General features: G+C 46.2%; 1 protein-coding gene across 12 annotated transcripts; it reads right to left on the bottom strand.

Moving 5' to 3' along the window:
• Positions 1-21,752: 21,752 nt before the first annotated feature.
• LOC129338430 (galactoside alpha-(1,2)-fucosyltransferase 2-like) lies at positions 21,753-46,394 on the bottom strand. 12 transcript variants are annotated; one of them, XM_054992657.1, is made up of 5 exons: positions 46,298-46,387; positions 46,052-46,132; positions 30,159-30,241; positions 27,950-28,063; positions 21,753-27,856 (listed from the first exon to the last, which is right to left on the bottom strand). In XM_054992657.1, the coding sequence occupies exon 5, from the start codon at positions 27,623-27,625 to the stop codon at positions 26,558-26,560; it is 1,068 nt and encodes a 355-aa protein (XP_054848632.1). In that variant the 5' UTR covers positions 27,626-27,856; positions 27,950-28,063; positions 30,159-30,241; positions 46,052-46,132; positions 46,298-46,387; the 3' UTR covers positions 21,753-26,557. The 12 variants fall into 12 exon arrangements, with proteins under 12 accessions (XP_054848632.1, XP_054848634.1, XP_054848631.1 ...); XM_054992659.1 differs by lacking the exon at positions 46,052-46,132 and having other exon boundaries at positions 46,298-46,394; XM_054992656.1 differs by lacking the exon at positions 46,298-46,387 and having other exon boundaries at positions 30,159-30,244; positions 46,052-46,290.
• Between the last annotated feature and the right edge of the window lie 22,097 nt (positions 46,395-68,491).

Here is a 68,491-nt window from a genome sequence, read left to right as displayed (position 1 = left end):
GGAAGCATGCATCACTCAGGATAAATTGAAGTGGTATGGGGCCAGAACCAATGGGAAAAAAACAAGTAGAATATCCTTTTAATGTTTCCTATAAGGTCCAGGTCCAGGACATGCTTATGGAAATGCAGCACATAACCCAGACCAGAGCAAGACTAGAGAGAAAAGATATACAAATATGGGATTCCCCACCCCAAGGTTGTTAATCTGAGAAAAGGTTAGTTGGGATCCTCACCAAATAATGTTAAGTGCACAGGATCACTGCGCTCTGAAGAGTTAGGAAACCCTGATAGAGGTCTGTAGCTGCAGTGGTAAATTGCTTTATTGAAACTGTACATGGCGTTGCTGACATTGCTGATGGTAAAGTTTGCCATGTCCCCATCTGGCTCCTTCCATTGTGGTGCTTTCCATTCATATTCAAAATGAAAGTAGAACCTCTTTCGGGGGCCCTTGGCCCAGCAGTGAATGGTGATGTTGCTCCCTGAATGTACATACGTGCTGCTAGGACTCAGAGAAATATGTGGCCTGGGTAGACGAGGATCTGTAAACAAAAAGATGGCAACGTATTGCTTAAGCCAGATGTAATGAGTTCCACCCACACCTCATAGATAAGTGAATAAGGGCTGATAAGTTCTTGGAAGAAAGAAACAAATACTGACATTTTGATATTCATGCTGTATCACATTGCGTTCATCTGTCCCCTCTACCTACTCACTCTAAGGATTCTTCTCTTATCTGAAAACCAAGCGTGGCCCTCATGATCACGCTAGTCACAAAATGGGTTCAGCCCTGGCTATAAGATAAGGTTTGGCCGGTTTGCTGGAAAATGTAGAGTTTTTTTTTTTAAATGAGGGATTTAAAAAAAAAAATCTCTAAAAGGGTAACAGCAATGTTTACACATGCAGACACTGCAAAAACTAAGAGTTCAGTCCTCGTACTGGGTTGTTGTAGCAACCCAAAATACCATACAAAATCATGGTGGTGATGGTCACCACAAGCAGGCACGAGTGGGATACGGGATCAAGCTCCAGTTGTCTCCTGCCCACCTGCGCTTCCACCAACTCTTTGCTGTGCCGACAGGAATGGAGATGTAAGCAAGCAGGCCAGAACAGGGAACATTTTACAACCTATTACTGGCCACGTTGCGTCTCTGACAGCCATGCAGGCAAATTTTTAAGGGCTTGCCTTTTTAAAAAAAAATCAGTTTCATTGTAACTGCAAAGATCAAAACATTATGTTTCAGGATCCTAAAAAAAACCTCTTAAGAGAAGGTTTAAGATTAGAACAAATGTGCTTATATTTCAATAACTTTGAGAGGTGTAAGGCTCACATTTCCTTTTCCATACCAGATATGAAGTACTGATGTTATGCATTTAATCGTTTAGTGTGTTTGCTCAAACACCCACTAGTTCAAACCCTTGCAATAGACTGTTCTGCTGCCCACCAGGGGTTTGACCCTGTTCGTTGGAACAGTCCTCATGTGCTGTACCAGGAAGTACCAGGTACATCAGATGTACATGATCACCGAGAAGGAATCCTACTCTTTCTCCTTCACCACAGATCTGCAATCGCTGCACAGGCTAACAGTAGGTGGATTGATCAATCACTGCTCTTGCATGTCTGTGAGTGTCACAGGACACACACACTTTGCCATTCAACTGCTGACCACTTCCCCAGAGGGGTTGATTCAAATGTCTGTGCTTATGCAGAGGTGGCTTGCAAGGCAGAATGGCCTGGAGTTGAAACACCAGCTTTGCTCCACAGCTACACAGCAGGTGCCCAAGGTCATCACGTGCCCCGGACTGCATGATGACATCATCACGTGATGATGTCATCACGCAGTGCCGCCAGCGGGTGGCTGGGGTGGCATGAGGAGGCTGCCCGCCCGCCGCCCCGGCCGCCTGTCATCCCTGGCCCGTGGCTACTGCGCTCGCCTGGGGCTGTGCAGCTGCGCCGGTGGCGGTGTGGGACGCGCACCTCTGCCCCCAGCACCCCCTCTGGCCCCACGTCCGCCACCTCACCGCCTCAACGGTGGCACCGGCCCTGGTTAGATATGCTTCATTTCCTTCTGTGCTGCCCTTGGGACTGTTTTTGCACCTGCATATTAGGTGAATTGAGTCCTTTTTATCACTGAGGAAGAAGGTGTGTGTTCCTCAGGATCAAACTCAACATTAAAGTGATCTGTTTTGCAAGAACAGATCACTTACATTTTGCCTTCTCTTCGTATCTGTGCAGTAATGTGACCGATGTTGGACACATTACCAGTTTTTTGTGCCTGCACAATTGATGGCATGCATAATGATTTCAAGAACAGTTCAAAGGATTGATCCCCTAGACTATGCTTTCATAGGCAGAGACACCAAAGTAGTAAGTCTCAACTCAGAATTTCAAACATCAGTTCCCTTTTTTTTTTTAGCAAGTTGCCTTTTAATTTGGAGGTGGCTGCTTTACTAAATGCAGTGGTCATGGGGGTGGCATCAGCTGCGCGAAATCATCATCTAAAGTTGCATATGTAGTCATTAGACGTGTTCAAGATGTTTGGATTCAAACAGCCTGTCAAACTTCAGATTGTGTGATTGCTGCTAAGAAGCAAGTTGTGACCCAAACTGGTGGCTAGTAGAGCATCTCTGGTTACATAGAAAAATTCTTAGCACAGAGTCCTCATTGGAAGAGTGCTGGACTGGAAATAAATTCTCTTTCCATTTGCAGAGACCACTAAGTGGTAATGTGAGAATTCACTGGAGCCGAATGTTTAAAATGGGAGAGGGGGCAGGGATGAGAGGTTATGTTGATTAATGAAGCAGTCACCAGACAAGGTGAACGGAACAGGTGAAACAACACAGAGGAGGCAGCAGATTGAGCATAGCTAGAAGGTATACGGACCGTGAGATTCCAAGACAAGGACTCATTTCTGAGTGAAACAAGTGATTAGCAGGAAGGATAAGAGACCATGGAGAAATTGTTCCTCCTGATCCCTGCAGATGCCTCCCTGTTGTTCCATTGCCTATTGCCTCCCTTCTTCTCTTCTGGGCTGGCCAATTCATTAGGTGCACCTAGGCAATCGCCTAGGGCACAAGAGGTAGAGGGGCACCCAAAGCTGTCCTGTCACCACTCTGATCGCCTGCCCATGGCCTAAATGGCACCCCAAATCCTTGGACTGGCCCTGCTTGTCCTTGCCTTCTCTGGTGCTGCTCCCCCCACCCAGAACTGTCAATTTTATTTATTGGGCATTGAACTCATATTTGGCACAATTAGGGCTAAACTAGACCCTTTCTCTTTTTTTTTTAGCGTTGGGTCCAAATTCCCCAGACCCAACTTGGGTTCTCTGCAGAGATACAGAAGCTATGGGTAAGGGCTATTAAAAAATAAAGCAGAGCCCATTTGAGCGAAGGACATCACCATGGTGAGAGGTGTCAGGTTCTATGTTTTATGTATCTTCAAACCAAAGAGACTCCATTTTAATCTTGTCAGTATTTTAAGTGCTTCTGTTGCAGGTGGCAAGCAGTTCGCTGGAACATCACAGAGAGAAGAAGAATGTTATGTCTACAACTTTTCCAGCCTTGGGAAGCTTTCACTTTCTCACCCTCGGGCTGTTTGTTTTGAGAACTATGGGGGAGGATGGGGCCTACAGGGGATTGCTATTCTGTACCTTTGCTTTTGCCTGTCATTCATAACAATACTTCTGTATCAGCCAAGATCCTTGTATATTGGATTGTGGACTATAATGGTTGTTTATATTCAGTAAATCTTTTGAAATCGATGGACTCATGTCTCATTGCAAGAGGTAGTCTGGATTGCAACTTTTAGCAAACCACAGTCTGACAAGAGAAAGGGCACCTGCCTCCCTTCCCCCAGCCATCTTCCATCCTGAAGCAGTACTGAGATGAGGTGATTTTCTGATTTTGCTGTTCCACGTGCACAGAATACTCCATGTGGAGCAGCTCACTGTTTCAGTGCAGAAATGGTTAGGGGGAGGCAGGAGCCCTTCCTTCTCCCCCTCCCCACCCCCACGGGGGTGTTCTGAGCCTGAACATGCTCTGCTTTATTTTTAATAACCTTTCCCTAAAGCTACTGTGTGGCTACAGGGAACCTAAATTAGGTCAGGGAAATCATTTCCAAAGTTTCCATGTTTCATGTTTATTCAGCGGACCAAAAAAAAAAACACCTCTTCTGAAATATAAAGTAGAAATTCGATCAGGGCCTCTTACCTATTATTAGCAGTTCCATAGATTCAGTGTGTTCAGACCAAGATGGTGTCTTTGGATTATAATAGTAACAGCTGTACATCCCTCCATTCTCTAGGCTGACGTTAGTGATCTCAAAATCATGCCTCATGCAATCTGGGGCAGAACTAGGCCTATTCGGGGTAGTGTCTACTATTTGGCCATCTTTCTCCAGATACACATTGACATCCTTTTCAAAATAAAAACTGCAACAGCTGATTTTGACTGTTTCTCCAAGAAAGACTCCCCAGTTAGGTTTCATGTAGACATAAGGAGACTCAACAAGAGTCAGACTAGATTCACAAAAGAAAAAAATGGGTTAGCAAAGATATTGCAGGAGATGCATCATTTTCAGGGCTATTTTTCAGCCCAAGAGGACTATTTGATATGCAAATGTAAGCAAAAAAGAAAAGATTATACCAATATGGAAGTTTGAAGAATCACATTCTCTATATTTAATTTTTTAAAAGATTATATTCTATTTCAGTTATTTAATGATTTCATACACTTCTCCCATGTTTCCTAGGCAATCTGTCTGACAATAACAACAATGATAATGATTAGGGTTGCCAACTATAGGTGTGCCTAATTGGGGGGAGCCAAACTACACACAGAAATTGCTGGTTCGGCTTGTTAAAGCGACTTCCAGAATGTTGGAACAAATTTTGGAAATGGGGCTGTACAGAGACAGACCCTTCCCAGATCTTGGGCAGGTGTTATAGCTGTGAACTATAATCCTGTTCCTGGCACTGAAGGGGAGACTCTTTTCTTCCTCCTTCCTTGGCCCTCTATACGTCCCAGATCTATTGAGTCTACATAGGGGGTTATGCTGGTTTTCCCCACTTTAGTCCTAGGACTGTAAGTGCTTCACAAAACACAGAGGATTTTCTGGCTGACCCTCACTGGTCAAAAGCCAGGCTCTGACTCTCTCTCACTCTCTTCCACTCCCAACTGACAGCTTCCCCAACATTCCAGCCCCAACTGCCATTCCAGGCCAGCCACAAGGGGGGAGGAAACCTGTCAATCATAACCCTCTGACTAGGAATCTCAGCGTGTAAAGCTGAGTTTATCACAACACCCTCCCGCTGAAAAGTTTGTGTGTGTGCATGAGTGCATTTTTTTCTTCAGCAGTTCCTGGGCAATGGCATTGGCATTGAGTGGCTCATAGGGAGCATATTGCAAAAGGTTTGCTTTGTGCCGGGGAGGGGAGCAGCAGACGGCATGGTGCTGCCGGCACCAGCATTGCCATTGCAATCCCTTTCTGTGTGTTTTTGTGCAGAATGCAAGGAAATGCTGGCAACAGCCATGTGGGCGTGCACATGTGGGTTTGAGGAGGAAGAGGTCTCCTTCAGCCTCCAAGCCTTCGGCTGCCACAAAGGCTTATATGAAATATGCAGATTAGGGTGAAATCTGGAAAGAAAAAGCAATTATTAAAGGAGCGCCTCACTGAGAAGGTTCCAGACATATAAAGCTGGTTCATGCCCATTCAGTGGCCTTCAGCTGCTGCTGTCCTTTGCTTAGGTGCCAGTGCCTCTACTGTGACTAAAGAAATCCTCCAAAGAGGTACAGGGAAATGGAGCATAACATCAGGACTCCAAGGTGATAATTTACTGGCTTTGTCACTAAGGATTTTAAAAAAATGTTGCTGTGCAGTTCCCATTGGCAATGGAGAGCTCTCCTGCTTGTGCATCAAGCTGGTGCTGTTTGCCAGTAAGTTTCCCACCGTTATGTACACTTGCCAACACTTGACTTCTTCGGGGTCCATTGTTGTGTGAGTTTTCATGAGCTTGAGGAGAAACTCATTGGATCAACGGGTTTTTGGACAATACAGTTTTTGGTTAAGCACAAATAGAACATGAATAGAGCCTCGTTTCCCCACCCCCCACCCCTGAAAAGAACAGTGCATGTGTGTGCAGGTGCCCAACACTCGCTTTGACACACGCCTTCCCACACGTTCCTCAGGGTCTGCACAGAACCCCATTGTTGCATGCTCTCAAACTTGGTGGGTCAATGGTTTAGAGGAAGGACTACATCCCATATAATTTTCCATACAGAGCTTCGTTTTCCTACCACTAACCTTTGAAAAGAAAAGCAAGCTTTTGCATGTGTGCAGCCAATGTGAGTTCAGGGGGCCAAAACTCATGAAAACAGAAAAAAAATGGATTCGATCCCAGCCGGCATTGCCCCAGCTGGAGCAAACAATAATGGAATACAATTATTCTGGAAGCCCTTGAAACCAAAACTGAAATAGAAATTTTTTTTTGCCAACTCCAGATTGGGAAATTCCTAGAAATGTACGGGTGGAGCCTTTAAAGGGCAGGGTTTGAGAAGGGGAGAGACCTCAGCAGGGAATAATGCCATACAACCCAGCGTCCAAAGCAGCTGTTTTCTGCAGAGGAGCCAATTTCTGTCTTCTGGAGATCAGTTGTAATTCAAGGAGAATTCCAGACCCCACCTGGAGGTTGACAACCCTATGTTGTTAGTAGTCAGACCTTTCTCCCATGCTGAAAAGGGGACGTTTGTGGATATGAAATATCATAAACCCCTTCCTCATATGCCTTAAACTCATGGCACTGCCTAGCAAGGCAGAATAGTTCCTGGCCCGGCTGGAGCTGGAAAATTACCAAGAGTGTGTGAGTCATAGGGGAATGACCAGCCCATGCCCCCACACCCTGGAGAGTGACACATACTTAGAACAAAGAGGTTTTCCAAGAACTCCTGGCTAATCTTAGCAACACCCTTCCTCCTTTCCTCGAACCTCCTTTCCTCATCAGAGCTATTCAGCGAGTCTGATGGCTCTCCCTGTCTCTAAGACAAAAATGTCACTTTTGCCTGTGGACACGTTTTACCCTATAATTAGACTCCTCAAACCATGTGCTGGGTGTGTATTCTGGACCTTCCACGCATCCTCTGATTACATATGAGCCCTCTCTGTCCCATCTGTGAAGCACTGGTCATTTCACTGCCACTTCCACAGACTCCCCTGCTCCCACCCTCTGCACGCCACCACAGCTTGCATGGCTGGCAAGGGGAAAAGGCTGGGGAACGCACCACCTGGGGTGTGCTCACTCCGGCAGGGTGATTTTGTCCCTAAACGGGCCCGATTTGGCCTGCTGCAGAGCACGGGAGTGCTGCCAGAAGGGCCCTAGAGAGCTCTTGCACTTCACAGCGGACCAGTTTAGGCCCCAAACAGGCCCAATTCACCCCCAAATGGGTTGAAGTCAGCAAGCTGTGGCGCACAAGAATGCTCCCAGTGACAGCATGATGTGTCATCACGCAGCCCATCAACAAAGATGAGTGCTGGGTCTCCCGCCTCTGACCCAGAAGGTGAGGGGACCCTGCACCCTAGTTAGAAGAGTCCTGGGAAGAAGAACAGCCTACAACCAGGCATTTCCACTTCTTACTAGCAAGCACAAAAGGCCTTGTTAAAGCCTCATCCCTTGGAACTCAGTTATTCACACTCGGGTTGCCAGGGCACCTGACCCTCCCGGCAGGAGGAGGAGGGACCCAGTAGACACCGTGTTGAAGATCTTCACATGGGGCCAATTCTTTAAGAATTGGCCTGTTTGGGGCCCGAATTGGCTCCAAGTGAAGCACAGGAGCATTCTCACAACCAGTGCGATGTCACTCCTGGAAGTGATATCGTTGTGCTCCTCTGAGATCGTGCCTGCTGTGGGCTTGCCCATAGGGATCCTGGGTCGCCCAGTGGGGGCGAGGAATCCCCCACTCCCACTCCATCCCCCACCACCACTCACCTGGCTGACGGGGGAGGGGGTCAGGCAGGGGAACAGGCTTCCCAGGCTGTCTCTCAGGGTGGCGTGACAATGTCACTCTCTGGAATGATGCCATCATGCCTCCCCAAGAGCACTCCTCCACTTCACAGTAATCAATTTGGGCCCCACATGGGCCAAATTGGGTCCGCTTGTAGCCTAAATCAGCCTGATATGAAGCACATGCGAGCAAAGCATGCAAACAAAAATAGGATGAGTGCCAGCTTCCCCCCTCCCACCAGGAGGGTAAGGGGACCTGGCAAGTGGGAACTTGCCCAGGAGGTATTTTGCCTCCTGGGCCCCTTCCCCGTGCCTTTCCCTCCTGCTGGCCAGTTGAGTGGAGGAGGCGGAGTCTGGGAGCAGGGGTCCAGAGTACTGGCAGCTCTACAGGTCCCCCTGGCAATTAGTAGGAGGGGAAGAGATGGTGGGAACTTTCTGTGAGATGCACAATGATGTCTTATCCATCACGATCCAGAAGCAGCAGCATTACATCAGGGATAATTCTTTAGCACTTGGTACCAAAGTGTTTTTAGCCAAAAATGCCATGTTTTGGCCAAGTGCTAAAGAATCCGCCCAGGTGTAATGCTGTTGCTTCCAGGAAAGGACGTCATCACTTGGGGTCGAAAGTTGTCTCCCCCACCACCACCACTGGGCAGCCTGCTTTCGCCTGCCAGTCATCTGAGGATTGATGGGCAGAAGCCTTAATTGTCAGGAGACATCTTGCTAAGCCTACTTCCCAGCCCTTCTCAGTCGAAGCTTCCCTGTTTATTTACCTCATTTAAGTTCTTATTGCTAATAACTATGTACAACTAGTTGTAACTCACCAGAGTTGATTATAAAAGTGTCAGCCTGAAGTGCCTTCACAGTTGCTTTGCAGTTTATCACCAGAGGCACGCTACAATCTGGACTGATATTATGCAACCTCCACATGGGGCCTGGGGACCTCCAGGAGTTAAAATTGATCTCCAGAATGCAGAGATCAGTTCCCCTGGAGAAAATGGCAGCTTTGGAGGGTGGATTCTATCGTACTATACCCTGCTGAGGTCCCTCCCTTCCCCAAACCCTCCTTTCCCCAGGTTTCAACTCCAAATCACCAGGAATTTCCCATCTTGAAGTTGGCAAACCAGCTTAGGTCTAATTTCTCAGTTATTAGTGATGGTGGTAATCCTATTTCTGTACAACTTCCGATGGAACAGGGGGAGAGAATCACATGTGTGGATGCTCTAAAAAAATCCCTGCACATAAAAAAAATGGTATCAGGAATCTTTTCATCTTATCTTTCTCTGTGGCAAGCTAATTTTCTTGTGCAGGGAATATTTCCCCCCAGAGAAACATTTGATCATACAGTCTCCTGTCCTGACTTGGATCTTGCAATGAAGAAGCGGAAACATACGCAGATTTAGCACAGTTCCACTTGTGCGGTATCTTGTACAACACCTAGCACTTTCCTCTCTATATATTATAGTGCCCAGGAATTGGTTGCACTAGATCATGTGTAAGTGGAAAGACAAGTGAATTTTTCCACTGGATCCAACTCACAGTTCTCAGATGTTAGTGTGAACTGTTCCCTAGTCACTAGTCTACAGCAACTCTATAAGCCATGTACACAGTCAGATCATCTTAACTTCAATAGTTACTAGTGTATGGATCTGACCTTTTCTTTTCTTTTTAAAAGATGTTGTTGGTACTCGTGTCCAAATCCTGGTCAGTCTGTTGAATACAGAAATTACCCATGCCGTGGCCATGATTGCTTCTGTGCTCTCCTCATGTGGACTTTGGTTCATTCAATGTTTATGAGAAAGCTTCAAGTGCTAAAGGACGGGGCAGATCGTTGAAGCATAAACGGAGAAAAATTTGAAACAAAAATGGTTGTGAACGAATGCCTTAGTTCACCTACTCTGTGGTGGTGATGGCAGCGGCAAACAACTCCCTTCTCTGCCATGGCTCCTGTTGGGCACTTTCTGGTGGAGTTTTTCTGGATTATGAGGTGGCTTTTACCTCAGGGCCCTAGGGATGTGGACTTGGAAGATACAGACATTTGCTATGACTCGTTTGTGAATAAAATTACTCCCATCTATCACGACTTGGGTGCCATAGTAAATTCAGTTCAGTCTCAGGATAGATCACTGTCAGTGGTGAGGACTGATGAAGTGAACAAGCTACTTAGATGTGTCTGGCCCGCCAAGTCTTCACCATTGCGCTTCACAGCAAGGGAGGCGTTCACTGTCTCCTTGAAGGGAGTAATCCTGGCCACTTCGAAGGAGGCAGTCATGAGACTTCTGAAAAAGACATTCCTGGCCTCAAATGGCCTAAATAATTATTACCCAGTGGCCCATCTTCCATTTCCAGGCAAGGTGTCTGTGTGGATGCTGGCCATATAGCTTAAGGTGGGATTTAGGGTAGCCAGGTCACCTTATCTTCCACTCACCTGTAGGATGTGTGTTCATTTGTGGCACTGTGCAATGACATGACTTCTGGGATTGATGTCACCGCACAAGCCCCAGGATGCTCCTGGGCTTAGTGCTGGACTGATTTGGGCCCCAAACAGGCCAATTCTTTGACAATCAGCCCGGTGTGAATCCCAGAAGCATGCTTGATGCCTGAGTGATGACATCACTCCTGGAAGTGATGTCATCATGCCATGCTGGGAGCATGCCCTGGGAGGCCCATTCCTATACCTTTTCCCCTGCCAGTCAGGTAAGTAATGGTAGGGGGTGGAGGGTGGAAATGGGGGATCCCCCTCCCCGACTAGGGGGACCTGCAACCCTAGTGGTCTTGGATGAGAGGGATTATCTAGACCCATTTCAATCCATATTCAGGGCTGGGTTTGGGGTGGGAATAGTCTTGGTAGTCCTGACTAGAGATGGGCACGATCCCAAAAAAAATACCGATTAAGCCGTTCATGGATCCGGGCCACTGCTGAACCCAGGCCACCGATTCTAACTGATCAAGTCCCATTTCCGATCCGGAATCAGGAAGGCCAAAGCGGGAGGGCGGCCCGCTGTTTCCAGCGATATAGGAACGGTGGCTGGTGGCAGCGGCCGCCAGGCCCGGTGGGCAGGGGGAGGGAGGGGACCTTCACACACACACACACACACACACACACACACACACACACACACACACACTTAGAGTTGGGGGGGAGTTTTTAACCCGTCAATGAGCCACCTCCCCTCAGGGAGGGGACATTCCCAGGGCCGGATCTACGGTTGCCAGCGCCCAGGGCAACCGTAGTCAGGCTCTTGCGCACGCGTGCTCCTGAGTCCTCCCCCCCCCCCCCGCCCAAGCAGAAAGCCGGCTGTCCCAGTGCTCTGCGTTGCTGGCGGCAGCGCGAGTGGCTCGGTAGCTGCCTGCGCCATTCACCTGCCCCGCAAGACAAGGGGCGGCCGGCTTGCCCATGCACCCCTTGTCCTGGGGAAGGCGAATGGCGCAGGCGGCCTCCCAGCCTCCCACACTGCCTTTTGCCTTTCCCCAGGACAAGGGGCAGCCGGCTTGTCCACGCACCCCTTGTCCTGGGGAAAGACGAACAGTGCGGGCGGCCTCCCAGCCACCCGCACTGCCTTTTGCCTTTCCCCAGGACAAGGGGTGGCTGGCTTGTCCACGCGCCCCTTGTCCTGGGGAAAGACAAACGGCGCGGGCGGCCTCCCAGCCTCCCATGCTGCCTTTTGCCTTTCCTTCGTGCCCATGGCTTCAGAACACCCCCTTCCCCCTCCCTCCCCTAGGTTGCTGCTCCGTGGTTGGAAGGAAGCCTGCTAATCAAGGAAAGCTGGGCTTCCGTTCATGTTTCGAGGGCGACAGAAAGAGGGCAAACACAGCTCATTCCCCTGGCTCTGTTGCCCCAGGAATAAATTACTGGCGCCAGAGTGTCTGCAATTCCGAACAGAAACCGATATATCCAATCAAGTCCCGAACAAGCAAACCCCCAACTGCTGGATCGGTTGCCATGGACGGAACCGATTAGCTGAGTCACGATGGCGCAAATGCCAAAATTGGGGGGTGGGGGTTTAAATCGTAATTCAGATCATGCCCATGTCTAGTCCTGACCGATGATCTTTGCTGGGAGAGTGACATGTCATGCTCGATCAGGCCATCAAGCATGATATCCTTCTAAGGAGGCTGCCTGAGTTGGGAGTCAAGGCACAATGTTCCCATGGTTTGCTGCTACCTGGCTGGTCCTTTTCAGAAGGTGGGGGTAGGAGTCTGAAGTTCAACCCTGTGAAATCTTACGGAGCTCATCTCGTCTCCCATGCTATTGAACATCTGTGTGAGCCCACTGGAAGAGATCATTTACAGGTTTTGAGTGAAGCAACACCAATATGCAGCTGTCAATCACTCTACCACTGACTCAGATCTAGCCAGTCATGAACAAATACTTGAAGAAGACAACAGAATGGACGAGGACCAACAAACGGAGGCTCAGTCCAGACAACAGTGAGGTGCCTTTGGTCCATGATAAGTTGCTTGTGTGAGAAGAGGAGCACAGTGGGAATTGCAAGAAGCCTCCTTGGCCGCTCTGCTTCCCCATACGCCACCTGCAGAGCTAGCTAAACCATCATCCCAGTAGGGATTGGGGGGGGGGCAGGCAGAAGAGGAAGGCGCAGGCATTTAGGGAAAGGCTTCTCCTGCTCCTTCACTATTTAAAAATACGTCTTGCCCTCTGCACATGATCTCAGCTGGGTTCTTTTTGTCTCCTTCCTGCCTGCAGGTATAAGAGCTAGGCTTGACCAAAGGCATGATGAGCCCTTGTGCCTGACCCAAAGGGCAGGAACCTGTGCTTCCCAAAAGGCCAGCCCCAGAATCCAGAACCAGCTAAAGACTGGGCTTTTTTTGTTTTCTTTGCTTACTGGCTTAGTTGTATTGTCTGTTCTTTACCTGTAAAAAACAGACAATCATCAGAGAGAAAAGCAGAACCTAAATAAATAAAAATAGGAACTGGACCTGCCAGTGCAGCTCCTCAGCATATGTTTTGGCAACCATGCCAAGTGCAGTCCCTAATTGCACATGGCGGTAGCACTTGTAATGCATGTGTGTGGTATGAACCACCTCCCTTTTAATTAAGGTTCCACAAAGTTTGGTTTCAGTCCTCTGATTTCATCCCATGAAAAAAGAACTGACCTAGCCAGATTAACTGGGGTTTGGTGAGTGGGTGGTCTAGTTCCTATCCCTCTTAATAAGGGTGGGGGAATCCCTTCCCTGTCTTTTTAAATTACATTACTTGGAACGTAATATATACGAACCCAAAGTTCTGGATAATGGTGAATGAAGTGATCTGGAGAAGAGATCTTGAGTAAGAAGAAAAAGGCACAGGTGCCCTTTGTCCCCATTGTCCTTTAATATGGCAATTGAAACATCGGCTGTGAGAATTAGACTGGAGTAAAACATAAAAGCATTAAGAAGGCAAAGATCACTTGGTGTGCTGACATCACAATCAGTTGCCAAGAGGAAATAACTTTGTTAAGATGGGTGTAGTAAGTGATTCAGGAGTCTAGCAGAGCGGCTGAATATAAAATTAACTTACACCATTTTGTAACCTGCCTTTGCTTGCTTGGGTGTGACTTCCTCAGTTGGGCAACAGAATCTTGCCCCTGCCTCTGTTTAGAGACGATGGATTTCCTCTGTCCATTCAGGGATAGGACCTCTTCTATAGTGATCTGCAGATTAGTCGGTATGACTTTACTGGTGGCAGTTGGGGCAAAAGGAGGTAACCCCCTTCTGTGCCAGGGACACAGTAGATTGTGGTTATGTAGGCAGGGAATCTTTTGCAAAAAATCCCTGAGTCACATGAGGATGATGGGAACTTATTCAGACCAGCGGGTTATTGGCTTTATGGCCAGAAGGGCTTGGAGGGAAGGGTTCCCTTGGAGCTGGGCAGCATTAGCTGAACCCCACATGCTATGTAGGTTTGTCAACTCCAAGTTGGCAAAATCCTGAAGATTTGAGGAGGGTGGGGTTGGGGGACAAGAGGGACCTCAATGGGGTCCACTCTTCAAATCAGACATTTTCTTCAGGGGATCTGATCTCAGTAGTCTGGAGACTAATTGTAATGTCATGGGATCTCATGGCCCCACTTGCATGTTGGCAACCCTAGGCATAGAAGCTGTGCAGGCAAGGAAATGTGTGGCTCAGCAGGATTGGTTGGGCTGAGTTTTGAGCCAAGCCCAAGACGGGGCTGTCCATCCACAGGTAGCCTTGTAGAGGCCAGCTTTTACCGTTACCTACACTAGAGCAAGTGAGAAGGGGTAAGGAAGTGTAATCATCTAGAATCTGCAGATGGCTCTCGAATAGAGATGGGCAAGAACAGCAATACAAACTAAAAAAAGCCAGGAACAGCCCAATCAGCTGTTCATGAACAAGCTGTTCGCCCCATTCTAAACGAACTCTAAACAAACAGGTGTTGGTTGCAAGCCTTGTTCCTTGCTGTTCGTCAAGCAAGCCAGTCTGGCACCTGCAATCGATTCCCTTGGCAACTGGAGGCAGAGACTGCCTGAACTCTGTCTGAACTCCTGCTGTTGCCCTGGAAACCCCAATTTAGCTTGATAGGCAGGTCTTCCTTTCAAGTGTGGAGCTCCAAATTTGTTACAAGGAAGCAAAGAGCAGGGGGAGGGGGGCTCCCAGCTCTGGTTTTGCAGACAGTGAGGGAGAGACAGTTGCTGTTGGCATTTTGACAGAGAGACAGGGAGAGTGCATTGGAGCTTGAATTTTCTTTGTGTGTGGTGGGATAGGGATCTACCCCTTCAGGTTCCAGGGCTGCTGCCAGGCTCTGAGGCCAAGCTATTATTTATTATTGGTACATTTCCTGCTGCCTGCTCAGGTAGGGTTTCTGGGAGTGGTGTGGTAGGGATCTTGATGGCTGGAGGAGAGCTTGCTGGCCCTCATGAACAACGAACATGTTTGTGAACAGGTCATGTTCATCAATGTTCGTTGTTCGTTGTTTGTGGATGGCAACGAACAATGAACACCATGTTTGGGTTTTTTTTCTGTTTGTACCCATGTCTACTCTCGAATAAAAACTAATCAATGAAAATTGAAAATCTGTGAAAATCTGTGAAATCAATGAAAATCTGTGTCTCTTGTCTGTGAGAACTATTTTAATTTAGCCATCTCAATCATTCCCTACAGAGGGGGGATAGAAAGGATATAAATAAATAAAATGTTTGTTTTTTAGGCAATTTTACTCTTTTTATATTTTATACACCATTTATATACAATAGTCTCAAACTAATGCTGCACCCAGAAGTAACATCATATCCTCCCTGGCCCACCCCAATCTCCCAGCAACAGCTGGAAGCCTCTTGAAAAACTCTTAGTTTGTCTGCTGCTGGTACCTGAAATATTGGTGGGAAGAAATGGGGGAGGTTGGGGGGAGCGTGCCACCATTAGTCCAGTGCAAAAACAAAGCCCCATTAGTCCAGTGTGCTGATGTCACTGGTTAAACCAGAAGTGACATCATGATGTTCTAGGGTTTTCAGAAACTGTGATTTACCATAGAGTTTTTGTAAATCCTAGAGCATCCCATGACGTAACTTCAGGTTTTTACTGGAAGGCTCATCAGCATGCCAGCATGACACTGGTGCATCAGGGCCCTCCTCCCTATTACTCCAGGGGTTTGCCTTATGCAGCCTGGCATCCCTACTGCCAGCATTTGTCTAGGCAGTGTTGGAAATGCCACGGTATCGTATCTCTGCTGAGCTACCTCCTCTCTCCAAACTCTGTCCCCAGGCACCATGCCCAAATCTCCAGGAATGACCTAAACCAGAGTTAGTATCCGTGTTCCCATCACCCTCAACATAGACTTACCTTTTTACACCTTTTCCTGTAAGGCTAGAGAGCAGCCTGCGAAGAAGAAAGAGCCATTACTGAACAGCATAGCAACAAGTTCCCTCGCACTCCAAAGAAGCCACTTCTACATTCACATACACTAAGCAGAGCTTAATGCAACACAGAACCCAGGGCACGTTTTCAGCCCTGGGGTCTCATTGTTCATGCTTGCTAGTCACTCCAAGCAAAAAGAGAGTGCCTTTCAAAATACAGAGGCTGCCTTTTCCATCCCTACTAAATAATCAGCAGCATGCCTTCATGCGCCTCGTGCTAGCCCAACCAGACACCGCTCCTGTCCTTTCAGAAAGGAAACACCATACATCTTTCACACAAACAATTTGATATCTGCCCATGAAGAAATGCCCTTCTATCCAATTTCCAGTCCTTGGTCTTTGCAACTCTCACCCAAACAAGATGATGGAGAGCACCGATTTCATTATGGAGCTATGTCAGGAGCTCCAAAAGCCAATTCTGTTGCTTCTTTCCCTGGATCTCCTTAGTGTGGCTTTCCAGCAAAGCCCCAGATTACATCTGAAGAGAGAGAAAATTTGACAAGAGCACTATCTGCCTCTCCATTCCGGATGTTCTCTCAATCTGTAGAAAAGATTCACTGTGGTCAGATATAAATACTCATACACAGACACATGTGCACTTTAATGAGATACAGATGTTTGCAAAGCAGATCAATGATGTTGATGGTGGAAGTGCTGACAAGTTGCAGCTGGACTTAGCAGTGACCCCCCACAGGGGTTTCAAGGCAAGAGACAGAGGTGGTTTGCTACTTCCTGCTCTGTGTAGCAGCCCTGGGCTTCCTTGATGGTCTCTCATCTAATTACTAATCGGGGTGACTGGGGTCGACCCTGCTTAGCTTCAGAGAGATGATGAGATCAGACTAGCCTGGGCCATCCAGGTCAGGGCTCCATAATGTTAGGGGAAAGCAAAATGGCATCAACTGCCACTGCCCTGAGACTCACATGCACCCTCAGTCTTCAAAAAAGATACCTAGAAACTGGGAATAACTTGGAATTTCCTACTACCAGTCTCTGCCAACCCCTGTACCCCACCACCACTCACCTAGCTGGTGGGGGAAGGAAAGACCAAAGGCATTCCTGAGGTTCGTGTGCGAAGAACATGCACGCCAAAGACTAAATTTGGGGACAATTGTTAGAGAATTGGCCCCTCTCCTGAGTCGACCCATCACTTCCACGTTGTGCCAGAAATGACATCATTTTCTGAAGACACAGGAGCACATGGGAACGCCTCGAGGAGGACCCAGTGAAGACAAACATGGCAGCAGAGCTTGGCCCTCCCTGCGGGTGTGTCCTACCGTCCTCTTCCACCAGTGTCAATGACACAACGTTACAATTGGAAGATACATATGCTTTTTTTTTGCTACTAATGCACGTGTTTCACTGTTATACCGTCATAGAAATAAAAGTATCACATGGATTCAACATTACATGTGATTTCAAAGCAATGACAGTAGGAGAGATGGAGTGTGGCTCAGCCACACTTTTTGGGGGAGGGAATGTACCCTCCAAGAGGGTGAAATGCTGCTGCCTCCTGCCTTTATCCTTCTTCCTTTCTCTCCTCCACCCAGCCATGCTATGATGGGACAACTTTAGGAGGTAGGAAAGCAGCCCACACCCCACCCCTTCTTGCTTTTCTTTTCTTCATTCCAGTCCCCCCCCAGCTCCACACCCATCTTTTCTTCCTTCCACTTCCCCACCACAGTGGGATTTTCAAAGTTTCTCCACTTCCTTCTTTCCAAGCAGTACCTCCCTGCCAAACTAAAAGTGTTTTTCCCCTATAGGCTACCTACATGTGGGTGATCATCACAACGAGATGGAAAGGAGTCTCCCAAGCTACCTGTTGTAAATGTTTAGGAATTGTTACATCTGGTTAGGCCCTCATTATTAATTGGATCTATATAAAGGTAGAAGAGAAGATCTATCCATCCCCCCATTATTGATGGAGCCTGGTGATTCTGACCCCACAGGCGCCTGCTTTCTGGGATGTTCTGGATAAAAAGTTTAATTTTGTTGCCGTATTCATTCCAAAAATGATATGTATATAAGGTGTGCATGTGTACACACACATGTGTACATGCATAGTTTTTTCCTCCAGTATTAAGAATCTGCTTTGTGGTTGTTCTGAAAGTTGATTCACGTCTGTGCCTTCCTGTACACATGAACTGAAATCTGACCACAAAAGATCTTTCCTGCCAACGGAGAGGCCCAGTAATCAAAACTTTTATCAGTTTCTTGTGGATTCAGATATAAATGTGTAGCTCACAAAAACCAACCATACAAAGTACAACGAGGGACACTTTCCCCTACATAGCTGTAGGACAATGCATACTCTCTTCATTATTTCCTTTGGTGAATATTGCAAAAGTCAACGTGTCCACTAGTGGGAATAGGACAGAAGGTCTCTTATCAATGGGGAAAAGTGTGTGGAAGACTGACAGATATGTGGCATGTAGTATCCTAAGCAACAGGTACTGAAATGCTAGCCTTGTCCGGCCTAAAACCCTAAGCAGAGTTACACCCTGTTTATTCAAGTCAAAGTGCAACTGTGCTTACTCCTAGACTGATAGATGCTTTTAACATCTCAATCCAATGTTCTTCATTCCAAACTTGTTTGGTTGCACCATCATTGAGAATGCACATGAAAATCCAATCTATCTTTACTTCAAATATTTCATATTAGGGGTTCTGCTCACTCCAGTCGCCATCCCTGTCGCTGATTGTACTCATGATATTTAACGGTAGTGCTGATTAATAAGCAGTTCTGCCTCCTGCTAAAAGAGTTGCAACCATACCTCATGAAGCAACAGCAAGAGAGATTATCTGTTGTTGCGAGCTGTAGGCAAAATTAGATTTGTAACAAGCGCCATACCCTGCGTTTGTACGCAGTGGGAACCCAAAGTGGCTTACAGCGTTCTCCTGTCCTCTTTTTCATCCCCACAACAACATGGTGAGATAACTACGGGTGAGAGGGTGTGACTGGCCCACAGCCAGCTAGCAACTTTCCATGGCCAAGATGGGATTTGAACCCGGGTATCCGTGATCCTAGTCAGACACTCTAACCATTACACCACACTGGGGGTGATATCTCAGGCAGTTTCTTAAACTTTCTTTGTTTGGTAAAGGAGGGGCTATATTCCATTTTCCCCATCTGTGCTGCCTTTCCCCCCAATGGGCTACCAAAGCACCTTACATCGCTCTCCGCTCCTACATTTTATCTTCGCAATAACCCTGTGAGGTAGGCATGGCTTGTAACCAGGGCCAGAATGTTCCAGTTCCCTTAATGTTAGGCCCTGCATCTCCCACCATCATCTTGAAGCTGAAGGCCAGTTTTGAGGTGCTTGGCTTTATTTCTGGATGAGTTATGATGACTCCTACAGGAGAACTTACCTAGCAGGGTGAGGGGATCTCTGGAAATAACCTGGGCCAGGATATTCTGATTCCCTTTGTTTGGGGCACAGCAGCTCTCGTCATCAATCTGAAGCTAGTGTCCAGTCTTGATACTCCTAGATTAAGTTTTGCAGGAGTTACACCTGCCACTGCAGGGCTGGTTCCAGGTTTTGGGGAAGCCTGAGCAGAGAGTGTCTATGGTTCCCATCTGCCCACCAAGGCCCTCCCCATGCCTTCCTTTCCAACCTGACACCTGCATGGTTCCCACCTGCCCATGCATCCTTCTCCTACCTGGAGGCCCTCCCACTATGGATGTCATTCCCCCAGTGGGGGTGGGGGATCTCCCACTCCCACCCTTTGCCCCCCCATTCACCTGGCCAGCAGGGGGGGGAAGTAGGGGAACAGGCCTCCAGGGGCCCAAATCAGCCTAGTATGAAGCTCGTGCACTCCTGGGCCTGCACAATGACATCACTTCCTGGAAGTGATGTCATCACGCATGTGCTCTTGGGCCTACATGATGATGTCACTTCCAGGAAGTGTGTTAACAAAGAAGGAAAACAAGATGAGTGCCAGGTCCCCTGTGTCTCACAAGGAGGGTAAGAGTACTTGGTGACCCTACCTCCCACTGCTCATGCTCTATTGCCTGTACCACCCAGAGACCCTTTCCCTGACAGCACTCTGGAAATGCTGCTGCCCGGGTCACCAGGAGTGCCACCACTGTGTACCACCTACATGCCTTCCTTAATGATGCTGGGCAGTTGGGAGCATGGTACAGATGAGTGGCAGTGGCATGAGAGGTGAGTAGGTGGCGGTCAGCAGCAGCGGTCCCCATCAGAAGTCCACAGTACTGGCAGCTGCCTCACCTCAGGGCGTGCTGACACCAGCTCTGCATCCCGGAGACAATCAGAGTTTCCAGTGCAGAAAAATAGGGTGGGGGCAGCATGTTCCGATTCCTTTCATGTCTGGCACTGCAACTTCCACAATCATCCTGACGCCATTGGCCAATTTTGAGGCACCGTGCTTTATTTTCTGAGAAGTTATATTTGCAACAGACAGGAAGATGAGTGGATCTTTTTACTATTCTAGATAAACGTTTTCTGGTTATAAGATCAAATGTGGGCTTTGTCCCTGGGTAATCTTTTTGCATTCATAGGACATTTTCCCAACTGATTTTACTTGTGTTTGGCTGTTCTCCTTACGTAGGCTTTGGGAGAGAAGAAAACGAACCAAATTAATATATTTGTCACCCTGTCCCCAGCTAAGTGTGGAATTGCGTGCAGTGTGGGTTCTCGACTAGCTTCTTATCTGAAGCTAACAAAACCGTGATTTAGCAACAAGCAATCAGATATCATCATGATTAATTCTGAAAACAGGAACACTGTCACAAGCCACCTCAAAAATATTTTCCTTAGAAAAGATATTGCTTCAAGATATTTTTCAGTAATTGGACTTGAATCTGCTTCAGCAGAAATCTTTGGTATTAAACTTGCCTGGAAATAAGATCTTCTACTGCCAGACCACCAGAGTTAATTGAATCATGTGCCTATACCGCCACCTACTGTCTCAATCCAGAACAGCAGCTTCAAATCCTAGACTGACAGCAAATGATTAAGTATATGAAACGGTCCAAAGCCAGCCTACAGTTAAAAAAAAAAAACCGGAAAAAAATTTATTTACAAGAGTGCCTCAGAGTTCCAGAACTCCTTCACAATGCTGCTGCTGTGAGAGTTGTGAAGAACTGGGATTTTTTTAAAATATAGTTTGAGTTTTCTGTTTATTTTTAAGCTGTTTTATTTCTGATGTATTAATAAAAACACGGGGAGAGAAAATATTAAGATGGTCCTTCCCTTTTACCAGTGGCTCCTTGCACACAGAGATACAGCCTGTGTTGTCAGTGAGAACCCCGTCTCTATTGGGCAGCATCCACAAAATATCAAGTCCAAACCAGGCAGGACTCAAATGCTTCCCATATTTCACCCCAGTAAGATGGATTTTAAAAAAAAAATCTCCCTTAATATGGCTCATCGGGGAATTGTTTGCATTTCCCATTGAGACCATCTACCAGTTCCCATCATTTTCTTAAAACCTAACTGGATAATCTCATTGGAATGAATGTCCCCCCCCCCACCTTTCCAGGATTTCAACTAAAGAATGCATCACTCTTTGAGGGACAGTGAAAGGGGTTTAGATCTCAGTACTATGGGAAGCGGGTGGAGAAAGGGCTCATTTGACCATCACCAGCATCCTCCAAGTCCTCAGGTGAACGGCTCGGTGTTAGACCATGTCTTTTCAGTCCAGATGGTCCCATTTTTGTGCCATCTTTAGCTAAAGGATCTCAGGTAGATGGTGCTAGGAAAGAGGGCAGCTGTTGCCAGTTAGAGCAGTGGCTCAGTTTGCTATTAGGCAGCCCTGTTTCTTCAGTTTACAGCTCAGCCATTCCAGTTCAAACCGCTGAATCATTGGTTCATTGATTCAGCGGTTATCAGATAGGAATAATCTCAAAGAAACAATGACAAGCCATAGCCTTCTAGTTCACCAGTTTCACTTTTATTTATTAATTATCCACTTTTCTCACCAATGGGAACCTGAAATAGCTTACACCATTGTTCTCTTCTCCTCCGTTTAATTCTCACATCAACACTCCTGAAAGTGACTGGCTCAAAGCCACCCAGTGAATTCCCATAGCAGATTTGGGATTTGAACCTGGATCTCCCAGATCCTAACCCACCATTCTAGCTACTGCACCACACTGGCTCTCCATTCAGTTCTTCAGTGTGCAGTAGGGAGGGGGCACTGAATATAATCAGATGCAGGACCCTTACACAAGTGCAGCACTACAGGTCATGGGATTCTCTGTGTTGTGGCATTTCCATATCTAATTGCACAATAATTGTGTGGTACAGTCTTAAAGTTTTATAGCCACCCCTGCTGTGAAACAATAGCGGCTAGGATCAGTCCCCTTGCAAAAGCGTCAGGTCATGAAGTTGCAGTCATGGAACAAATGGCTAAGGATGCTGTGAAACAACACAAACCAAGACAACGTTCAAAGCAGCTGGTGAACATTTTCCATCTTCCACCATGTTCCCTTGCAAACCTGAAAGTCAGCATTCTCCAACAAAGGAACTTCAAATCCCAAAAAGTAATTGATGAATTAGAATGAATCAATCAATTAAAAAGCCAAGAGGTTTGGCCAGTGCATTAGGTGTTAAGTTGCTCAGCATAATCTAGTAGTACGCGTAATCACCAGTTGCATTTGCTGTGAACGACCACTGTGTTTATTTGCATGGCACAAGCCAGGCATTTCAACCTCCCATTCACATTTTTTTTCTTTTCTCTATATGTGTATAAAATATCTTACTGAAGATTCACCTCACTGCATCTGACAAAGTTGGCTTACTTTACAATAAATGTGTGTTTTCACACAAAACATACACACCCTGCAACAGGCTATCACATCTTCCTCACTGGAATATGCAACAACTTTAACACCACAGGTCAACTCCTTGTTGGCGTGTCTACCAGGACCCTAGTAATACACATCAGGTGCTTAAAAGATCCATCTGCAGATAATAAGCCTGTACATGTGTATCCGCCTGCTCCGCCATTCATAATCGGAACTACAATGGGTCTTTCAAATGTAAAAACTCCTTTCCATGATATTTTTTTCCTTAAATGAGCTGAAAGTTTTGATCTTTGAACATCTGGAGGGTTTGCTTAAAACAGCACACATCTAAAATATATTCAGCTTCTGTCCAATAGTGTTTTTTCAGGAACTTGTCTGGTTTTCTTGTCCAGTTAGGATCAGGACCACAGCGGACTGGAAGAAAAGACTTCAACCTCCCTCGCTCAGACACATTTTTCCCATTCTGAAGCAGCCCCAAGGAACACTATTTGGGGGGACACATGTATTATTTTAATTTTTTTGATCACTTCATTTATAGTCCAACAATGGGACCCAAAGCAGCTCACGTAGTTCTGCTTCCCTCCATTTTATTCTTAGAATAACCCTATGAGGTGGGTTAGGCTGAGAGTGGGTGACTGGCCCAAGATCACCCAGTGAGCTTCCATGGCGCAGTGGAGATTTGAACCTGGGTCTCCCAGATCCTAGTCCGACACTGTAACCAGTATGCCACACTGCATGTTCCCTAGAATACATGTTTATTTCCTCAACAGACTCATAGTCCCCTCTGGGACTGTTTCATGCTAGAAAAAAGGAGGTGGAAGGCTGAAGTCCCTTATCCACGTACACAGTTCACAGTCCTGATGCTAACTGGACACCACACATGCAGGAGCTGAGGAGGAGACCTCACAACTCATTTGTGAGTTCCACAGGGCCCTGGCGGGTCAAGAAATCAGCATGAGGGGGAAAGCATAGTCACATCCGCTGTGCCTTGCTTCCAGCCCAACTTAACTAACCCACATGCCTGCTTTTTTCTTAAACTTCTTGGGAGGTCCATACACAAAATACACAAGTTTTGTCCCACAACACAGCGATATTCTCTTTTCTGTTCTCTTGGAGTTCAAATAAAACTGAGAATCATGCCTTTATTTTATTTACCTTTGAAAAGGGATATTTAGAATCTGGGATCCTGTGCATAGAAAGCAGCTATGCTTGGAGGCTTGAGCTAACAAATTCCTCTGGTTCTCATCACACTATACAGGGAAGACTCAGAAATTTCAGTCACAGTGTGTACTTTATATACAAAGTCCCAGATTCAATCTGAGATATCTCCCATCAAAGGATCTTGGGTATCCAGGCTGGGAGAAACCGTGCAGACCCCCTGCCAGTTACAGTAAACAAATCTTGAGCAAGATGAGTGAGCCAGAGGTCTGATTCAAGAATAGGCAGCTACATATGTTCATTCCATAAAGACGATAGTGTGAGCAGTTCGTCTAGCCACCGCTGTTTTAATAGCTACTTATGATATAAAATCATAAGCCACTGTAACTAATGTGATTCAAGCTGCATTAGCAAGCTACCCGGCTGAGCAGAGTATTGCCAGTGAACCATAAATGGAATGGGAGTACATGCCAAGTGACTGGGTGTGATTAGTTCCTGCCCTCCCAAGCTGCAGACATGCTATCCCTGGCAAGAAAGGTGCTGTTGAGTCACCTCCCATTAGACATTCCAGTGTCCCCTCTTCCCATTGATTAGATCCTATCCCACAATCTAGGGCCATCCATCAGCTCTGATACGTTTAAAACTGTTCCTGGGAACATTTAATCAAAACTCTAAATTCATCAGCCAGCTCTGGGGGAGTATTTAATTAACTGTAGTTTCTTTGTAAGACACCAGGAGAAGTCAGTCTAACTCTTTTGTCGCACCCCAGCAGCACCAATCAAAGTACTCAAGCCTTTTGTCCATCCCAAGAAACAACCATTAAGGTTTTTGTCTTAGTGGCTGAAGTCACTCTCCAGCCCCCAGCTATGATTTATCCTGTAAGAATACTGGCTTTGCACCAGTCAAATTGTACATGCTTACTGGGGCTCAAGCGTAGTGCCCTCAGGGTCTCTTTGAGCTTCTCCTGGTTGAAAATGCTGACTGTTTGAAGCCCTCTTCCTCTGCGAACTACTCTAGTCCTCTAATTAGTAACTACCACTTGAAAATCCTGCAATCTATTCCCATTTTTTCTCACTGCTTTCCTTGGATTCTTGTGTGCTTGTGAAAACTGTTTATTTGCCTCTTGTTGTGTGAGTTTCCCCCTTTTAAATAAAACCATTCTTTATTTGGAAAACACCCATCTCTCATTAGTTTCCTTACGGAGATGATCCTGTAAAAATTGGTGGAGGATCTTGCTTGTTACCCCTCTCGCATAGCCTTCTCCTTGCCACTAATTCCCCTCTCTTACTCACAAGGAGACCAATTCCAATAACAATAGGACCGTACCCATGTAGCCTGTTCTGAAGCAGCATCTTTTATCCAATGGCTTTTTTATGTTGCTCTGATCAGGCTCAAAATTGCTTTTCAGGTGTTATTTTTCCCTCCCTTGCCCATTTGCTTAGCCATCAGCAAGGAACCGAACCTGACTCTTACTGCAGAGTGAAAGTTCCCATTCACACTACAAATGTGAACAGGTTTCCAACCTATTTTTAATGGGGCTTGTTTTCCCCAAACTATCCTGAAAGTGCTGAAAGTGCAATTACATACTTCTTCACACAAGACATAAGTAACATGGAATTTGCTTCCACAGGTTAATTAGACAAATACATGAAGGATTAGGTCCCCCTTAGTGCCTATTACACATGTTGGCTAAGAGGCTTTCTACGCAGGATGCCTTGGCGCATGTTCTTCAAGTGTGGGGAGATGCAATGTTAATCGGAAAGCAGTGGACCTTTCCTGGGGTGCAAAAACAGGGAGAGCCTTTGGCTCCCATGCCTTCTGATTTGGCCACTTTGGAAAACAGGATGCTGGACAATGGACTATTGGTCTGATCTAACAGGGCTTTTCAGATGACCTTTGTCCTTGTAACACAGGAGAAGAGAGCCACACCAAAGACAGAGCAAAAGAATTTTAAAAAACGATCCACAGGGGGAAATAGTTTTATTCCATCTTACGTCCCCTACACCTGGATCCTGAGACTGAAGAATCTGAAACTGTTATTTCATATGCGAGTCAGACCAGTGCACTTCTCTGCCTGAAATTCTATTTCTGTAGGAACCGCTGGATACTATTATACAGGCTAGTTTTATACGTATCTTTCTAACTTGTGAAAGTCTAGGAGTGATGTGTACCGAATTTGTTTTAAGATTCATGTTTCCAATGGCGCATTGCGCCTGTATAGTATCTGTAACATTCTCTGGGAGGTGTAGTTCAGTATTCATGTATGCACTTCACATGCTCAGTGTGCACTCTCTTTTACAGCCTGTTTTGATTTTTTAAAATGACAATATGTTAATTCTTGTTTTTATTTATACCACTGAAGAAACATCGGCAAAACACATAGGGGCAGTATAATGGAATAAAACTATTCTTTCTCCCACTGCACTGTTGTCTTTTTGTTCTTTTTGCTCTGTTATTGTAAAACATTCCCCAAATCCTTACTTACAGAACTACAGTTCCAAGAATCCCTAAGGAAAAAGAAATGACAATTAAACTAGTTTAAGATTGTGTGAATAGTGCCTTGTGTTTCCTGGAAAAATTTATGAATGTCAATAGAGGGGTCAGTATAAGGGGCTCTCTCCATCTCCAAAGGTCCAAGGAAGTTCTTAAACAGGAACCAATACAGTAGATTGTCTAGTTTCCTGCTAGGACAACTTTTGAACATCTCGTCTGACATACATGCCTGGTGGGATCAGTTCCTAGATTTACAGACCTGCACCTGCACCTAAGTTAAGACTTGGGTAGTAGAGGAGAAAGGTCAGCTGGGATCCCAATCCATTCAGGCAAGAAGGCTGCAGATGGCTTAAACACCTTGAGGAATGGTGAGTCCGGGAGGGTGTAGTTGGCCAAGTAAACCGTCTCTCCGCCAACCAGGTAGCCGGCCCAGATGCCAAAGGTACCAATTGTCATTATTGTATGATTGCAGTGGGCAATTAGTGCAAAATCCCTTCCTGGGGATGATTCCCGCCCATCGCCGGCAAAATAAACATCACCCCTGGATGCATTAATGTTCTGCTTGCACCAATCCATCCCATTGCTGACCACTACAAAGATGGCGTCATGGTATTTCTCTCTGAAATAATTCATGGCTTTCTCCAGATAATCTTTGTCAGCCACTACACCTTTCCAGACATTGGGCATTACATTCACATAATCCCCTCTCCGGACATGCACTCCAATGTATGTGACCTCCTTGCGCTGCCCCCGCAGCTGCAGAAGGTATTGGTTGGTGTCCTCTTTGATGTAGTCATGGAAAGTGAACTCCTGAAGTATCTCCTGGCGGATGTGGTCATAAAAAGTGAAAGAACAAGGATAGCCTGTTAGCCGCACATACTTGCCCTGGATGTGACGATACTCCTCTGACATCCAGTCATGGAGATTATAGTTTCTCCAGGGGATTTTGCCAACCAATTCAGAAGGGACCACAGGCAAAGTGATCTTGAATATTGGTGCCAGATACTGGTGCATCGCTGGAAGGATGTAGGCTTGATGCCCGTTGAGCTTGGCTAAGGCATAGAGGGTGGCATATTCTCCCATCTGGTTTCCCAAACGCCCGATAGAGTTCACTGTCCACATCCCTCTATCCAAGTTCTTTGTGGGTGTTCCGGGAGTTGTGTTGAGGAAGGAAGTGGGTTTGTGGTCTGGGAGGGTAGATGTGTTTTTTATACTGATCCTCCACCATGGGTAATAATTGTTTTTCTGCAGGTGCAAAAATGTGGAGAGAGACAGAAGGCTAAAGAAAACCAGACAGATCACAAGGGATGGTTGACTGAAGAGGCGTCTTTCTGGAAGATACATAGTTCCAAAATGAGGGCACCTACAGAAAGAGCAAAATGGAGTGATAGAGCAGGTAAGAACCAACACAAAGAACTCAGCTATTGACGGTCCTCAGCAGTGAACCTGCAACTTTCCCCCTCCTTGTGCTCTTCTTCCTCCTCCTCATCCCCATTCTTGATTTGAGCCTCCCTGGGAGGTGACAGTGTTGCTGCATCCTTGAAGTAGAGCTTCATTAAGTTTCTTAGGACAAATCTGAAAAGTAAGCATAAAGATTACATTGATCTAGTGCCGCCTAACCCCACACCCTTTGTCACAGGGAGGCCCCACACATTAAAGTGCTGATACCATGGCAGTTGTGAAGAGATGGACTTGCAAACCTCGTTTCTTCAGGTTCCTGGGGGTTGAAAAGTGCCACAGTTGTCAGTGATGCACAGTGATGCCACCTCTTTCCCCTGACTCCTGGGGGACATCAAAAACAAACTGGGTAGTAACCACAACCACCAGCAAACACATCTAAGAGTATCTCCTGCTGGATAAAGTTGGCCATCCCGGACTCTGTACCTGCATTGCCATTTTGGAGCTCCACTTGGTTGCCACATTTCCCATGGCTCCTCTACCCCAGATTAACGGAAGGGCATTCCTGTGGAAATCTGTTCTTATCTAAGACAAGACTAGCAGGGATCCATGGGCAGGGCTTTTTCGACGCACCCCTTAACTGTGTAACTCCTTGCCCGTTGCCATCATATCTACAGGAGTTCCCAATCGTTTTTGTTTTTTAATTATTCTGGAAGGTGTTTTGAAGGAATTTTACTGGTAATATTGGGTGTTGATAATTGATATTGTGTTTTTTTTAATTTGGTTGCTTCCTTGGGCCCCAGATGTTGGAAGAAAGGTGGGTTTATCAATATTTTTAAAAAATATAACAATAAATAAATGACTACCTTTCTGGAATTTCTGCCTGTCATGTCTTGTCCGTCGCTATTCTCGACTTACACTGCCTTTTCTTCCCTGTATGGGAAGCCATAGATTTCAGACTGTCTATCCACCTTCATAGAGCACATTCCGCATTCACCGGTCTGCATGCTATCCTGAAAAATCTTATATGTTGCAAAGGATTCTGTGGAGCATTCTAGGGTGTACATTCAGCTCACTAAGTGAACAGGTTGACTTGGGAATGGGCTCATGTCATGAACATACCCAACGCTTCCCTGTTTCTGCACGTGGGCAGGGGAGAGTAGTAATGAGTGGGTGTTCTATCTTTCACCTTCCTCCTCTCCCATTGCACTGGAGGATTCAAAGCTCTGAGGTAAGAGAACTCTAAAGTCAATTTCTGTACTGATTTGTGCCTTTCCAAAAGGTAGAGTTGGGATGGGACTCTAACAAGACCATTAAAAATGTGGATTTCTTCAGGTTCTTTTGCATTTTTAAACTCTCCTGTTGTAAATATTCCAGTTCACATACTGACTTTAAAAAAAATGGTTTCGTAACCAGTTCAGAAAACTTTGAACTGGTTTTGAACAAGTCTGGATACATTTCAAATGCAATGGTTAATGTACACATTTCACAATTGTTCAGTAACTCTCATAAAATGAATACATGGCAAATATTTAACTAGGGAAAAATCAATAATTTTAAGACCGCACTTTGCATGCCACTAATGTCACAATTTTCAGCAGTGTGCTAGTCAGATTTTATCACTGTGAGAAGACAGAATAAGCTTCTAAAATGTTCTTTGTACAATAGCAGGAAGAGAAAATACTATCTTAGGTGATTTTAACTATTTCTGTTTTTCCCCCCTTCTCTCCAAGTAAAAAGAAAGGGATACTACAAGTGCCATAATATAAGTCAGTGGTGCAACCACACTTAAAATAGGATTCTAGTTTAGGGTTGCCAACTCTGGGTTGAGAAATTCCTGGATATTTGAGGGTGGAGCATGGGGAGGGTGGGATTTCAGTGGGGTATAATGCCCCTCAAAAGCTGCCATTTTGTCTGGGAGAACTGATCTTTGTAGTCTGAAGATCATTTGTAATTCCAGGAGACCTGGAGGTAAGCAATTCTCCTGGTTATCTTGTCTCAAACAAGGATAGCCCAAAGCTGAAAAGGATACAGAAAGACAAGTGGCATCCAGATTCATATTCTAAAATATGATTGCACACTTAGGGTTGGATCCAGCCAGCTTTTCACTCTACCTTGCCCAGTTCTCCTTAATACAGCTCCACTCCCATGTTACTTTTCAGGTCGTCAAAGGGGACCTCTCCTCCCTGTCTCATCAACAGAAAATCAAGTTGGATTCAACCCTTCAGTCCTCAGCAGTGACACCTTTCCATGTCCATTCAAGTCAATGTGCTTAGAAAGATGTGATTCTGCACCATAAAAAGATTACAAACTTAGAAGGGTTTCCTACGATGACATTTTAAAGATTTTTGAGGGTTTTTTAGTTTAAAAACAAGACATAAATTATAGGTGAATCTTCAGCATACAGAGATAATACTAGAACTTGATAATAGTAGAACTTTTGATCATATTAGAACTGGGCCGATTCCAGATGACTAACCTTAAGTCGCTTCATGCTGCCCTCTTCCGGATCGCGACGGGGAAAATGCGAAATATCGCGTTTCCTCACGCGAGTTCCTTATCCTGCTGATAAGGAATAGATTCAGAACTGGCAAAAGAAACTTTCCAGAGATTTGTGAAAAAACAGTGCAATTCTAAGCAGAGTTACTCCAGTCTAAGCCCATTGATTTCAATAGGCTTAAACAGTAGTAACTCTTCTTAGGATTGCACTGAAAATTAGTTTACGACCAATTTAAAGCAAATCTTTTACTAAAGATATTTCCAATGAATTGTCATTCAGCTAATTTTCATGGCTGAAGCCAGAGTGGAACTACTGAGTGCTTGTCCCACTGGTTCACTCCATCTAATAATTTTTTCCTCAGTTTCTCACATCTATTTCCCCACACTTCCCCCAAGAAACCCAGGGTAGCATACAAGGATGGGGTTGTCCACATTTTCCCCTCACAACAACCCTGTGAGGTATTCCACAGGGGTACTTCTCAAAAGTGAAAAGCTCTGTGACACCATAAGTACAAACTTGTTTATTTCAGCTTTGTAAGTTAGAGCACACAACCTCAGGCGCTTGAAGGCAACAGCTCATGTTACAATCAGCAAAAGGGAATTATTCCCACACCCTGACATGAAGACACCAAGTATAGGCCAAACGATGTTTATTAAGGACCAATGTACTTATTATTTATTACATTTTAGTGTAAGTTACCCTACGAGGCAGTCCTGCTGGCTGCCAGCACTCCCAGACAGTACTGTCTTGGCTCCTCCCATCAGCACAGAAAGGTGTGCCATGAGCTGAGGTGAGAAGCCTCTCCCTCCACAAGGTATAAAGCAGCCAAAGGTTTGGCTGATGCTGCTCAGCACCAAGGAAGTCCCACCCCCCCACCCCCACCAGCCCCTGTCCCTGCTCAGATAGCTTGGAAAAGCCTCTCTTCATTTTTGATGCCCCGGGGTGCTCCACAGTTACACTGTCTATCCGCTAGCAGCCTACACTATTCCTGCCAACCAAGTTACAGCCTAAGGACCAAATTAGATGTTACGGTGTCCACAGCTCTGGCCTGTGGACCCAACCACCATTTTTGAGCTTAACCACGGTGGTGGTGGCAGAACTTGCTGGCTTGCTGCAGAAACAGGATAGGAACGAGGCCCTGAGAGTGAGAGGGGTGTCCAGGGACCTTGCACGGGCAAGAACAAAGTACTCTCCGTTCCCAAGCGACCTCCATCCAGCCCCCAGCTAGTGGGCCTGGTCCACTACAACTCTGCAACTCTGACAAGCATCTGCACAAGGACTGCCCTACCCTGCAGGACAGGAAGAAGAAAACGAGAGACCCCAGCCCGGTACTTATGCAAAGCCTGTTGAATTGTGATATGAAGTGGGAGGCTGTGGCAGAGAGGGGTGAATTCATCCACGTGGGAGGCCAGCCGTTGTGGGTGGCATCCCACTCAGATGCCAAGAAATCCTCTGTCCATGCTAGCCTGACCCCATTCCCCAGCAAATAACAACAGCAGCAGCAACCACAACAATATATACCACTCTTCTAGACAGATTAGCGCCCCACTAAGCAGTGAACAGTCAGTATTGTCGTTATCCTTCCAATAAGAGCTGGGGACCTGGGGCTGAGAGGAGCAGCTGACCCAAGGCCACCTGCTGAGCTCATGGCAGAAGTGGGATTCAAACCTGCAGAGTGCTGATTTGCAACCCAACCATTTAACTGCTATACTACAACAGCTCTCAAGTTAGTACATCAGTATGAGAGGCCAGCCATCAAACTCCCCAAGGCCAGGGTAGATAGAAATCGCCTACCAGATCCAAACAATGCTGCTGGAGGTCAGATCCATTGCATCCATCCGGCTAAGTTTATAATTGGGATGGACTTGTGTCCACAGCCAATACCAATGGGAGCCAATACCTGAATCCAGGCTGCTGCAGGAAAAGCTGGTGGGGGAAAGGCAGAGAGGGAGGGAGGGATCGTCATGAGCCAGACAGAAGAGTTCTAAGCTTCAGCAATCCATCCTGATTCACCTAAGCCCCCAGCAGCTGCAGCGCCAAGGGAGGGAGCAAACTCTCTGCTGCCTAAGAAAGACTGTGACTGAACGGAGGGGGCACCTCCTCCTCCAGAGGAAGACTGTGTTTTTGGGAATGGAGCCGAGGAAGAGCAGGGAGGGGGGCGAACCCAAAGGAACTTGGCAGATTGCAATCTCTGGCTGCCTTTCCCAACTTCCTGAAACAACAAGAGAATGAAACCTCTAAAGAAGGTTTGAGACGAGGCTAGGGGGCCACCTTTTCTCTCCAACCAGAGGCCATCATGGCTTGTACTAAAGAATGAAGTGCCCGTATAGAGAGTTTGTTCCCCAGAAGTGGCAGGGGAGGGCATGCCGAGGTGCCAGCTGCTAGTACCAAAAGCATGCAGGCAGAACATTCTTGAGTTTAACACACAAAGTGGTGCTGAGTGACCATCTGGGAATAAACAGAACCAAGGAAAGGGTGGCATAGAACTTCTTCTGTCCAGGGGTGGGGAAAGGCATCACACATTCCCGCCACTCCTGTCTGGTTTGCTAGAAGGCAGGAAACCTCCAAGACCAAGCAGAAGCCCTGCTGCCAAATCTTCCCATCAAGGGAGTACCCTGGGAACACATGGGCATGGACATTATGAGCTCATTTAATGAACCCACTCAGAGAGGGCGCTGTTACCTTCTGGTTGTATTGGCCTATGCCATTCCGTACCCAGAAGCACAGCCTTTGCGCAGGATAGATGTGGATGCTGTTGCAGGTGGCCCCATTCCTCAAACTAGCGATACTGAAGGAGGTTGTCATGGAGGCAGGGGCCACTTTCATCTCCAGCATGTTTAGGAAGCTATGGGACTGCTGTGGGAGGGAGGTGTCAAGCACCTAACTTCTACACCATCGTGAGACCAACACAGCTGCAGAGCATTTCAATCACACCCTGGGGCGTATTCAAAAGTATGTGGCCAAACATCCCAATGAATGGGATAAAAACCTGCAACAGTTGCTTTGCCCATACTGGTGGGGGCGTGGTTTGAAGCAAACCATCCTGGGGCTTGATCTTTTCGAACTGATGTATGGCTGGTCAACAAGTAGGGGGGCAAACCGGCATCCCAACCCATGACCATTGTGGACTACGTGGACATATTGCTGAATTAACTAAGAGAAATGTTGGCTTTGGCTCATGAGAATTTAGCCCAAGCCCAGAGGACAGAAGCTGTGGTATAATCAAAGGGAGTGCTTGTGTGAATTCAGGAAATAGGATTTAGGGATGGTGTCTAGAACGGCAAATAGTTTAGCTAATTGAATGCACCTGGTGTTGTGCCAGGATTAGGTGGTTCTTCCTCATTAAAATAAAAGGCTGGCATGGAGGGAAAGGAGTTACAAGCCAAACCACGGAGAGCACAGGTTTTTGTACTCACTTGTCTAGATAGTTTTATGCTGTTCGATTAAGGTTTTTTTAATTGCCATTGCTCTTGTCTCAAGAGTGGCTTCTGTTGTTTTTTCTAAACCCTCTCTTGACCTAATAAATAATTATTTTGCCTGTGGCTCGAGTGTCTGACTGCTCTGTTCAAGATCCTCCAGACTAGGAACCCAGAGACCGGGGGCAGGGGGGGGTCTCATGTGAAACAAGTGAGGTTCACCCTCTAAGAGGCTGCTTAGAACCCAGGGTGGCTGTTAGCAGCATCCAGGACAGGGCTAGAGGGTATACCTGCCCTTGACAGATGGTTTTCAAACCTCTGAGAACGTTCAAGCTGACAGCTGTTTCGGAAGGTCCATTGACGGCAGGGCTTTTTTTCTGGGAAAAGAGGTGGTGGAACTCAGTGGGTTGCCCTCGGAGAAAATGGTCACATGGCTGGTGGCCCCGCCCCCTGATCTCCAGACAGAGGGGAGTTGAGATTGCCCTCTGCACTGCTCAGCGGTGTGGAGGGCAATCTCAACTCCCCTCTGTCTGGAGATCAGGGGGCGGGGCCACCAGCCATGTGACCATTTTCAAGAGGTTCCAGAATTCCGTTCCACCACATTCCAGCTGAAAAAAAAGCCCTGATTGATGGTAAGGCAAAAGGTGGGAGAGTTGAATTATCTGGTATCAGGTACTGATCCAGATGTCAAGTTCTGCCTATACCATGTCAATATGCTGAAGCTCTTTTATTCCTAGGAAACCTCAGAGGAAGAACAGAGGGGGCGGGGTGGAGACCTTATCAGATTCATTAGAGGAAGAGCTGCCTTCAGACATACTGAATAATGCACTTTCAGTCCAAGTGCATTGAAAGTAGATTGAAAATGCATTAATCACACCAGGAAGTGGGGTTAGTGAATTAACCCTGTAATTGATTTATTTTCTTGTACCTTGCAGACGCTTGCTTTGTAATGATGTGAATGTATAACTGGTACATGCCCCACCAAAGAAGTGAGCTGTGACTCACGAAAGCTGATACTCTACCATACATTTTGTTAGTTTTATAGGTGCTACTGGACTCTTGCTTTTTTCTACAGACATGGAACAGTAATGTTCATTAATAATCATTCTAAATGTAGCAACTGCTTTCTAATTTTTACATGCCTCCTGTGGATATTCAGCCAGGTTTCATATAATAACTCTTTAACATTTAGGATGATTTTGTGAACCTTCAGAGCAGGCCACAATAACAACAATTGTGGCCCATTATTTGTCTCCAGGGTCTGATCACCTCGCCCCTACATGCTCTCCTGGGCTTCTTTAAGCCTGAGAGGGGAGAAAAAAACAGACAACCACAAAGGAAAACCATATTCAAAACCTGCTTCTTTTGCAAACTTCCTGTGTTCTTTTGAGAAACCTAAGAATAATCTTAAAGCAACAGTGCACATTGTTTTCATTGTGGATAACACAAGATATAATTATTTCATTGTGGTTTTTCATTTAGAAGTGCACCTGCTGCTATTGTTCTGTTACAATATCCCTCAGTGTTATTTCATCTGTTCAGGGTGGACAATAAATTGGTCCTTTATAAATACACAATATTATTGGAAGCGCAGATTGTCTCAAAGAATTCATGGATCTTTTTCTATTACCGGAACATTATCATAAATATTGTGATTTGTTTTTCCTTATTTATAACTGTATTGGCAGAAATGGCCTGGGAGGCAGGCATTACAGCTAAGAACAAAAATTAAACTTTGAGCTGTAGGGCACCTCATAAGAAAGTCTTCTGGTGACAGAGCTATGTGAGTTGAAGGTGGCCCATGGCTCATTTTAGGATGGAAACCCCCTAGTTTCTTATTCATATTTATATTAACACAAACTTTGATTGCTGTAGAGGTCTTATTCATGAGAGGGATGTGCAAAAAAAGAAAGGTTTGGGGCAGATAATTCTCAAGAGCAGGGGTTTGCAACCTATGACTCCAGAGACAAATGTGGCTCAATATGGAACCAAATACAGCTTTTTAAAAAGAAAATGGAATCTTGAATGTATATTGGACAGGTAACTGAGATGCTAAAATAGCCATTATGTAAAGGGAATATCATAGCTTCCTTAGCAGCCCTGGGCTTCTCTCAAGCAGTAACAGGCCCAACAGATTAAAGAGGCCACACCTTGGCCTTAATTTTTTGTTCTGAGCCTTTGAAGGATGGTCTGTCCATTACCCACTGAAGACAAGATTGCATACAGCCCTGACACCCCGCAAAAAGGAGGTGTGAGCAGTTGATCTCGGCCTCTGCCATGTTTAATACAGGCCTGTGATATAAAAACCACAAGGCCCTTGGATTAATGCGGCTTGATCTGCATTTAGGGAAATTCCAGCCAGCTGAGCAAAGCATTGCCAAGTCCCACCTGGGAGTGTGATGCATGAATAGAATGCAAATGCAAATACTGAGGACTGGCTTACTGCCCCTCCACACTCTGCCGTGACAAGAAAGGTTCCCGCTGAGTCACCCCGCTTAGCATATTCCAATCTCCCCTCCTTCCGTGATTGTATCCCATCCTAAAAGTAAGGGCCATCAATCTGCTCTGATTAGTTTATAATTTCTCTCTGGGAACATGCAAACAAGATCTAAATTCATTAGTCCAGCTCTGGGGACATTAATTAGCAACTGCTTCTTTGTGAAACACCAGGAGAAACTTACCCGGCTCTTTTGCACACCCCAGCAACACCAAGTCAAAGGTAATCAAACCTTTGTCATTCCCAGGAGCTGACCTTTACGTTCTATGTCCCAATGCCTCAGGACACGTTTTGCCCTATAAGAACAAGGGCTCTTGCCCCATTCAAATTGTGCACGCTTTCCTGGATCCAAGTGCTGTACCCTTAGGGTCACTTTCCCTAAGATTCTCCTGGCTGAGAACACTGGCCATTTGAAGCCTCTTCCTCCATGGACTATGCTACGCTTATGATGGCAACTATATCCCAACTTCCTCACTCTATTCCAACCTCTGGCTAATTTCCTAGGACTCTGTGTGCTTGTGCAAATAGTTTATTTGCCTCTTGTGTGTATGCTTGTTTTCTTCTTTAAATAAAAATCCTCTTTTATTGGAACACCAGTCTCACCTGCTGCCCTGGGGAGGGGACCCCATAAAAATTGGTGGAGTATCCCACTTTGTTATCCCTCTCGCATAGCCTTCTCTTTGCCACTAATTCCCCCTCTTACTCGCAAGGAAACCCAGTCCGGTACCAGATTGACTATCCAAATGGAGGCTCATGGATTCTTTTGGATTCCAAAATGCTTTAGAGGATTTTAGAATTCCATACAGATGCTCTGTTGAGGCTACAGTGGAAGCTCGGGATGTGAAGCTCCTTGAAGACATTTACAAGATTACTCCTCATTGACCTCTCCCACCCTTGCAGTGAAAGCCAGCTCCATGGTTTACCACAGAGCTGGGTGATCTGAAGAAGACTGGAACACATCTAGAAAGATGCAGGAGAAAAACTTGAGCTGAATCTGATAGAGTGCTACAAGACCTATGAAGTGGCAATGAGACAGTAAAGAAATATTATTTCTCTGCAACCATTGCATTTGATGGTTCATTACCATCCCAGTTGTTTAAGGTATCTCAACATCTTCTGACTTCTCCTGAATTTGAATCTCTGCTGGCTCAAGAATAGATGATTAGTTGTGGTACCTTTGCGAAGTTTTTTGCTGACAAAATAGCATGAATATGCTCTGATCTGGACACTGGCATTGACCCAGGTGTAGGAGGACTTGCAGGCCCAATGCAATGTCTCAAAGCTCAGTACCAGCAAGCATTTGCAGAAGAAGGAGAGGCATTGTCAGAGGAGATGTGAAGCAGCTGCCACAGGTGTGACCTATGGCTCACAGCATATAGATGTATAAGGAAGGGGCTCCTTGGTGTGGCTTCAACACATTCCCTAGGACATGGTTTCTCTGCCATTATCAGACCTGCTCTTCTGGAAAACTGACCTTGGCCTGCTTAAACACATCTTGTACAATTGATGGACTCTGTTTATTCTACACTGGCATCCTTTCTCTGATAAGTGGGCTCCTGTTATCTGCTGAATTAATCCCAGGGACACCAGCACATGCCTGAAGCAGAATGGATCAGACAGATGTCTTAGTAAAAGGACAGGTTCTGTAGCCTATACTACTGGGTACGTTCTGTTGGTGTACATATGCTCCTTCTGAAAATTCTGCGACATTCAGTAGCTTCATGTCAAATTATTTATATTTTGTTTCCTCAGTGTTACTTATCTGTATTTCAGTTCTATGCTTGTTTTCAAATTTCTGCAGTCCCATACCCCATCTCATTGCTTGTTGGATGTACTAGCTATTGATTGTACTGTATAATCCACAAGTCTCAGCAAGAAGGATGGACTATAAATAACAAATAAATAAATAAAGGGGCTAAAGGGTTTCTTGGAGATATTACATAAAGGGAAATTATGCTGGTGAACAGCTGCTAGTAATCCAAGTGTAAACTGTGCAGATATTTATGCCAGTAAACTAAAACAGTATAGAGGGTGCTCCTGAGTATAGTTGTCACTTATTGTGAGGCCTCATGTGTGCCACCTTCCATGGGTGCAGGCCTGTGTTTAGCCTGTAGATTACTGGTCAATATATCAATTAACAGTATTGTTAACAGTATTTCAGATGGGTTTCCTTAGACTGGCTCTTTGTTGTGCTCTGAATTTTGGCCCTTTAATTGTAAAGGGTTGCTGACCCCTGCTGTAAAGCAGAGTTTCCCAAACTGTGGATAGGGATTCCAAAGTGGGTGGCAAAGCTTCTGAAAGGGTGTCACAGGCCAGCTATCCCTAATGGTACTTCCTGCTTTTTGCACCTTTCTGTTTCTCTCCTTTTCTTCTTTTTCCATCTTCTCACATTCTCGCCTCCCTTTGTGAAAATAATGAAGTGGGGGAAAGCTGCCTGGCAACTAGTAACTTTATGATAGTCGGTGGAAGAAAGGGGAGGATGCTGGAAAGTAGGTGGGATAGGGATTCCAGGTCCCCCGGTGGGGGTCCGGGGGTTCCCCTCTCCCACCCTGGCCCCACCACCACTCGCCTGGCCAGCAGGGGGGAAAGACAGGGAAATAGGACTCCCAGGTGCACTCGCAGGACTGCGTGATGACGGCTCTCCAGAGTGACTTCACTGCATCGCCCCAGGAATGCTCCCACTCTTTGCAGCGGGCCAATTGGAGCTCCTGCACAATGATGTCACTTCCCATAAGTGATGTAGCACATGAGAGCCTTGTATGTGCACGAACATGTTGAAAAAGGTAAGTTCCAGGTACCTCCCCACCACTGCTGGGAAGGTAAGGGGACCTGGCAACCCTAAGAGAAGTGGAGAAAAAGAGGTGTGTGTGAGTGTAAGCTCTGACTTGGCATTGCTCCTTAGCAGCCCAACCTCTTGCCCAGCCCCCTGCAATACTTCACTGCCCTCTACCTGCTGTGGGAGATGTACAGCACTGAGTCACTTGCCACCTGCCTGCTTGCCAACATCTGCCATCTTTCCACATCTTAACCTCCCCTCCACAGTCTCTTGGGCCAATCCTGGAAGGGTCACCATATGAACTAAATTTGGACTTCTGGATCACCATATCAAAAAGGTTGGGAACCACTGCTCTAATACATCTGGAAGAAAACCAGTTTATTGCTGGCAGGTTTCGCACTACAGTGAAAGATCTCTCACCTCTGGCTTCTCCACTGCTGCCCAGTGCAGGGGGAGAAAAGTGGGGGGAGTACCGTCACTGTAGTACCTTGATGTTGTCACGGGCTGGGCCAGCCCAAGCAGGGTGGTGCCGGTCCAAACCTTGATACCAAGTCCAGAGGGAGTTTCAGGAGCCAAAAGCCAAGTCAAAGCAGTGGTCAGAGCACAAGCTAATGCCAGAGTTGAGTCCAGAGTCCAAGAGCAAGGTCAGGCACAGTCCAAGGTCAGTTACCGGTAGTGTCAGGTCCAACAGTAGGCACGGGCAAGGTTCACGGAGCACAGAGTGGTTGCAGACAGTAGAGACGTTGCTTCCACGCCTGGCTGTTGCTCCTGACTGGCTTTTATAGCCAGGCATGGTTTTCAGCCAGCTGCTGGGGCTCCATCCTGAAGCTACTCATCATCACCCTCCAGCAGCTGGCGTTGGCTCAGGAGACGAGCACTGCGCTGTCTCTCCTGCAGCTCCACTCTCTGGCACTGTCTGCGGCGTTCTCTGGGTGTGGGTGAACCTGGGGGGGTGGAAGCCTCTGGCTGGGCTTCCCCTGTGGTGCTGGCAGTCCCTGACTGAGCTTCCCCTGTGGAAGTCCCTGGCTGCACTTCCCCTGTGGTGCTGGGGCTGGAGAGTACTGATGGCTCTGCTTCAGCTGCTGGCTGTAGGTTCTGATTAGCCAACAGCTGTGGCTCCTGATTACCAGCCTCTGCTGAGTCAGGGCTGGCACAAGTACAACAACCAGGGTCACAAAAATTAATCATGCAAGGTTGATATAAATTTTTGTATTAAATCCAAAGTGCAACAGTGCAGAGGTGCAATATATATCAAACAAGATTTAAAGTGCATATATATATACAAGAAGAGGTAGTCTATCGGGTAGACAATAAATATATTTCTATATACAATGAATATTCTGGTGGTGGGAGAGTGTAGACAGATGGAAGAATGCACACAGGAAATGTCCATATGTCCAAGAGTGGAAAAAGGACGTGTCCAGAGACACCTAGCCGACGGGCTACAGCTTGCTATTTCCAATTCCCGTTTCGGTCTTTCTTCATCCTGGGCTAGACTCTATGGATGTCCACTGGCATCTCCCCTCACTCCACACACCATAGCAGTTCCAAGTACACCGATAGTTACCAAACTGGACATTTCCTGTGTGCATTCTTCCATCTGTCTACACTCTCCCACCACCAGAATATTCATTGTATATAGAAATATATTTATTGTCTACCCGATAGACTACCTCTTCTTGTATATATATGCACTTTAAATCTTGTTTGATATATATTGCACCTCTGCACTGTTGCACTTTGGATTTAATACAAAAATTTATATCAACCTTGCATGATTAATTTTTGTGACCCTGGTTGTTGTACTTGTGTTGTCTGTATAGCCAGGGGGTTCCTTTTGTTGGTTTGCTGCGAGTCAGGGCTGGCTGCATGGAGCTCCTCTTCTCCTGAGGAGTCCTGGCTGGCTACACGAAGCCCCTCTCCTCCTGAGGAGGAGTCCTCGCTCTCACTGAGCCCAGGCTGGGCCATGACACCATCCCCTCCCCCAGGCCCCCCTCCATTCCGCGGACCGGGTTTCCGGGGGTAGGCCCTGTGGAACTGGCAGATGATGTCCGGAGCATGGAGATTACTGGCAGGCTCCCAGGATCGGTCTTCTGGGCCATAACCCTTCCAGTCGACTAGATATTGCAGCTGTCCCCGGCGGCGGCGGGAGTCCAGGATCTGGGCAACTTCATATTCTTCTTGCCCATCAATAAGCACTGGTGGGGGAGGAAGTGGCTTGGGTCTCTGTGGGTCCAGGGGCAAGGCAGGAATGAGGAGAGATCGATGGAAGACCGGGTGGATCGGGAGCGTAGGAGGCAAGTGCAGTCGAAAAGCCACAGAGTTGACCTGGTCCGTGATGGTGAATGGGCCGATAAATCGGGCATCCAGTTTTCGGGATGGTCTCTGGGTCCGTATGTGGCGGGTTGAGAGCCAGACCTGATCTCCCACCTTCAAGGGTTCACCGGGTTGGCGCTTCTGGTCTGCAGCCTTTTTGTATGCCTCCTTGGCCTGTTGCAGCAACAGCTGTGGCTCCTGATTACCAGCCTCTGCTGAGTCAGGGCTGGCTGCATGGAGCTCCTCTTCTCCTGAGGAGTCCTGGCTGGCTACATGAAGCCCCTCTCCTCCTGAGGAGGAGTCCTCGCTCTCACTGAGCCCAGGCTGGGCCATGACAGATGTCTCCTCTAGTCACATAATCAGAAGTGACATCATGCTTCACTACAATGCTCTAGCAATCCCCCAAATGTATATAGTAAAGCCATAGAGAGTTGCAAAGTTGCTAGAGCATTTGCAGCCTGAAGTAACACCACACAATTCCTAGCCCCACTTCCACAGCCTCATGGGGTTTGCCAGTCAAGGGTTGGCATCCCTAGTGGTGGCGTATATGAATTGTCATTAGAGATGGGCACAATCTGAAAAAAACGAACCGTGCGGTTCGTGGTTCATTGCATTTCACGAACCACAAACCATGAACTTTCATGAACCTGCTCCAGTTCGCAAACTGGTTCATTTGGTTTGTGAAAATGGCACATCCAGGTCAGCAAATTGTCACTTCCGGGCCAGCAGAAGACCACTCCTGGGTCAGCAGAAGGTCTGCAGGAAGTCCAGCCCTTGTTGTCTAGGAAACTGGTTGATTGGCCCCAGGCTGTCTGCAGTGACAAACCAAAAAACGAACCAAATGAACCAGCCTAAAGTTCATGGCAGTTTGTCAGAAATGGGCTCTGACGAACCACTGGTTCACAAACCATGAACCAGCCCGGTTTGTCACGAACTTTGGTTTGTATTTCGGTTTGTGTCCATCTTCAGTTGTCTTAGCCAGGAGTTATTTAGAGATGAAAGTCTCACACACAACACACCAGTTCCTAATTTGCAGAAATATTGGTTAGAAATTGATATAATTGCAAAAGGGCATCACAATGTAGAACAATTTGTGCAGAAAGAAAGCTTTAGAAACTATCCAATATTTCAGCATTTCAAAAGCAATAGTCTCCTAGGGTAATCACAATACAGTATTTGTAGTAAACCAAGAATTACAAGAACAAAGGGCTCACATCCCTTTGTTCTTTCTTGATATGTATGGGGGACAACATGCTTGGGAGCAACTTGCACAAAACCTAAACTTTGGTCAAGATACATTGCCATGGCACTTGGAAAGGGACTGTCTCTGGGAGGTGAGGGCATGGGGTGACCCAAAGCAAAATCCCTGTTCCTCATTCCTGTAAATTGACAGGAAGCACCAGACTTCCGTTTCGCCAGCGGACAGAGGCAGCTGCTGGCTTTGAGCTCTCCGTGAGGTTTATCTATCTTACCTTTTTTATCTTCCCTTTTTCTACATATACTTGAGCTGGTGGGAGGCTGATAAATTTGAAGATCTCTCTGCAGTCAGCTATTTAGATAACTGTAAATATAAGTCTTGAAACCTGAAAATTAATTAATGGCTACTGGCAAACGCCCAAGAGACCTTGACGGACCTGGCTTTTTGCCAGAGTGTAAACAGACCAGACTAGAAGATTTCTATGTCTTAAAGAGAAAGAGAAAGCATGGTGAACAAAACTTGCAATATAGTATTGAAACAGCAAATCGCTTTTCACCCCTAACGGAGTTGTTTGAATCAACAGAGGAGAAGGAGAGTATCTCGCCGCCTCAGACAAAAAGTGACTTTGTAGCTGGCTCTGGGGTGTGGCAGTCAGAGAGGCAGCAGCCAAACCAGGCACAGACTGAAACTGATAAGGGAGATCCAGCATTTTTTAACTACAACCAATTTGATCTAATTGCAAGAACTGTTGATTGCATTTTTAAAAATATTGAAGGAATTATGATCCAACTTAAACTGCTTACAGCAGCTGTTTTAGGACTGCCCCCCACAGCCAATAAACATCACCAATTTCCTGCTAGATCAACAACTACTACACAAAATACCTACAACCTTCAGAGGACTGGGCAAACCTATTCTCACACAATAAACATCATAGAGGCTACTGGAAATCATGGGAACTGTGAGAACCCACAGCATCTGATCCTTCAACCATATAAGATCTGTATGACCATCTGCAGCTACAGGGGGTCACTCCCAAACTGGGAGAATAAGTTTCAGACTAAGAGACGACTCGGTGAATTACTGAAGATCAACCCTTCTGTAATTGATCTCATTGCAGTAGAGCCTCTCAGCCATCGGAACCAGGCAAAGAGAATTCTACTATCATTTTCTTTGTCTAAGGTCCCCTCATTGCTCCACAGGCCTAAAAGGGTTTTTTTCTGCACAGGTATTTAAAAACACTATAATACAGAATCTATACCCTAAGAGGACTTGTGTTAAAATGCCAACAAACAGTGTCAACTGTGAGGATCAGAATATCTCCGTTTCCTCGAATATGGACTTGATAAGCTGGAAGGAACCTGTGGAAATCCCGAGATCGGATCCCCAACACTCGGACCCTAAAAGGGCCCATGCAGAACAAAATCCTACTAACCCAACACAATCATCTAGAAAACCCTGTAGAGACTGAACTCGTGCACTCCTTTGGGAATCTGCCAACAGTGGAACAGGCAGCTAACATCGAAAGGCTGGAATATGTGAAACAAAAACTACAGGTATCCAAGAACCTTGAGATAGTAACCCTCAGTCAGACTCATGAGACAATAACCCCTTGTTGGAATAATCCAGTGGAATCTCCCATGGATCTCATTTCTTCCAATCCAGAGACATATAAACCAACTGATCCTGGCATTTGCGAGTTGATACAGCAGGACAAGTCCTCCAGTAGCTTTTCAAACACTAAGAGGGCATTAAAAATGGCTGTATCTTCCAAGATTTAAATGGGGACCTAGAGCAAATTGCCAAGGATGATTGACAATTAAATGTCTTATCTTGGAATGTGGGAGGGTGGGGGAACAAACTATATGACCCTGAATTTTTAACCTTTTTTATGCAATTTTGACAGGAAGCAGGAATGGAATATTCAGAAACATAGCTGTTGGCCAGAACTGATGCTGGTGCTTCAAAGTCTCCCAAGGTGTATGATTTGGAGCTAAGGCTTATTTTTCCGAGGAGGGGAGTTCCTTAGCATATAATTGGCATGGGGACATCTTACTTGAGAGGGAGATGTGTGCAAAATGCTTTAGACTAGGTTCTGTTTTAGAGCATTTCATAGGAAATAGTTTTCCAGGGACAATGGCACATGCTTTGGGGCATCTTGACAGTGGGGATGTCAGCAGTGTGCAGTTTTTAGACCTCTGTGTTGAACAGGGAATTAGGAACCAACATCAGTTTCATGGACTGTAGCCATTTCCACACAGGTTATCTGCCCTTGTGTTTGTTTCCTGCTTCCCCGCAACATCAAGGTACATTCATGCACTTCCTGGGATTTCCCAGGCTTTTCTCAGATCTTTCTCAAACCTGCTGTACAGAGAAGTTTTGGAAAAGATCACAGCAAAGCCTAGGAGGCTGTCTTGTAGGTGGGAAAATTTGGATTTTCCCACCCTGATGGCAGATGTTTTCCTTTACACCATCCTCGCAGTGGCCATTTTCTTTCCCAGCCATCCATAGGGGAATATTCACAGTTGAATATTATTATATTAATATAAAGTCAGGGCTTTTTTTCAGCGGGAACATGGTGGAATGGAGTTCTGACACCTCTCGAAAATACTCGGCAATAGTGTGTGAAAATAATATTATTTCAAAGAATCCCATGTGTTTCTTCCTCATTTCCCTCTTGAGAGTTCCACCACCTCTTTTCTCAGAGAAAAAACCCTGTATAGAGTTATAATGCAACAGGTCCCTGAATTCCCAACTTTTTTTTTTTTTTTAAAGTCAGCCTCCAGCCCCTCTCCTTGTGGAGAAGGGGGGCTTTAAAAAGCCCCCGTGGCCCAAGGGAGGGGGTGACCACTGATGGGGGACTGGTGCAAGGAAACTGGGGAGCCAGAGAAGAAAGAGCGAACAGCCCCCACCCCCATCACTGTTTCCTCTGGTGAAAATGACATGGGAGGAAACTCAGAAGCCACCCCCCCCTCACAGCATCCTGAATCAAGCAATGGAGCACTTTGAAACTAAGTTCCCAGTTCATATATGTGAAAGCAAGTTGGGTCAGGCACCCCTGTCCCAACTCGTGTCACACGTAAGATCTCGTTTAGCTCTAAGGAATTCACAGCAGGGGACTAGGAAGGGAAGTTTGCAGCATAGATGGCACAGCACAGAGTCCCCTTCCTTTCCCCCGTCAGCTTCAGGGCAAACCCACTTTTCCCTGTCACTACAGCCCTGTACTGGGGACAACTGAAATCCTGCTTACAAAGGCACAGAGCTTCTATCAGAATTAGAGCCAAGCTACTTGGCTCTTAGCTCTGTAGCTTGGTTCTTAGAGGGTGCCAGGAACCAGAATTCCTGGATACTACCAGAGGGAGATGCATCTCCTCAAGGCTTAAGAAAGGGGCTTGGGAACCCTTGGGAAATATATGTCCCAAGCATGTATTTGGTGTGAGAAATGTATGCTTCATACATTTCCTTCTCATAGATCGACTCCTCCCCCCCCCCCACACAAAACATTTGAGGGTCACAGGAGCAGCAGCATCACCACCCACATATTTCCTGTCCCCTGGCTCACAATCCTCCATCATGTACCTCTCCAGCCAAAGAAATTCATATTTTAGCCCAGTGTCTACCCTCTGTCTTCCCTCTGCTCCAGAATCAAGTAAGTTCCTCCAGCTTTACCTTATTCTCCAGTTCTTCTCCTTTCCTTTTTTCTTCATTCATTCCACTGCCAAGAATTCAACTGACCCTATTCCTTGCCTCCTGGAAGGTGAGTGGCAAGTCTTATTCACCTCTTCAGGATTATTCATCCCTCCAATTCTTATTCACCTCTTGCCATGTCTCTTTCCCCAAGGCTGTATCCGGCAAGTGTTTTAACCCACCTACCCACTGCTACAAAGAGATTTTCCAGCCCTGCTTCTCACCTACCTTTGGTGAATGATTTAGCTTGGACTTCTTAATCTGGAGTCGCTCTCACAAGGTGTCCCTAGATCCCTGGGCGGGGCACTCGTTCTAGCTGGTTTCATGCCACCGGGTGGCACACTCCTGCCTGTGAACCTTGCCCTGCTTTGAACCTTGAACACGGAAGAGTGAAGAAGAAAGGGGTGTCCAATTACTAACAAAACGTCGACTTAGGAATTATTACATCCCTATTGTGAAACCGGTATGCAGATCTGTATGTAGATCTGACTTGTGTGCCAATCCAAGCATGCAGGGACTGCTGTCGATGTGCTTGCACTAGAAGTCACAAGTTGCCTGTGAATCTCTGATATGTCTGTGGCATCTGCATGTTCCACAAAAAGGCCTCATGTTGCAACCTCCATGCACAGGTTTTACATTTGTGCCTAGAAGTAACTTCCATGTAAGAATTCTGTAATATGTGAAGTGCCCTATGAGATGAAATGACATTTCACCCCAAGGCATCTATGTACGAATTTTCCACTTTGCTATGTGGATGTTGGGTTTACACTCTGTGAAAGCGCAGGGGTTGAAGTCAAACTACCTTTCCACTAAAAAGAAGAGCTGGGTGCTTTCTCAGTTACTTCTGAATTCCAAGCAGCAAAAGCCTGTGAATAGCCGTTATTATGAGACAAATGCAGCCCAGGAGAACAAAGGAGCCAGGGCAGGTAAGCAAAACCGCCCACGCCCTGGAAATGGCTTGAAATTTCTACTTGTTTCCCTTCTGCTCCTGGAGAGTCTCCAGTGGGACGGCTTTGGGAGACAAGAAGCTCTCCCTTCATGATGGGGGGGGGGCAGATTTTGGGGAGGGGGATCATGAACAGGTATGCTTTAGACAGAGAAGCAGTTGTCCTAGGGTTTTTGATGGAGACATAGAGAGGCACATGAAGACAGCCAACCAACCAGATGGAGAAAGAAAGTAAAATTAATATGATCAGAGCCTGAATTACAAACCTGGAGCCCTTAAGAGATTTCTACCTATCTCTTTAACAGAACAGGGATAAGTTTTAGTCCCAGGGAAAGTAGACATGTTTGCAGATGGGCCAGGCACATACACCCTTCACTCCCCACAGTGCAAAGATGAGTGGGTCACCTTTGTGCGACAAAAAGCAGGGTCCTCCTGATCAGGTGCACATATGCATGTCTGCAACAAACTCCTGAGCATGTAAATTCAACTGAACACACAAACGCATTCAATGAACACACAAACATTGAGAAAGACTTTATTTTCTGCACCAGTTTTGCGGAGACTACACAGTGAAATCTGCTTGCCTTCTAAACGAGTTGAGTTGAGTAACACAGATTAGTAACAGAAATCTGAGGAACTGGATGAGTAGATGTGAGCTTTCTATATGAGATCATTTAATAGACTATAAATACGTTGTTTAACAAGGGTGCAACAGAGATCAATACATTCCTTTTGTAAACTGGAAGCCTCTAAAGTGGGAAATCTAACCTTCCCATGAGTTCTTCTACAAGCCAGTCCTCTCTAATTCAATCAGCTGATCCATCTGAGTTTTCAGAGAAAGATATAAAACAAACTTGTGTGACACGTTCCAAAAACAAACATTTTTATTAAGACCAACCAAAACATCACAAAACAATACATAAGTTTTTCTGTTACTGTCAGTACCTGGCAGCAAGTTCTCCACAGTTAACACACAGGTGTTCCAGTTGAGGTAACTTTATTAGAGATCCATTCAGTACAAGGTGCTTGAGCAGTGGAATTGGCAAAAGTGACGTATATGGGGCCAGCGGGGTTAGATATAGGAATTATTCCCGCCTTTGGGTGAAAAGGACCATTAGCCGGGGGTGGGGGTGAGTGAGACAGTGTGAGACATTGGTTTAGACTATACAGTGAGAAAGATAGACTTATCTCTAGTTCTCAAGCAGGATTCATCTCGAACCAGTTTCAGCTGGCTCTCAAGGATGCTGGCTCCGTGAAGCGAGAAAGAGAAAGTAAACATTTGAAAGTAAACAGATACCCTTCTAGCATTGCAGCAATAAAGAACTTCCCATACTCTCAGAGACCCAAGTCAGAGACAATATGCAATCATGACAAATATGCAGGAGGCATATATGACATACTGCCCTCCCCAAGAGAGTCCCCACCCTCATAAGGGACCAGGCTTATTTGGATACACCTTATGAAACTTGCGTATTAGTTTTGGGGCATGTACTTTTGAAGCTTTTACCCACTCCCATTGTCCATCCAAATGTTCCCAGCTAATTAAGTCAAACAATTCTCCTTGTTTTAACTTAGAGTCCAAAATGTCTTTCACTTCGTAGTGCAGTTGTCCATCCACGATGGGGGGGGGGGGAGGAATTCCTCGATCCGGATGCCATTTGTCAAGGGAAGGTGCTTTCTTCAGGAGGCTGAAATGGAATATGGGATGGGCATTTTTAAAGTTTTGGGGTAAATTTACCTCTACAGTGACCTCATGTATTATCTTTTTCACTGGAAATGGTCCCAGAAATTTCCATCCTAGTTTTTTGCTGGGCTCCTCCCCTCTTAGGTTTTTAGTGGAGATGTACACATAGTCCCCTATTTGTAGTTTCCATGGAGTTGATCTTTTTTTGTCTGCTTGTTTTTTGTAATCCTCTTTGGCTTTTTCCAGTGTCTTTTTAATTATTTCCCATTGAGTCATTAATTTAGACCACCACTCTCCCAGGTGTCCTGGTGCGCTATTACCTGGGGTCTTTACAAAGGGCATTGCTGTGCCTTCATAATCATGTGCTACCATAAAGGGGGAGGCACATGTGGAGCTATGTATAGCGTTGTTGTAACAATATTCGGCAAAACTCAGAAAATCAGTCCAATTATCTTGCTGATAATTAATGTAGCACCTTAAAAATTGTTCCAATACTTGATTAACCCTTTCAGTTTGCCCATCTGTCTCGGGATGATGGACGGAGCTAAGTCCTTGTCCAATTTCCACCAGTTTTAATAACTCCCACCAAAAGTTGGCAACAAACTGGACTCTGCAGTCGGATATTACCTTGTTTGGAAATGAGTGTAGCCTAACTACATATTGCATGAAAAGAGTGGCTAATTTCCTGGCGGTTGGGATTTTAGAGCACGGGATGAAATGGGCTTGCTTGGAAAATAAGTCCACCACCACTAGAATCACAGTCTTCCCTTTAGAAGGGGGGAGATCAGTTATAAAGTCCATTGAGATCACCGACTGTGGTTGAAAGGGGTTTTACAGGGGCCGGAGGAGTCCTGGAGGGTTCCCCCCCCCCCGTGCTTCCCCATCAGACACACTTGACAAGTTGATACCTATTGAGAAATGTCTTTTCTCATATTTGGCCACCAAAATTGTCTTTGTACTAAATGTAGTGTCTTTAAATAGCCAAAGTGGCTGGCCAATTTAGAATCATGACAGTGCTTAAGCACCTCCCCCCTCAAATTAGCTGGTACGTATAGTTTGCCGTGATGGTACCATCCGCCTCCCTCTCCCTTCTCCAGTTCGTCTTTAGGTAAGGTATCACCCTCTTTCTTTGCTTCTATTTTCAGTTTCTTCCCCCACCCCAGTCCATCACTGGAGGGTTTTCCTCCAGTGGCTTTGTCTGGCTTCTGGTGCTTACTGCCTGCCCCAACGGGGCTTGTGAGAACATTGTATCTATTGTTTCTTCTCTCAGGCTCTCGTGTTGGGGCATGTGTGAAAGGGCATCTGCCAGGAAGTTAGATTTGCCAGAGAGGTGCTTCAGCATGAAATTAAATTTGGAGAACTCCGCCCACTGGAGGTGCTTGGCACCCAATTTTTGCGGGGTATACAATACTTCTAAATTTTTATGATCAGTCAAAATTTCAAATGGCACTTTAGCCCCCTCCAGCCAGTGCCGCCAAGTGCATAAAGCAAGTTTAACTGCTGAAGCTTCTTTGTCCCACACCAACCAGTGCCGCTCAGCTTCCAAGAATTTTTTTGATACATAGGCACAGGGTGTAGCTTCCCCTCCTCATTTGCTTGTAGAATAACACCCCCCATGGCGATTTCACTTGCATCTACCTGTACCAATGAATTTCCGATTCTCATCAGGGTGGCACAGGACTGGCTCCGAAGTGAACAAGGTCTTTAAGTGCTCAAAAGCCTCTTGGCACACTTTGGTCCAATTTAATTTAGTACTGGACTTCACCCCCTGTGGTCCTTTACCCTTGGTTTTCAACAAGTCAGTTAAGGGTAAGGAAATTTGAGCAAAGTTTTTTATGAATGGTCTATAGAAGTTGGCAAACCTCAGGAATGATTGCAATGGTCTCCTAGTTTTGGGGTGGGGTCTCACCCCACCACCGCTTGAATTTTAGCCAGCTTCATTTTGAGCCCTTGCTTTGAAATTCTATAAGCCAGAAAGTCCAATTCCTCTTTATGGAATTCACATTTAGACAGCTTTACCAGCAGGTGATTGTCCCAGAGGGTCTTTAGTACCTGATGTACTAGTTTTACTTGGGACTCATAATCTAGTGAATAAATCAATACGTCATCTAACTAAACAACCACGCACTTATACAAATGTTTGTGTAATACTTCATTAATTAGATTCAAACACCCCCAGAGCCCCTTGTAATCCAAAAGGCATGACCCTGTATTCGAATTGTCCCAAGGGGGTGTTAAAAGCTGTTTTCCATTCATCCCCCTTCTTTATTCTCACCTGGAAGTGAAAATAAAGCATCACGCATCTTGTAAATCCAGTTTCGAAAAAAATTTCCCTTGAGACACCACTCTCAACAAATCTCTAATCAGGGGGATCGGGTAAGCATTGGACATCGACACAGCATTAAGTCCCCTATAATCGGTACACAATCTTAACCCCCCCCCCCCCGTCCTTCTTTTTGCGGAACAGTACTGGTGCAGCATGAGAGGAGCTAGCCGGGCAGATGAATCCTCTGGCTAGACTTTTGTCAATGAACTTGCATAATTCCTCATGTTCCCCTGGGCTCATTGAGTAAAGTTTTCCCTTTGGCAGTTTTTCATCCAGGATTAGTTCTATGGCACAGTCAGTGGCCCTATGGGGGGGGAGTTTTTTCAGCTTCCTCCTGGCCAAACACATGGCTCAAATCCTGGTATTCAGGGGGAATTTGCTCAATTTCTTCCTGAGTTAGTAGAGCAGACTCTAGGGGGGAACGTGTACTAGGTCCCCATTCTGAGTTCCACATATGACTTTGACAATCCCCCCCCTCCACACACACACACACAAAACACAGTTCTCCAGTTTTCCACTTCACATACAGGTCATGGTCCCATAGCCACCGTATTCCCAACATCAATGGGAATTTGGTAGCCCCAGTTACTACAAACGTTCTGGTTTCCCAATGGTTCCCCATTCCCATTGGGACCATCTCAGTTTCTACATGGGCCAGGGCTCCTTTCATTTGGGACCCGTCCATTTGTTCAAAGATGATGGGATGGTTCAGTTTACATACGTTCAGTCCCAACCCTGTGACTAGTGCCGGGGCAATCAGATCTCGAGCGCATCCAGAGTCAATTAAGGCCTGCACTTGAATGTGGGTCCCCCTCTGGGGGTTAACTATAGTCATGGGCATGTAAAGTAAGGCCCCTTTCAGTCTCACCTCAGATGGTGGTGGCTCCTGCAGTACCTGTCGTCGGGGCCTCCTCACGACAAGTCACTGGTGTTTTTTAACGGTTGATGGGGGACTTCCTCCGAAGGTTCCTCACTCAATCCTTCCGCAGCGTTGAGGCCGATTGCCACTTTGTTTCTCTTTTTAGGCATTCTCTTTGATGGCGTGCTGGCTGGTGGGGCACCTGGGTTGGTGGAGCAGCTCCTCTCCACCTGCCCCTTCTTGCTCCCCAGGCATTTGGCAGTGAAATGGCCAACTCCTCCACATTATAGACATAATCCCCTTCTCATGCAAGTAGCTCATTCCGAGTCCAGGGAACATGGGTTGAAGGCTTTCTTCTCCTTCCTCCCCTGTCCCAGGGAGGGTTTTCTTGCCATTGACTGGGGTTGCATCTTTATGAGCTTCACCACTTGGTCTCAATTTTCAACCTCACATGCAAGTTGGATCCATCCCAGCAGGGTGACAGGATCATCTTGCATTAAGGCTTTGGCCACCAGGTCTGGGTTCAGGCTGCCCTGTAAAAATTCGATTTTGACTCCTTCAGACCAGTCCCACGCCTTTGCTGCATACTGTCTGAATTCTGCAGCATATTTGCGGACTGGGTGGTTTCCTTGCCGCATACGCTTCAGTTGCGTCTGGGCCCTTTCTCCTTCCAGCGGGTCCTCAAACTGGACCCTCAATGCTCTTACGAATGGCTCAAGGTTTTGAAGCTCTGGAGCCCCAGCCTCATAGAGGGTCATATACCATTTGGAGGCCGAACCATCCAGCTGAGATCCCAGGTGGCTTACCCAGCTAGGGTCATTCGGGAAAGTGTAACTTCACTCCTGAAAAAATTCCATTGCTTGCACAATGAAATATCCCAGTTCTTCGGGGTCCCCATCAAACCTTGTCTCTAGTTTTCACAATCCATGCTGAGGCACTATCGCATGAGGGACCCCTCCTGGTGCAGCCAGCATCCCTACTGGCGACAAAGCTGGGAGAGGTTGAACCAGCGGTCTAAGTTGTAGTGGTACTCCCATCGGTACCCGTTCAGGTGGCAGGATAACCAGACTCCCTGGTGCCACTGGTATCCCTAGTAGCAGCAAAGCGGGGGAAAGTTGAGCCAGCAGTATGGGCCATAGGGATGCTCCAACAGGTACGCCTCTGGGTGGCTGGATGGCCAGACCTCTGGCTGGCAGCTAAAAATGTCTGGGAGGTCCCATCAGCTGTGCTGGTACTCTTGGCTGCAGCAGGGCTACTGGTCCCCCTCTCGGTGGTTGAGCGTCTGACGGTCCACCCAGGGGCCCAACTAGACCTCTCCATGAAGGTACAGGGGGAGGAGGGCACATGGGCCTTGGAAGTCCACCTCTGTCAGGCCCCAGGCCCCAAGGCACTCCCATCATGAATGTCCGGCTCATCATGTCTTGTAGTCCTCTCACTACTTGCACCATGTCCCTTTTCAGATCCGTCAGTTCCCCCCATACAGCATGCCATTGCTGAGACTCAGTCTCTGGGGGCGGGGTCTGTTGCCATTGTGCTCATTTCATCCTCACTTGGAGATTCTACTGGTGTGTCTTAGGGATTCGGCCATACTTCCTCCCAGTTCACCCCCATTGCTCAGTAGTAGGCATCCGTCTCCAACATCTCAAGACTGGTGGAGTGAAGCCAGTGCTTGAACTCCTCTTTCCAGGTTCACTGAGCCTCCTCTACCTTCGCCTGCTCACAGGGTCCTATGAGGTCGTCTAGGATCCCTTCATTTCCAACTGCAGTCCACTTAATGTGTTCGCTCAAGGCTTCCAGAAGCTCTTCCCTGGTCTGCAGCCCAGTCAGCATCTGGGGCGCCCCTTCTCTTGGAGTGGTTAACAACTGGGTTCCGTGATCTATCTTCCTCTCCAGCATCACCCCGAACTCCCAGCCAGTGATGCTGAGGCTGGATGCTAATCCAACCGGGGTTCCTCCAGTTGCCCCTTCTCCATAGGTCTGTTCTGATTCAGTTAAGTAACTGTCCCTCTGGGGGCTCCACAGTTCCTTGGTCAGTCTCATACAGCATAATGCTGGTAGCTCAACTTCAGGATGTTGGGTCCAGAGGAGAAAAGGGACTTCTACCAAAATATCAGTCCCTGGCAGTTAGATCCCCAAGTTCTCCACAGTTAACACACAGGTGTTCCAGTTGAAGTAACTTTATTAGAGATCCATTCAGTACAAGGTGCTTGAACAGTGGAATTGGCAGAAGTGATGTATATGGGGTTAGATATAGGAATTATTCCCGCCTTTGGGGAGAAAGGACCATTAGCCGTCAGAGACAATATACAATCATGACAGATATGCAGGAGGCATATATGACAGTCACCCAGAATGGAGAGTCAGATAATGTTAAAAAACAAAAAAGGCGAACCAGATATTCCAGGTTCGATAATACATCGAACACCTCTACAGGGAGGAAACATTTCAACAGACCCGGAGATTGGAAACGCTTCAGAACAAGAAAGCACATCTACTCTGTTCTTTAACTTTTCTCCTACACTGCAGGGACACGAGAACCATTCCATCTTTTCTCACAACAAAAAGAACTCTTACAGGATGACTCAGCCCAACCCTACCTTCCTGAGTAGATATAAATTACCTGCCAACTTCTTTTCCACACTGTGACACTGAGAGATCTCTGTCTTTTGGTGCTACACCTCTGAAGATGCCAGTCACAGCTGCTGGCGAAATGTCAGGAACTACAATGCCAAGACCACGGCTATACACCCCGGAAAATCCACAACAACCATTGTTCTCCGGCCGTGAAAGCCTTCGACAATACATTCCAGGTTCTGATTGTAAGGTCTCTTATCTTCATCTTGGGTAGATTTCCAGAAAGATTTGAAAAAACAAACCAGTTTGGGGGAGCTGGTATGATCTGGATTTCTGGGGAGTGACCATGGCAGCCCTCCATGGGAAATATAAAAAGTCACCATTAATTGAATTCTCTCTGACACCAAATGGAATATACAAATGATCCTTTAAAAAAGTCAAGAGCAGAGGGAAAATGTGGTAGTCCTTATAGTAACAATATTTGAATGTAAATGATGCACTAAGGGAAACAGTCGATGGATGTCAAATAGGGTAATATCAAGGCTTTTTTTCAGCTGGAACGCAGTGGAACGGAGTTCCGGAACCTCTTGAAAATGGTCACATGGGCGGTGGCCCCACCCCCTGATCTCCAGACAGAGGGGAGTTTAGATTGCCCTCTGCACCGCTGAGTGGCGTGGAGGGCAATCTAAACTCCCCTCTGTCTGGAGCTCAGGGAGTGGGGCCACCGCCCATGTGACCATTTTCTCCGAGGGCAACCCACTGAGTTCCACCACCTCTTTTCCCAGAAAAACGCCCTAGGTAATATTATATACTAGAAGGGCAAGAAAGCCTATAATATCTCTTTCCATATTTTTCCTTATTTTTCCTTATTTTTCACCAAACTGAAGAATCCCTCTTTTTATCAGCTATATTCAGGTATTTCCAAATTAGGTTGTAGGTAACCACCAGAGCAAAAACCACAGCCAAATGTCGTAATTTATTAAAATGAACCAAACCAACACAAAACAACATGCAAGCTTTTGAGTTCACCAGAATTCTTCAAGAGACTGGTGTTTTAAAAAAGGAAGGATAAAAACTGACATTTCAGGCTCCAGTCTGAAGGCTGCTTGTCTACATCCTGAGTATATTGCCAAGAAAACAGGAATAAGGTGGTGTATGGAACAGTTCTATAAATAATGCTACTGACCTTTAAGGCATACTTCCAGTTTCTATCTTCTGGTTTAGCAGTTCCACTTTGGTGACTATAGTTAGCAGTCTGCACCAGGCCTGCTTGTTTGTAGGTAGCAGTTGCTCTGTTATTACACCTGTAACCTCATGGTTTGGACTCCAGCAAACTTAGTTGACACCTCACGTTGTCCTTGTATTTGGCGACAAAGGGTGGGATGTAAAAGAAGAGGCTTCTGTAAAAGAAAGAGAAAATGGCTTCTTATGAAAGGTTTCCAGTTTAATGGCAAAGAGGAAGAGTTTGAATTCTGTGTTCAAAGGTTGGCTCAGTATTTTAAAGCAAATGGCACAGAAGACAAACTGGGAAAGAGGGTTGCGTTTTTCATTTTAGTAGGAAAAGTGACTTTCGCTTTGCTGAAAGTATGGTTGCCGCCGGCACAGAAGGCTTACCAGGAGTGGAGGGGAAGGGGTGTCGCCAGCCAAGTAAAAAAATTGCTGGTGCCATATTGACATCACTCCCCATGTGCCCTGGAAGTGACATCAGCGCATCACTGAGGATGCCCAAATGGTACAGCATCAAATGGTGGTTAAGAAAGAGTTGCTGTTGGTGGGGAAAGAGTACATTGCCTTTTGCTTCTTGGTGTGGTTTGGTGTTTAAAGAGTTGCTGTTAATTGTCATAGATGAAGAGTTGTTGTTGTGGAGGGGGGTTGATTGCTTTTGCCTGTCTTAAAGAGTCATTCAGGGTTGTTGTTCTGCACTGCAGTCGTTCACGGTTTTTGCTTCAAGTGGACTTACGGGGTGTCGAGTGAGAAGAAATTGGGTCACCCAAGTTTCAAGAAGATTGGACCAAGGTGCCCAATTCTATGGGCTCCTGAACAAGTTGACCCCCAGCCACTCTTCACTGTTTCATATGGGGGAGAATCCCAAGGCTTCCCAGGGCAAAGACACCTTAACCTAATACACAGTCAGACCCAATGCAAGCTGAACCAACAAACACCACCAGAACCAACGCTAAAGCAGAGAATCCCTGTAGTCTGCACAGCCTACACTGTCACTCACTGGTCCAGAAAAGCTTCAAGACAGAGCTGCAGCACTGGCCCTCCTGTTCCTTCCCACCCTTATAAAGAAGAAGGTTAACATAAGAACAACAAAACGCAACAGCATTCACTAGCTTCATTTTGGGTGTCTCCGTGGGTTTGGCTTCTGCTTGTTTTAAAACATTGGCAGCGTGGTCTCTACTTTCACTAACATCTGTCTCAGATCACATCCTCCTCCAAGTAGGTGGCAGCAGTAATCCAAAATGCAGGTCCAAAAGGCTGTGATCAAACCAAAAGGCAGATAGACTTCCAGAGCAGCCAGAGGCTAGTTGTACTCACAGCACACTCTCTAGAAATCTCACTCAACATGAAGTCTGCTCTGAGCCAGATCTGGTTTTATGTTCTTGGAAGTATATGAAAATGGCTCTGCCATCAAAGAATCCCCATGATTGACCAGATAAGTAGACTTCCTCCATCCATTGGTCGGTCATTCACTCACCCAGTTACTCCCCTCCTTCCTTACTTCTCCCTCCACCCAGCACTTAGGGAGAAAAGCCTAGGAAAGAACAGAAGGGAGAAGACTGTCAGCTTTAAAATGACCAGTGCAGTGATTCCCAGATAAACCCCAATAATTCAGGTATATTTAGGAATCCAGTGTTCGGTATACCCAAATATATCTGGATATGAGTAAGCTGAATACTACCAGCAAGGTATTATTCTGGTATATTTTCTATTTGGGAATAGCAAATTGCACACCCCTACTCTCCATCCTGTACATAATTTTATTTAAAAAAAAAAAAAACCATTACTTGACTCTTTACTTGACTCGTAGGAAAGGTCTTATAACCTCCCTAATCATTGTGTTACCCTACAAGGTCTCCTTGCAAATTGGGGGAATTAGCAACAAGGCGAAGCAGTGAGAGGAGGGGTAACTTAAGGATCTTTTACGCTTCTGTATACGAAGATCCTCGAGATAACTCTTTCAATAAAGAAGCAGGTGTTCAATCAAAAAGGAGTTTTTATTTAAAACAATAAAGATCAATTGCACACAAAACACACACAGAGCTAACAGGGAGGAAAACTGAAGAGAGTTACAGGGTTGGGCTATAATTACGGGTTCTAGAAGATAGTGGGTGTCTTAGGAAGAGCAACTTCAGTGATCAGCACTTCGCAATCTAAGGGTGTATGGAAGGTCCAGAACACGCACGCACACACACACGCACACACAGAATGAGGCAGCAGGTAGTCCAGTTATACTGTGGAACATACCCTGGGGCAGCACTGCACCTTCTGCCCAAAAACAATGACAATAGTTGTCTCCAGGGTGGGACAAAGGACTGGGAAGCTGTCTCTGATGTGAGATAATAAAACTAGAAAGGTTTGATTGTACCTTCCTGAGAGGAACTATAGGTGTAAAAAGATAATTGATGATCCACGATGGCTGGATGGGTGACGCTATAATAGGAGAGTGGATGACGACCAGCATTGGAAGGGTGTGTAAATGAATTCATTCAAGTACTTCTGGAGGCCTCCATTGTTCTATGGTTTTGCACATCTCCAAGATGCAGGGCTGAAAGCTAGTCTTATCTCACTGCTCACATTCCAGTACTTTTCCATCTCCTGCCTAGCCAGGCAGCTTGTCCATGTTTTAAACAGATGAGGAAAGGGGTTTATGATGTTGCCATATTCATAAGCCTTCTTAATATTGTGAGGGCAAGTCTGACCAGTACCAGTCATGGTTGCCCTCTTCTGTATTTCTTCCAACTCTGAAATGTCCTTTCCTTCTTCTTCTTCTTCTTCTTCTTCTTCTTCTTCTTCTTCTTCTTCTTCTTCTTCTTCTTCGAAATAAGGTGACCAGATCTGCACTCAGTATTCCAAATGAGACCATAGCATACATTTATACAGGGGCATTATAATATTGGCTGTTTTGTTTTCAATCTCTTTCCTAATAATCCCCAGCAAAGAGGTATATGGATCAGTTAGTGGCTCAAAATCCATTCCAAGGATTACAATATGGAAACACTGAAAATGTGTGATCATAGCAAAGGACTTATTACTGGTCAGAAGTGTTTCCAGCAAAGCCTGAAGGAACAACCTGATAAAGAAGAAGCAAGAAAAGCAGCAGGATTCTGCAAAGGTATCAAGTTCTACTGAGCTGTGTTCTTAGCCAAGGCAGCTCCATCAGATGTCACCTCTGGGAAACGAAATACATGGGTTTACCCATAGAGGTTCTGGCAATTCATAGAGAAGTATGATGTTATGTCTAGGTTTTCCCGAAATTGACATCACATTATCTCCAATGCCCCCCATACCCCCTCCCAGGTCTCCCATTAAATTTGCTCGTCATTTGATCTCCATGTTGTCATTGTGAAAATCCAATATTTATAAAGCCGTGGTGGTTTCATGGGCTGGCCTTGGATGCATGTAGTGAATATTTGCTGTAGACAGAAAGAGAATAGTTAAGATCCAGCCAGATTTTTAATTCAATCTCTCCCAGTTTTCCATTCAGTCTCTCCCATTTCCCTTCCATCCCACAGCTTCCATCCCACATGCAGGTTCCATGACCCCTAGCATTCATTCATTCATTCATTCATTCATTCATTCATTTTATTTCATTTATGCCCCTTTCACTCCAATGGAAACCCAAAGCTTCTTACATTGTTATCCTCTCCTCCATTTTATACTGCAATAACCCTGTGAGGTTGGTTAGGCTGAGAGTGTATGATGGGCCCAAGGCCACCCAGCAAGTTTCCAGGGCAGAGTGGGGATTCATACCTGGGTTTTCCCAACTCTAGTCCAAAACTCTAACCACTACACATACTGCCCGTCAGCATAGCCTTTCCGGTGGCCAGACAGATCCCCTCCTCCATTTTTTACCAACAGAAAAACTGGCCCAAACCCATGTAATATTTCTGTGCGGCATTCAAGAAGTAAATCAGCCTGAGAGACCGTTCATAGCAACAGTTCAAGAGAAGTCTTTGTCCTGTCGTGCCCCTTTTTGGTAGAGTCCCTCTGAATCCCTCCAGTTAATACCAGCTTGCTGTTATTGGTACAGAAAACACCTGCCAAATAAAGTCAAATAACTGGGATGGGGGAGATTCAACTACTTACTTACTTACTTACTTACTTACTTACTTACTTACTTACTTACTTACTTACTTACTTACTTACTTACTTACTTACTTACTTACTTACTTACTTACTTACTTATTGGACTTTTTGTCCGCTCTCCCCGCAGAGCAGGCTCAGAGCAGAGTACAACATGGTAATATACATAGAGATAAAAACAACGGTAGCAGTTACATTGTGTTAAAACATCATCATAATGCAGCACACAGAGTGCATCCCCATTCTCCATATATTAAGGTCCTCAGGGCAGGGTGGCCATCCACCTGTTGACAACCTAGAATGGGAGGGTACATGTCCGGCAGGAGGCTGGTTGGAGAACCCGCACGCCTCAACCCCCATAAGCCTGGTAGAACATCTCTGTCTTACAAGCCCGATGGAATGACAGTAAGTCTCTCTGAGTTTGGGTCTCCAATTCTAGAAGTAACACAGCTGGCCACTGGCTCAGTCTTGCTCCAGTAAGTGGCACTGCTGCCCTCTTCCCACACTTAAACCGTTTGTGGGTTCCCACCACTTCCTAGTTCTTTTAAGATCTGTAATGCTGACTGTGTCTGTGTAAATACAAGCTGACTTACCAGTGGTACGTGGCAGGTTTGTGAATGAATAGAGCCAGGAGAAGATACCAGGGTGGACTGGCTGTTTAACTAGCTCGGAATGTTCCCACAGCCTGGCCACTGGCATCCCAGGAGCAAGCAAACCCAAAGCCCAATAACTGCCAGCACTATCGCAGCCATTCAGCTCAGCTAGGTGGACGTAACTGGTGAGCTGACACCTGTTGTGGGGCAGGTGTGAGTTAACATTGCAAAGGCCACTCAGCCTGCCTTTTTCCAGGGGTTCTTTCAACTTCCTGTTCCATCCAAAGAAGACACAGATGCATATCCTATGAAGAGCAGAAAGAAGACAGGAAATTGGCTATGGTAGGCAATGACCAGACTCCAAGTGGAAATGGAAGGAATCAAACGTTCAGTCGTGATGATAAAAAAAAAGACACGATCCTGCTCAGGTCAGACATTGGTCCCTCAAGCTCAGTATTGTCTACTCTACCTGGCCAGTGGTTCTTCAGGATCTCAGGCAAATAAAAGTCTTTTCCAATATTGCCCATAATGGCAATGAGAAAAACGCTTTCTGAATAGTTTGGCTTCAAATAGCTTTCAGCCTTTTTATGATTTTCGTTATGGATGACTTAAAGAGGAGACACAAGAGTGGCCTCCTTAAGGGGGTAAAGGTATGAAGAAGTACCTTCTTTTGTCACTGCTGAATGACTGATAATTTTAAAAAACCTCATTTGAAACTAAATTATGAAAGCTAATTACTGATGTTCTGGGTGTACAGACATTGCAACTAATTTCTGCATATGTACTGGTATGACCCTTGAGAGTGACTTGCACAACAAACAAAACTTTTGGCCTGCTTACCATGGGCTTATAGTAGGCTCCCAGTAATTCTCATTGCCTGGTGCCACTTGGAACAACAGCAAGAGAAAAATAAAGCCCAAAATGCTTTGGCCCCTGTGCCAGTACGTCACTTCTGGGTGCAACCTGGACCAATTCCGCACGGCTTACCTGAAGCTGGGACGTTGCGGAACATGCCGGAAAAAACATGGAAGATCGCATTTTCTCGTGCGAGTTTTGCACGATTTCGTGCAAAACTCGTGCAAAACTCGTGCAAGAAAACATGATCTTCCGCGTTTTATCCAGCATGTTCCGCAACGTCCCAGCTTCAGGTAAGCCGTGCGGAATCGGCCCTGGAAGGGACAGTGGGCAGCTATAGGAATTACTGGAAAGTATGGTAAGACCATAGAGTATTACAATGGAGTTGTGGTGATTTCTAGACTTACCCATTGTCACTTTCGGGAAGTAGCCAGAAGTGACATAGTAATGGTGACTTCGCCACATCCCTGCCCCTGAACCCTCCCATTTATTGCCAGTCTTGGCAACAAAAGGATTTGTTGAGGGGACACTCAAGATTGCAGATGGAGCTCAATGGGACTCTGCCACATGCACCTCTCTCACCAGGAAGTCAAACTAATCATGACAGTTCAAATAACAGCTAATAGAGCATTTTTCAACTAATGGAAACCCATCCCGAATTCTGTTGTTTATTCTAAACCACTTCCTTGAACACAAAAATCAGTAATCAGGTGACAATAACCACAGATAATCTTTTAAAAGTTATTTAATCCAGCACCTAGTGTCATAAAGTTGGACTTCACAAGTTAATTGCAGTGAACCAGCATGGTATGGACTGTTGGAATAAAAACAAAGAAGGACATTGTACTACTTTAAAGATTCAGGCTGCCTTTACAATGAGCTCCAGTTGAGCTTCAGTGTGCAAAAATGCAGCTTCTTCATCGTGCACATATGTTCACTTGTCCTCCTTCCACCACCACCCCTCTTTTCTTCCATAGATCACAGAAACAAACTTCAACAGCAAATACATTCACATTGCTCATGACATCATAATACATGTGGCTAGGTGAATTAGGGGTTGCTAGGTAGCAACCTCTGATTCAGCCATAAACATGCATTTGAATGGCACAAGCAGGCCCAGGCAGGCCCATCCCATCTCTTGTCATCATAGTGGGTTGGGCTGGACAGGCCCATTCAGTCCTTCACCGCAGCGGGGACCAGGCAGGCACATCACATTCCTCACTGCAGATGACCCAGACAGGCACATTCCATCCATCACCACAGCAGGTCTGGGTGGGTGTGACCCGTCGCTTGCAGCAGCAGGGCTAGAAGAGCCTGGGCCAGGAGGCCACGTCCCTTGCCACTGCAAGTAGGGTTGCCAGGTACCCATATGGTCTGGCGAGGGGGGAGGGGGTTACTCCCAGATGGCACTTCCCAAAGTGACATCATCGGGCTTTGCACAGGAGCAACCAGGAAAGTGTACAGTGGGCACACTCCTGGTGGAGCACAACAACATCACTTCCTGAAGTGATATCATCGCATATTTTCCTGAAGTGGATAATGTCTGTGGTCATCGCACTTTGTGCAAGAGCACAGACATTATCCACTTCAGGAAAATACCCTCCTGAACTGTGGTTTACACATTCTCTGGAATGATCAGAGCGTAGGGACCTTCCTGGCCTCATCTGGCAGGGCATTCCACATGGTTTGAGCCCCAGCTGAGGACACCCAGGAATGGACAGCTGTTGATCTGTGCTGAAGCTCTGCTAACAGAGAGATAGAAGATCTGGCTTTCACTCAGAAGCCTTTCCTCCCCTCTTCTCTTGTTTAATTTTTCTTTTGTATTGTAATCTGTTTTGGGTACCCATTCGAGAGTGAAGAGGGATATAAAGAAATAGATAAAGAGATGCCAGGGTTTGAATCCGGACCTGTTGCATGCAACGCAGATGCGTTATTGTTGAGGCATGGCTCCTCCCTGCTATGAACTGTTGTCCTGGCAAGTGGAGGGACACAACCCCCTCTGTCCTGCTTAGGCCCTGCCACGTCTGATTGTGCTAATCTCCAGTCTACCAAAGCTTCTGTATTTGAGCACCAATTTATTATTCAGTTTCAGCTTCCACTATTCACCAGCTGCCAAAGTAAATCACGAGAGGGGCTGCAGGCCATATTCCATTGTTTACTTACCATCTGTCTTGCAGCATGATTTTTATTTGTGATGTGCACACAAAGGTAGGGTCGTGTTTTAGGTGCGCTTCTCGCTCAGCCCGTAGATGCACGTCCATAAAAGATTTACGTTGGGTAGTTGAAATAGCAAGTTTAAAAAGGGAACATTTCCTTTATTTTGTGCAGAGGCTGAGGCACGTACGCCTTGGCCCAAAATTTCAGTGCTGTGCTTCCAATTTCATTCAAGTTCCCTTCTTTGGAAGTCTCTTCTGTCAATATAAATTCACTTTCCCTGGATCAGAGACAAAAAGCAGTTGTTGAGGAACTGAGATCAGGAGGACCCAGCAAAAGATATGAAATATTCTGATTCCCAATCTCTGTGCCTTTATACCTTCCTGTCTCCGCTCTCCTCCCTGTAGCCTACGTGATAATTCTTCCTTGCAAGAAAGGCAAGTCCCAAGCCAACTGCTAGTCTGGGGCTTCTTCAGTATGGAAGTTCAAGGAAAATTGGGTTTAATGGTGCTTTTGCCTATCAATCCCCATGTCTGCAGAATGTTTCCTTATGACCTGAAGGAATCAAGTTTGAGTATATTGTAGTGTCACACTCTCATCATTCCCAAAGGATGAGTGGTTTAGATTCCTTTGGATGAGAAAGCACTGGAGTTGTATAAGTCCTTTGTTTAGGGTTGCCAGGTCCCTCTAGCCTCCCACTGGGAAGGGTGGGACCTGGCACTTACCTCTCTCTGGCTCATCTTAAAGCTTTACGCACGTGCTCCGGCGGCAGCGTGATGACATCACTTCTGTAAGTGACGTCACCACGCCGTGTGCACGGTGGCGTCACTTCCATAAGTGACATCATCGCACTGGGTGTGGGAGCACTCCTGCGCTCTGCATGGCTCTGATTTGGCCAGTCTGAGGCCCAAATTGGCCCCAAACGGAGCACGGGGATGCTCCCATGGCTGGTGCAACAATGTCACCTATGGAATTGACATCGCCGCACTGGGTGGGAGCATGTGCAAAGTGCATGCTCCTGGGGTGCCTGCCGGTGGTGGGCAAGCTCCAGGAGTATGCCCCCTCCCACTCATCGCTGGACGATTGGTGGGCAAGAGGACAAATCTCCACCCTGCCTTTGTGTAACCCAGATGTTGCACACATGCTACTAGTGAAATAAATAAGATGGATGTAATCCAGGTAAGGTTGCTAGGTCCCTTTACCCTCTGGGCGGGAGACAGGAGACCTGGCACTCACTTTATTGCCATCCTTGCTCATGTGCAAAGCACGGGCACACTCCCAGGGCTACACGATAATATCACTTCCAGGAAGTGATGTCATCATGCAAGCCATAGTGCTGCCCCTGGGAGTGTGGGAGCGTGCCCAGGGTGGTGCAACAGGCCTGGAATGCTCCTGCGCTCTGCAGTGGGCCGATTTCAACCCATTTTGGGCTGAATTGGGCCCATTTCAGGCTAAAACTGGTCCACTGTGGTGTGCAAGAGTGTGCCATGCTGCCCGGGAGCACACCCCAGGAGGCGCATTCCCCCACCTTTTCCCCACCAGCTAGGTAAGTGGGGGCAAGGGGGTAGAGGGTAGGAATGAGGGATCCCCTGCCCCTAATGGAAGACTGGCAACCATAAATCCAGGGGTTCCCAACATGATGTCCATGTGCACAATTATGCCCACTGACCATTTTCTAGTGCCCACCAAGTGTTTTTATTAAGTGGGTGGAGCCAGGTGGGGCTTTTGCCAAGCATGGCTTCTGATTGGACATTGGAGCACAAATTGACTGTGCAAATTTTTTTAAAACATTGCTTTGGCAGAAGCTGCTTCCACAACACAAGGACATGTATGTAACTGAAGGTAAGCTGTAGCAGCCATTTTATGACTGCCACTGTCTCCTGCAGCAGCCATTTTGTGGCAGCCATTTTGTTGCTGCACTCACCACACTGAGTCAGAATTCCAAATGTGCCCACAGGTTCAAAAAGGTTGGAGACCTCCTAATGTAAATCATATGTTGCATAAATGCAATGAACAGTGAGCAAGACTAATGCAAGAAGATGAGCCACATTCAGCTAAATACTTGATGTAGCACATGAACGTCCAGTCTAAAGCACCCTCCAGGGAGTGCTTCCTTTTCCACATGCCACACCTCAACCAATACAAAGAGAACAAATATATAAAACATCATGTCTCTTACTCTAAAATCATCTATGTTATTAATAAACTAGGAAGGACCCAGTACAAGCAGTTAATATTTAGAAATATTTAGAAATAAATATTTAGAATGAAACCAAGATACACACAGAGACAAGGTTATGTAAAGATGACTAAAAAGGAACTGAAGGAAGGAATATTTCAGGAGGGAAAGCCCCTAGGTGAAACCAAATCCAGTTCCTGGGCCAAATCCACACGTCTCAAGTTTTCCGCTTTTCCCCCGCCTGTTATTTGCTTCTCAGAGGGCTGTTCACATTCTCTTATCTCAATCCCGCCATTCTCTCGTGTCTTTCACATTGCACCTCAGATGAATTTGTCATGCATTCAAACGCTTCTCTTGTGCGGTTCTCACCGTGGATGTGGACAAATAGAAGCGTTTCACAAGGAGACTGCCCCCTTCAAACCACCCCACTTCCGTGTTTGCAGCCTTTCCCTCTTTGCCGTGCAATTATCAAGCTTTTCCACTCTCTCTGCAGCATGCCTGCCTGCCCGCCCTTCCCCCCCTTTTTTTTAAAGGTGACTTCCCCAGCATTGTTGCGCAATCTCAGCCATAAATCTTAATCGGGGTGCTCCAAAATCCCTGTGGAGACATCAAGGGGTGGCGTCATTTCCATTTCCGTGTCATTTTTAGGATGCCGAACAGTCGGAAATATTGGGGGCTGTTAAAATAAATTTTTTTTTAACTGTTGAAATTACCGTTATAGCGGAAACCCGCTATACATTCAAGCGTCAAATAATTAGTCTGCCCATTTGGAGAGTTTGGATCACCCCCACCTTAAATATCAGTTCAAATTAGCCTGTCAGAATAATGGTCCAATGGATTTCAAAGAAGAAGGCATAGAATAACATTAACCAATCACAGGCATCATAGGGGTGTGGCCTTGCTATAGCAATTTAGCAAAAAAACCCGCTATAGCGGAAATCTGATGAAAAAATGGGGAAAAAATGAACGCGATGTCGTCATCTAAACGTTGGATCTAAACCCGCCCCGTATTGCGCGATTCTACCAGGGATGTGGACGAAGTATAGCGCAAGGCAACGGCAGTAAGAGAAGGGATGTGAACACAGACTGGGACATTGTGGGATAGAATCCAGCGTGATTAATGCACATGAAAAGCGGAAGGTAGGGAAGTGTGGATTCTGGGTCCATAAACGGCAAGAATGTTTGCAGTTAAGTGAAGACTTTTAACTCATTCTACAGCAGGGTTGCCAACTTCCTGGTGTATCCTGGAGATCTCCCAGAATCACAACTGGTCTCCAGACTACATAGATCAGTTCTCCTGAAAACTATATTAGCTTCAGAGGGTGAATTCTATGGCATCACTTCCCCACTGAGCTCCCTCCCTTCCCCAAACTCCACCCTCCCGAGGCTCCACCCCCAAATCTCCAAGAATTTCCCAACCTGGATTTGGCAACCGGAATGAGGCTTTTTAAAAACAGTTCTCCTGAGGCTTCCTCTCAGCCATTACTCCCATCAGAAGGAACGAGGCAAAATAACTTACGTTGTCTGAGAATCTTCACCTGAACCTTTCAGTGCTCACACAACCCCTTCCATTCAGAAATCTCCCAATCTGTAGACTGCCTGCAAGGCCTAGCAATATAAAAACGAGGTATAAAAGAAAAGATATCTTGTTCCAAGTACAACTATGATTGCTAACTCCTGCCATCAGTATTACCCCCCCACACACACACACACACACCATACTTCATACACACACACAGTCTATGGCCTCTCATTCCTGACCCCCTAGACTAAGTTTATCTTCCTTCCAACAGCTGGGAAGGCTCTTGTTACTCCTGCATTCCATCCAGAACAATGAGAAGGGGGGCAGGGTCTTCACAGCTTAGCCATTTCTATTCTCTGCTCCTCTGATGGATGCCAGTGCGTTTTGCTCTTGGGAAGGCCATGAAGTATAAGTGTACCTACCAGGGCACTGTGACTCAGGGACACTGCTGTAAAATGGTTTGCTGTATCAGGGTTCAGACACACGAATGGGGTGATGTAGAGGGCAGGCCAGACTGGGATGGCAGGCTCCAGCTCCGCCAGTTTCGAACTATATCTGTGGTTATTCTTCAGACATGTAGCTCTAGGTGGCTCATTGGCCCTACGCACGGTGTGTGACTGTTTTTACAAAAAAAATAAAAAAATAAAACAGGCTTGTTTACTAAGTATGAATTGCAAAATATACACGCATAATCCCTATGTTGCCAAAAAAAGTAAAATAATAAAAGACTGGATTTCCTTTGCCTTGGCAAGTGGTGAGAAAGAACATCTAGCCTGGCCTGTACCTGCATCCTTAACAGTAGTTTGAGCTGCAAAAATCAGCAGCCAAAAATTCTGACCGCTAAGGTGCAGCTTCAGAAGTCTGGCTGAAAAGCTGGCAATGCTCCCTCCTGTGTTCATCACACCGCTATGGGGGGCACACTCCCCAAGGCATGCCACCCAGAAGGCCACTCTGATTATCTCTTTATTGCCCAAGTCCCACACAGTGTCAAACAATAGTTTGGGATGTACCACTTCAGCAGCTTGCCAAACTGTATTTAAAGGTGTCTGGAGAATGAGGAGGTAAGGAATGTTAGCTGAGCTACCTAGGGCTGTCAGGTTCCCTGGTGGGGGTGGGGGATCCCCTGCTCCCAGCCTCTGCTGCCCTCCCCCCCCCCCCCGCTGCCAGTCATCTGGCTGGTGGGGGTGGGGGGAAGGCCTGGGCAAAAACTCTCCTGGGCCAGCACACAGCGGGTGTACTCCCACTGACCATGATTACCTCACTTCCTTAAAAGTGATGACACTTCCATGCTATGCTCTAGGAATTCCCAAATGTCTTTGTAGGTTTTCCACGCTGGCCCTAGCAACCTCCAAGACACCAGGCAGCAAGGAAATGGGGTGGGGAGCCATTGGCCGAAAGTGTGACATGACATCCAGGTAAA

Source organism: Eublepharis macularius, chromosome 12, assembly GCF_028583425.1.
Source record: "Eublepharis macularius isolate TG4126 chromosome 12, MPM_Emac_v1.0, whole genome shotgun sequence".
Taxonomy (NCBI): domain Eukaryota; kingdom Metazoa; phylum Chordata; class Lepidosauria; order Squamata; family Eublepharidae; genus Eublepharis; species Eublepharis macularius.
Note: the sequence above shows the minus strand (reverse complement) of the source record. Positions and strands in the feature narration are given on the sequence as shown.

What these genes read in the sequence shown, in the direction of transcription:
- LOC129338430 (XM_054992659.1), bottom strand. Translation starts at nt 27,625, where the DNA reads ATGTATCTTCCAGAAAGACGCCTCTTCAGTCAACCATCCCTTGTGATC.